Raw genomic sequence first — 72089 nt, forward strand, 5'->3', positions numbered from 1 at the left:
GCAGGAGAAGCATGCTGACAGAGCTTCCTGCTCAGCTGAGCAACCTTCAAAGCCTCTGCACAGCTGGAGGCAAATACAGCCACAGCCCCTTGTTTCATCCACAGCGCATTACACTTTGATTCACATGCGTCTATAGGAGGATTACATCAGTCCAAACACACAGCTGGTGAGGGCGTGCTGCAGAAGCACGACAACATGTCCAACGAGAGAATTACAACTGGAGTCTGCTGCAGTCACTGTGGCATCAGCCTGTGCTGGAGGAGCAAACTGTATTAGTCATGTGCATTGTATTGGTTTTATTGGCTGCAAACAATACTTACATGCAGTACTTTAAAGGGACTGGATGCAAGCTGTCATTTTTATACTCACTACTGCCACCTCAGGTCTTACGCGTAACTGCAGTTTCTATATTAAGCTCATGCATGACGGCACTTTGGACCTGAATGAACAACTTTTTAAGTGACAGTTGTAGTGAACAGGTCTGGGCTCAATCATGAAGGGAGAGGAAAATACAGAATTTGAACATTTGTAAACTCTGTCTAGTCCCTTTAACTAGAGATATGTGGATCAAGTGAGAAGAGAAAAGCAATGGTGAAAAACGTAACTGAGCTTAAAGTGCATATGACACATTAGACACAATTTTTGCTAAACATTGTTAATACGTTCGTACCCAGCTTCAAAATTCACATACAAATAACTTTTCTGCCCAACATGTCTTCATTAAAATTGCTGCTTCACTGAAATGAAATGAATTATGCTACTGGTGAACTTGCAACTGATGTTATCCTTCTAAATAACCCATATCTTCAAAAGCATTAAAACCTGTCATATGCACTTTAAAACTTGTATTTATTCACCATTCACTTGTTTTAGTGGTAACATAATCCAACCACAAATCACAAACAAATCTATCTATAATCTAATTATTAGCATTAGACATTCACTTACAGATTCTATAGATAGACTTCACAGAGTCACCATGGTTTTAAGTAATAAAAAAATAAGTAACTTAAGTACAACAAAGTATTGTCTCATAAAACGATAAACGCGTTACTCAACATAATGTGACTCAGTACAAATGTCTAAACTTTAAAGGGGCTAGACGCAAGTTGGCCATTTTTATACTCAATACTGCCACCTCAGGTCATACGTGTAACTGCACCTTCTATATTAACCCCTACATGACAGCACTTCGGACCCGAATTAACACCCTTTTGAGTGACAGTGCAGGATCTTAGAGGCAGTTGTGGTGAACAGGGTTTCTACACATTAGGACATTAGGACATGGCTGGAACATGTAGGGGAGGAAAATACACCTAGTATGTTTTGTTTTAAGTGAGAGGTGTGGGAGGCTGCATGCGGTATGTAAAGGTTTATATATTTGACAGTAGATCATGTCTAGTATTTAAACTAATTCTGTGAATAAATGCAGGAAAAGGTAGGAAATGACTCTAGGTTGAAATATGTTCATGACTTCATTGTACATGCTAATGACTTAGTAATTTATCAGTTTAAAAAGTTTATGAAAGAAAATCTTTTGCTGCTATTGATCCTTCCCTCAGCAGGCTCTCTACATCTTTGGAGTAAATGTTACAAAACAAAGTGCAGATCAATGGCTGCAGCGGCTCTGCTGTAATTATGGCGAGGCGTCTGGAGATGTCACACTGAACAGTCCACAGGCTGCAGCACTTCACTCGTCAGAGCGGTTTGTGCTACAAAAGACTCAAACTGCGAGTGCTCTCATTAATTAAAAGTACTCTCCAGCTGTCAGCTTTCCCCCAAAAATAATAGTCTTCAAATCATGAGTTAAATTATGTTGCTAATTAATTTCAAACCCAGGTTTCCATTCTTCTGTGTTGTTTGAGTTGTGAGATACTGAACATGGGACATTAAAGACGATCAAAGTATAAAAGAATACAGACGGCATCGCGTCAGAGAAGGGGGCGTGGCCTCGCCGAGGGGGAAGACAAAATACACAATTTGTTTCTCTTTTTAGCCATTTGCTGGCGGATTTATCTCATGCAAATAAAGTCAAGTCTAAATCGGGACCATATGGATGTTTATTCACTGCAGATTGTTCAGTAGAAGCCAAAAAATGGCAGTTGTTGCTAGCGCTAGCTGGTGTTAGCATTAGCACGATGCTAACATGAAGCATCATGTTAGCATTCTCCGTTATTTATGTATTTATGGACTGTTGAACCACTTTGCTCCTCCTCATGTCTTTGTATCTTTATTTAGGAGAAAGCTATGTTCATAATTCAGCGTTTGTTAAAGTCGTTTGTGAATAATGAGAGTGTGAAAGTTTAAATTGTTCTTGTTTTCCCCCTGAACTCTTTTCAAACATGACCATATATGGGCGATTCCAGAGGTGCCGTCTGTATCTTTTGGTGATTGTCAGAGAAGACCATCTTGATGTTCCACTAATAAACTATTCGGTGGTTATTATTGCAGAAATAATTTGAAGGTACAAATGGGAGCTGTTTGACTGATGAAAATCAAAATATCTATGTACTTAAAATCTGTCAGATCATTGTTATATTAGAATGTCTTTTGGCAAACTCGGTTGTAATGCAACAGATGGAGATGTATAGAGTATCTCTTTATTTGACATGTCTATGGTCAGAGCTGTGTCACTCGTTTATCTTCTGTTCCCTCTCTTCTGTTGAAAAGTTCCTCAAGTGCTGAGGAGGTGGGGCCATAATGAAAGAGTCATTTACTACGAGCCTCAGGGATACTTCAACCTACCACACCCCAGTGGCATTAACAGTCCTCAGCCTCTCCACATTACATAGACGGAGAAACCCAACAACAATCACTTTAGTTTTACTTTTTTTATTCCCCAAATTGTGTCTAAACCGTGTGCTAACCATGTCTTAACCAGGGAACAGAAGAAAAGGCACTACTAAAACATACATGGAACGAAAGCATTGGAAATGGAGTTGCGCATGACTACAGGGGATCTGACGATTCTATTACATTTCATTGTATTTATTCTTTTGACGTGGCAGATGTTCTGATGCATTCATGTGGAGATAACACTTTGTTTTATACATCACCCTGTGGTGTCTTTCACATTGACAAACAAGTAGAGGTGACCTGACGACATACGCTAAGTAATCATTGTGTGTTTTAACAGGCAGTTTGTGCCATCTACCGCCATGAAAAAATAATCAATGTATTTCACTACTGTGACAGAGAGGAAAAAGCACCAGGCAGTTGGATTAAACTGATCCCTGCCAACAGGAAAGTATAATGATCACGAGCACAAAATAAAAATGCTGTGCAAAATCCGTTCACTCTCTCACACACCACGCGCACTTTTCTTTGGAGGAGGCTGTGTTATTGCTGCCCACCGATCATCTTTGTGGTTTTAGAGTGCCAGCCCTGGCCGCGCAGAGAAGTACGATGCCTGAAAAACATCTGCAAAGGCTTCGTTTTGCACCGTCCCGTGGGAGTTAGCAGCAGTGAGCCATATTTTAGAGGGCAGGGTCGATAAGGACACAGAGAGTTGCGTTTCACACCTGGCCCCTAAATTGGCTTGTGCCTGTTCTGACCAATCAGAGTATGTGGTTTTCAAATACAAAGTTGTTGTTTGAAGTGCATTTATTTTTAAACTGCTTTTCAATTGTGTGCTGTTTAAACGATCCTCTCGACTCTTCAGGTTTATCTTCCTTAAACCCCAAAGTCAGTTTGAGTCCATTACCATTGTGATTACCATAGTGGATAATTTTAACCTATAAAACCACGTATGTATCCATTTCAACACATGAGCAACACTGTTTTCCATAGAATATCTGTGCGGTTTCCATTTCATGTATAACTCTTAACGGTCTGAATGGTTGGACAAATGACATCCTGCTGCTAATGCAAGTACTCACTACCACAAAGAGTGCAGATTCACACCCCTCAGTCTCTCAATAATGGACTGAGGCCTCTTAAGTGATCTCTAATGGAGGCTCTTAGGGGGAGGAGGCACTCGTTCACATTCAATATTTCATCCCGCAATACCACTACAGCCACAAATGGGTCAAAGAAAATGTTATTGCACATAAGGCTTTAGACTCCCCAGGGAATTGTCATGGCTGGAGGGGCTGGGGCTGCTGCTGGTAATCCAGATTATACAGGACTTTTTCCACCCGTGCTTAAATCTGTGTTAATCTAACACAAGCAGGACAAGCATTGCATACTATGAAATTCAGTTTGATTTGTTAATTACTGTATGCTATGGTTTTCTGCACAGGTTTCCATAACCTGTAGCTGTATGCCTTCCTTTGGATCGGGGTGAATCGAAACAACAATAATGTTGACGTAAATACATTGAAAACCACTGATATGGCTTGTGACACATGTGATTGGGTAGAGCCTAAACTAAAGTAACTGTTTCAGGGAAAATTGCACCATCACAGGGTTTCCTCACCTGTTATATATTTGATGTTGCTGCTGAAGACGGTTGGAAGCAGCACATACTCGGTAAAACACAGCTGCAGAAACCGGGCAGAGGGGAGACACAGGGGGGACAGAGTGCACAGAGGGGAGTGAGGGCAACACACAGCTGAGCGGATCACCACAGACGCTACAGTCTGCAGAAGTTTAGTAACGGCACAGTGTCCCTGCGGTTAGCACTGGTGCTTCACAGCAAGAAGGTCCTGGGTTAGATTCCCACCTGGACGGGGCCTTTCTGTGTGGAGTTTGCATGTTCTCCCCTTGTCTACACAGGTTTCCACCGGTTTCCCCTACTCCCCTGAAAAAGATTCTAAAACTCAGTCTGACTTTCCTGGTTAAATAAAGGTCAAAGTGGCTATCGGCTGTACTTTGAGCTGGGCTACTTTACTCTGTGGAAGTTAGCCTCTCCAACTACAATATTGCAAACCTGTGGTAGTACATTTTCGGGTGTTCACACACACTGTCTGAGCGGATGGCAGTGTGTGTCGCCTGTCTTCACAGTGTCAGCACCTCTGTGGGGTCGTGCTCTCCTCCTGTGAGAGTTAGTCACATTTGTCATGTCCAGGAGCATGTTACAGATCCTGCATCTTCCATTGCAACATTGCTCTGTTTTATTATATTATTACAACTGCAAACATGTGCTGCGCAAAGGACGTCTTTTTTAAATTTTGAGGGACCGATCAATCAGAAAATCTTGTAAAAATGTTCAAATAAACTGCAACAAACAAAAACTGCTGGGAATCAATAGCTAAAGGCTACTTGCGAGGTGTCTCTCAGGAAATTGTACATTGCTATATTGTATATGTTATTTCTAGATCAGCTGCCTCAGGAATAAGGTGGATAATTGATTAAATTTGCAAAACGTTTAAACTTACAGACGATGACTTTAAGCCACCGCTCGTCCCTCTCCTCTTCTCCCTTTTCTCCTCGGTTATGTTTTGTTCCGACTGCTGCGAATACCACAGCAGCAGATGGACTCAAATGTGTGGGCTTTCTGTACATGAACTGTGCAATGCTCAAATGAAATGACTAACTTTCAAATGAAACAAGGTCACAAATTAATGATTCATTCAATTTGAACAGTTTTTGTAAATCAAGTGCCCCTGCCCAGTCTCAGGAGTCAACGTGTAGCCTCACTGCCCCCCTTGACTTACTGCTGTTGAGCTTCAACATGACCCCCCCACGCTGCCACTCGTGTTGTGTCTCTAATGGTTAGCCAGACGGTATGTCGTTTCTAATCATTCACTCAGTCAGCCAATTCAAGTCTGCTCATTCAGACCAGATGAGTCAAACATGCTTTTCCATTATCATAATATGCAAATGCCTCAACTGCTCGCTCTGTAATTTCTGATAAAAGTAATCAACATTGTTAATATGCAGTTTAAAGGAGCTTAATAGAAATTATAGCCATCGAGGAAGGCGGCGCAGAGAGAAGCCCTCTCTAATTACGTGGCTGCAAACATAAACACTGATCAACTGCAGTCACTGCCACAATGTTATCACTTGTTTTCCCATTTAACTAAATCCTTCATAATAGCCAGATGCGTAGAGGCTAGAGTTTGTGTCACTTGCATACAAAATATCACAAAGAGAGAAAGAGCCGGCTTCAATTATGTATGGGCTTTACAACAACATCTGCTGCGTGCCATTTATGAAATATTCAGGGTCACATATGGTGAGCGGAAGAACACGGTGGTATGTCAGGGTACAGTACAAGTGCTGAGAGGGCAAGACCAAAAACCTAGAGGTGTCTTTCTATTGGGGGTCGTATATTGAAGCGTACATGCCGTCAAGGGCCGCAGATGGTGGTCAGTGCAGTGAAACATTTAACTGGGTGGATTTCTTAAAGGATTTCTATTTTTAGCCCATAAACCTCATTTGACAGGACAGCACAGGGAGGAAGTCAGGACTCAAATCAACAGCGCTGAGGACAGAACATATGAGCTGTGGCCTTAACTATCGGCAGCTCTCAGTAGCAGAAGACCCTTGCGGACTGTCAAGGGAGATTGCAACCTCAACCAAAGCGCCTTCAAATGGCCTTGTTTATTCAGTCCATACACAGTGGTGGCTGACATTCAGTCTTGGGTTTGTTGGAGCCAGTTTTGACTGGGCAGTGCTGATATTGGCATGTTTTTTGTTGTAGTTTTTTTTTAGTTTTGCTGCATAGAGCTGCAATTGTGTACAATGAATATGTTTTACAATATAGTCGTGCCACAGGAGCCTATCCAGCCCCTGGCCAAGTCCTTGCATAAAAATCTGTCCATGAAAATAAATAAATAAGTCTTCAAAGACCCCTGGCTGGACTATACAATACACCAACAATAATTGCATTGGCTTGGCTCCAGACCAGTATAGTACAGTATATGCAATAATTTAAAGAAGAACTTAGTAACTTGTTTACCTTAATAAATCCTTGTAGTTCCTCTGGGGGCAATACAAGTGTTAATGGGATGATTGGGGGGTCTTTCGTCTCCCCCAGGTGTCTCTGGCCAGAAATCACAGTTGCAGCTTTCCCTGCTCCGACCCGAAGCACCAATACACTAATAGAATCACGAAGAAGGAGCTAACAGGCTAACGGGCAAAGCTAACTGCGGACTAGCACAACTTAAACAGTATTTACAGCCAAGTTTGAGTGAAAAAAAATGATCTCAATTGTGTTATTGGATGAACAATATCTCTCTCTCCCTTTGTCTTTTCTGTCAGAGTAGTATTTACTCTCAAGGACAATTAATGAGTAAAAAAACGCAACATGCTACGAAACCTGCAGTGGCGCTTATGGCCTCTAGGGTCATGAGTTATTTAGTTAAATAACTCATGCCAAAAAACATGTTTTCTAACATGTTTGGAAAGAGAAAGGTGAATGAATGAATAAAAAATAAACATATTAAGGAGCTGTAAGTGACAGTTGGAATTAACAAAGATCATACATCTTAATTTCTTCAATCTTCAATCTTTCACTCACATGACTTTGGTCCTTCCTATCAGCACCATCTGTTGGACTTTTTACCATTCATAACCCATTGATGTATGTAGGCACAATCCAGGGTGTCGCGAATGATAATATAATAGCCCAGTGGAAAGATGAGTGTGCAGGTGGTTTTCCATTTTAGTTTTATTTTCCCTTTATTTATACCGTAAGAAATAACAGATTAAGTTACATGTTTTACAATACAAACAATACAATAGTAAGAAAAAAAACAAATGTTGAAAATCATCTAGGACCATGCTGCGCTTTGATGATGATGCATTTAAATGCAGAAGCAGGAAATGATGTTGCCGTACTGGATGAAAGCCTCCAAAATAAAACCCTCGGTCCCTTATATACACACTTTCTTTACCATTACCTCTCCTGACCCCTGCCTTTCCTGTCCAGCCTCTCCGCTTTCGCTGTTAGAGTTGACATACTAATTCAAAGACCAGGCGGAGGCTTAAAACTGCGATCAGTCAAGTTCAACCAAACTCCTTTTGCCTGTTGATATATTATCCCAAGTTCAAAGACAAAGGGGGTGGCTACGGAGTCAGAACACTGCCCCCTCCCTTCCGCTCACATAAATCTTTTAATCATGACACTGACAGAAGCCATTCCCGCCCCCTCCGTCTGACTTCATGTGCCGCTGCGGTCTTCATCCGTTTACCCGGTGTAGCGAACATCTCCCATGTCCACCCTCTGTTCCTCTCCGTGTCCAATAGCCTTGCTTTTTCTTCCTTGCATCTCTCCCCTTCCTCCTTCATTGTCTCCCTACTGTAGAGCCCTAATGAGTACACTGGCAAGGTCTGTAAATTATTCAATAAATGGGAGAAGAAGCGCTCCCTCCTCCCCCACCATTCTCCCATGGCAAGCCAAAAATAGACTTTTTCTTACACGGAGAGTGAGAAAATAAGACTCGCATTGTGCCTGGGTGTGTGGATTTCATGGCCTATGAACAAATTGTGATAATTGTGTGTTTTGCTGCTCCTTTGCGGTAGATGATGTCACTTTACAGGCTGGTTACACTGGGGTTGTGTTGTGTTTTGACATTGGACTATATATAATGTATTATATGAGTGAGATATTATGTTCTGTGCCACAGACTCCAGATAGGCATGACCAGCTACATTGTATTCACAGCCCTGAATGAATTGTATAATGAATATGGCATCCAGTGCGGCACAATTAATTCCCAGTCCAATTGGATTTGCGATTTCAGTGGTTGTTATTATCAAGTCACAATGGCTGCAATTGGTTTGGTATAAAGTCTTCTGGAAGCATGAAAATCATCCGTTTCCATTTGAGAACACTGCTAAAAACAATTTACGAAATTCTTCTATTAGTTTGGTTTGGTTTTCTCACAAACATTATTTTTCTGAATGATTTTACTGAGTCTTGATTTGAAAACATTAATTGCAAATCTACTTGCATGTTACAATTCTGGCAATCAGATTTTTTGCAGACAGTGCAGCCCTGACCCTGAGTGAGCAGTAGGCAGCTGTGGCAAGCGGAGATGCTTTAATAGTGGGAACTAGAGTAGTGTGAGAAAGAAAGGAACTCACTGAACAATATGAAGTACAGTTTATACCCACATCAGATCCCATTTGTGCTCGGAAATCAACAGAAGCTGCCTCTCAACAGTTCACCCCTGGTTTAGAGCAGCTTAGACCTTTGGAGAACCTTTTGTGATCCATTGATGACCAGTTCTTTGACACTTTACATAAAGTTTGTGTGTAAACCCTGATGACACTTTCACTTAAAAGACCAGTCGACTTCGAGCGAGTGCATCTGTGTGGATTAAAAGGGCATTCTTGTAGAAAAATGCCTGTGTACTGAGAGTGTGAAACAGCTGTGTGCTGTCCTCTGTGGCTCCTGTCACAGCTTAGAGAAAACCGCTCTCACAGATTCACACGGCGAAAAAAGTGGCTGCGGTTTCACTGAAGTTCTCTGTCAGTAATCTGTTAGAAAGATCACCGCTGCCTTTACACACTCAAAGCTTTGTAACATAAGCCAGGCTGTATTTTTTTTTACTTTCCTTATGGCAATCAATAGCCCTCTGAAGTAAGTGAAAGCTAATGTCAGCCTGTGGAAATATACAATCCTGTAAGTGAAGAAATGTCCAGTTGAATCGATTTAGTGCACTCTGTTCAATCTTGTCATTACTGCTGGACTTACAAAAGTGGCTATAAATAGTACGGCTGTCCACCCCAGTGCTAAACAATGTAATTCAGTCAGTTCGGTGTGGAGTTTGCATGTTCTCCCCGTGTCTGCGTAGGTTTCCTCCGGGTACTCCGGTTTCCCCTACCACTAAAAACATGTACAATAGAGGCCAGGATGAATGAGAGTGTGTTTGAGTGTGGGACAATAGATGCATGGCTACAATCCAGTGTGGTGTGTTAACGTGCACTGTCCCATCCACATAAACTAGTAAATAATAAGGTAATATACAATGTGTGTAATGTAAGGATTAAACAATGAGGGGAAGTGCATTATACGGTTATAATGCACGACGCGGAGGTCTGAAAATAATGAATAATAATAATAATAATACATTTTATTTGTATAGCGCTTTTCAAGACACTCAAAGACGATTTACAGAAAACAAGAATAAAATCACACATAAAATTAGCACATTAAAATAGAGATAATGAATAGTGCCTTAACCGTAGAAATGGAAAAGCTCATTTTTTATTAACAGTTATTAACAGCTGCTTTCTTTCCTCTACCTCCCATTCATCAACAGTTTTATTTTGGTCAAAAATCTTGAAATTATACAACTATTTGCTGAATGATGGAAAGAATTGACCAATGTGAGCACCACTGCTGGCCATCAGACTGTGAAGCAGATCCTCGAAGCAGCATGAACTTTGGATGAAACCACGACTGTAACAAGCCTGTTAGCCGTGCTCTCAATGACCCAGTGGCAAATGAGGTTGTAGATCAGCGTCTCCCTGCCTGCGGTCAGGAAACTGAGGCGTAACCTTCTTGCTTTTCTCATTCGCATGTCTGACACGGTTGATCAAGGTCCGATTTCAAACACATCTGCAATTTGGGCCCAGATAATTGGCCGCTTTGGACATTTGCAGTTTCATTCAGTTCACAACACGTGCAGCTCTGGACCTAAGCTGATGTCCATTTTAGGCTAATTGGGATTTAGAGTGAAAACAGAGTTCAGAAAATGGTGTCTTGTTATTACAAAGTCACTTCTGTTGTAAAGCAGTTACTCACAAACACCAAAAAAAGTTCACACGCTTTGGTTACAGCACACATTCTCTGTGGTGTTGTTTCAACAAGCTTCAAAAGATTCAGGGTCGCATACATTTTTCACCAAGATTGTCCCTTATGTTGGTGATGGGAGATTGTGACCACCTCGCAAATCCTTCTCCAGCACATCCCAAAGATTCTCACTGGGGTTCTCGATCTGGACTCTGTGTGGTCCAATCCATGTGTGAGCCTGATGAATCCTGGTGTTCTCCTCTTGTAGCATACCCGTGCCATCAGGAAAGAATAAATCCATTAATGGAAAAACCTGGTCATTCAGGATGTTCAGGTCATCGGCTGATATTATTCTTTGGGGACACAGTGTTGCTGAACCTATAGACTTGACTGACTGCAGCAACCCCAGATCATACACTTTTTTTTTTTTTTTTTGGTCAGGCAGTGTAAACTCATTCTATTAGTTGGTTAAAGTGGCTTTGGATAATTGCCATGTATTTTCATCTTGTTTAGCTGCTGTGCTGAGTGAAAACACCTGTTTGAATGTGCAGTTTTTGATTCACAGCGGGTTGTTATGGTTACTGTCATGTTTTCTGGGAGCTGACAGGAGAGAGAGACAACAACAAATCAGGGCACATGGACAAAGACCAGTTAATGAGCAGCTGTCCATCACTTTAAGTGGACGGATCTCCCTGGGAACAACAACAGACCCATAAGAAAGGTCAGTGTCAGCCATAGAACAGCTGTTTTCCAAAGTCAGTATGTATTTGTGTCTTGCCATAAGCTGATAATTATGCCCCATCCACGCGGAGGCTCAGGACTAAATAATAGTTTATCAATCACACGTATCATCCACATGACACCAGAGTTTTGGAGGTCTGTAAACAATCATTTTCCTATTCACCTCATTCCACCCCGCCCACTTTTGCCACTTTTTGCTTAGTCTCGGCACTTCCGTTGTCCAGACACTTCCGGTCGAGCGCGAAGCCTGTTCATTTTAACAGAGAACGAGGGAAAATATTCTCCGCTCAAATCTGATGTTTAGTCGATTGATTTGTGTGAAATGTCAACACTGCACCGTTTCTCTGTGCGGCCTGAAAACGGCTTTGTTTTTCGTGTAGTGACTGATTTTATGTGGACTTCTCCAGTCCCATGTTAACACATAGGAGAAAAGGGGCGGGCACAATTCATGGCGGCGCCCACGCGAGGCTCCGGAATAAGGTGAATAGCTGTAGGTCCCAAAGTGCAAAGATCGTGGAAGCGCCCTTTACACTGTTGTTACGGCCTCTCCGCAACTTTTCCTACAACGATGACAACAGCTGCAACGGAGTGTATTTCATTCATAATCTACAGCCTTTATAATGATTTGACTGCACAATCCCCCGCTCCTCTGCACCTCAGAGTTAGAGTTAATGCACCATTTAGTGCTAAGTGAGGCACATGCGTTATCATCACTTAGCCCTGACACTCCAGACCTGCAAAGTGACATCCTCCAACAACACCTGAAATCCATGTAGCCTTTGTAATGGGTTCTCCTGCTGATGACCAGGCTGCGGTCAGTGGTAGATCCGGTGCAGCGCAAATGTTTAGAGGCACAAACGAATGCATAAGATCCAATCTTGTTCATAATCCGGCCCTCAAAAGCTTTGTTTTCCAAAACGTACAAGTGTACTGTTGTCCAGGAACAGCCCAAACACAAGATTCAAATCAAATACGCTGCACTGTCCTTTTTTTTTTTTAACCTTATAACACTACGATTTTGTTTTCTGTTTTGTTTTGCATTGTGAGCCCAGGGGCACATTTTATTATATAGCATCTTTGAAAAATTAGAAAGCATTGCCAAGTTTGTTCTGAGATTATAAATACTGCCTATGTGGGCTGTTTTATTCCAAACCAGCCGTGAACTGATATAGATATAGATGCTGAACCCTTACACCGCTGGTAATTACAATACACTACAACCAGAATATATAGACATGACAAAAATCTTAACAAATGGCTTTTGAGTGCACACAAGGGAAACCAATTCATTAAAGCACAAATAATATGGACGCATCCACAGCCAGACTACAACACCATGTGACATCTGGAAACAAGGGAAGGACGCAACAGCTTTATGTCCCCCTCCCCCAGTCCCCTGGTCCCCTGATCCCACAGCTGAAGTGCACAGAAATGCGTGTATGAAATTGAAACTCAACAAACAAATGAGATTGGGTTGACTGACCTTTGTGATCAATCATCAAACCTTCTCAGCATCGAGGTTCAGCTGATGTATTAACATGGAGGCCAACTCTCATCAACTCCGTAAATAGTCTATCTGAAAGTGTTTTGTGTTGGGAAATAGATGTTAGATGACCGGAGGAAGATTTGAGCAGATTGATTGATGAGGGGGGGGATGCGGAAATGGGTTGACTTTTTGTGGGGGTAAGGATGAAGTGGTGGAACCACAGTTATGAATGAATATGGTATCATGGGCTTCAATGAACAATGTTTTTATCGCTTTATTTGACTTCTCTCTTTCTACAGAATCTGTGTTAGATTGTCTAGTCTGCACACTTTTCTTCACAAAGACGTGTCGCCCGGGACTGGGCAGGATTTCTTTGAGTTCCCAATGGGTGGGATTGACAAGCGTTTTAACAATGGAACTATAATTTGTCATTTGCGAAAAGACAACGCAGGTAAACAAGACACCCATGCACTTAAAAGGACTTGATGATAGTGAATCGCTTTTGCATGTGGAGTTCTTTGCCTTTTCCACATTATCTTATAGACCCTTTAATTGTTTCCAAAACATTCTGGGCTTAGCTGGAGGCGGGAAGCTAGATTCCTATCTATTTCCATTGTAGCTGTTGTCATAGTAACGAAGCAAATGTAAAACTGTTGTTGGAAATATCAGATAAACCTTATTTTGTCGTCTCAAATCTCATTCCTCTTGTTCGTGCACCTTAACCCACAACAGGACCACATTTTTTAGTGTAGTTTTGCACTTATAATTGCTAGTTTTAGTTTAATCTTATTTCTCTTGATCACTTCCTGCCTCCAGCTGATCCAGGAGAAGATAGTGGCTGGTTTACTGTTCCACATGTACGGTGTCCTAGTTTTGAATTTGTGAAACTTGTGTCTTCAGTTACCCCTTTCATCACATAAACCTTTCCAGCACGGCCTATAGTGTGACTTTCATATAAAATAAAAGAAAGACACTTCATTAAAAACCTGATATAAACTCACACTGGTTACATTTTTATACTGCAACTTTATGTAGTTGTATATTTTCTGTGTGCTTCTACCGACAGGCTCTAGTTTAAATTGCCTACACAGTAAAGGAGTGGGCTGCTCAGGTCAGAGGACACAGAGCTGCCAGAAGGAATTCAGTAGCACCAACTCTCTGCGCATGTGTGTGGAGCGAAAGGTGGACCAGGTCTTCTGCTGCTCTTCGGAGCATTGCTATCTACAGTTCGTGCTCATACTCTACTGCACAAAACTCTTCTCATTCAGAGGTGAAAGACCTCACACTTATGGAGTGACCTACCACCATGGGGCTACCAGAGAGACGTGGTTCATCTCCAGAGTCTCGTGTAGAAGTTTAAGAAAAAGGGAAACAAAAAGCTAACGAATGAGCAGTTAAAGGAACAGGCCACCGTTTTTCCATTCTGAGATATGTTCTTACCTGAGCTTAGACGAGTGGATGTGTACCTGTCTGGTCTTTACGCGAGCGCTCAGTCATGCAAAAAGACCAAAGATGTTGTTAGCATTTAGCCCCTCCTCCTCTCCTCTATGGGGCAAAGCGGGGGTGATGGTTATGTGAGTAGTTACATGATCCAAGTATAGTCACACAAAATTAAACATGTGGATTATCTAATCGGATCAAAAGAGGTACTACACTGTAAGGCGTAATAACACCTTAGAAGTACCTCGACGTCCGCGCAGTAATATCTTCACTTTACAGCTAAATGCTAACAACATCTTTGGTCTTTTTGTGTGACTGAGCGCACACACAAAGACCAGACAGCTACACATCAACTCGTCTAAGCTCAGGTAAGAACATATCTCCGTATGGAAAAACAGTGGCCTGTTCCTTTAAACGTCTTCCTCACCTCCTCGTGAACGCTCGTACTCTGCTCGTCACATTCTACACAAAAGGTGTTCCAATGTTTTCTGACATGCTTTTCTCTTGATGAGTCTCTCCAGGTTGAAATGTCCACTGTGCCACGATGCCATTCCACAAAGAGAATGACCATTTCACCCGAGAGACTAGGTATTTCTTTGTCAAGAAAGAACTGCTCACCCAAGCCAAAAATATGTTTATCACAGTAACACTATAGCAGCACTTGTAAACATGTTTTCCTATACTTGATGAAATGATTTTCTTGTACAAATACTTACATTTTGTGCTTGTTTAGCTTATCTACCATTCCTAATTACTCTCCCATAGTGACCCTCTGTGTTCTGCGTTGAACCCGTCCTTCTGCATGGATTGACATTTGATCTGTAAAGATAAAAAGTGGACTCCCTGTGCCACCCTGCTAATTAAATGCTGTGGCTTTGGTGCACCCATTTGTTGTGCCTCTACCGCACTGGGGTCAGGCGGTGGCAGCTGTGGGCAGGGGAGCAGTGGGGGGTGTCCCACACTCGCCTTAATTAAGCAGGATGAAAGTGCACTGACTGAAAGTGAATGTGGAAATGAAGTTAAAATGACCTTAAATATGTCCAAAATAGACCAAGGACAAAGTCAGGGCCGTTTTAGATTATAAATAAACTGTTAATGGACATAGTTGGATGGATTTGACTGTAAGTAGCTTTCCACACCTAGAATATTTTCCAAAATCAAACTTTAAACATGTGCACTTTATTTCCTCTTCTGTCCAATGTCTAGACTGAGACTAATTCCAATATACTTGATGATGACTGCCCTGCATGGAAATCTTAGCTCCTCACTTGTTACTTAGGCCTTTTCCATGCATTCATTGTAACTACTCTGTGTCTGTACATTTGATGCGCTTTCCCAAAGACGCCCGAGCCATCGTAGGGCGTCGCACAGTCTCAAGCCAAGAAGCGCAAGCTGAAATCATTTCAAACCAAGGGGACATTTGGGATTAGCTAAACACAAAGGACTGCTCGCCTTCTCCTGTCATCCAGCCATATTCAGTGCATGAACGGCAGCCATGAAGTTCCCAAGAGCCAGATTGGTGCATGGCCACAGTTCCTGGCCAATGATAGCACAGCTTGGTGGAACTAGTCTGTGAAAATATTGGGGTAAAACAACTCCCACACACCAATCCTCTTTGGTGTTCTGACTGCCACAGGGTCATACAAGGTTGTTTTTGATAGTTCTTTTGGGATACTAACAACAAGAAGGGAAACAGCAAACCAAAGAAAACAGTCTTGATGGGGCTCGTGTGTCTGTGCTAGATTTTGGGACGTTTGTGTGTAGCCACCAACCAACAATCGCTGCTTTTATTTTTCACAACCAAAGTCCTTTCTCTGATAGAATTGTTCGTAAACCTTAATCCTAAAAGACCATCTGTCAGAGAAAAAGATATTAGAGATATATATTATGTATTATTAAAAGATATATATTATCTTTACCAGGCAGAGTATGGAATGTTGTTTAATTCAACAAATGAATCAAAGACGAAAGCTGATCTCTTTGGGAATGTACCTGGTGCTCGACTAAACACCAACTCCTATTAAAGCTCACAAAGACAATTCCTTTACGAGCAACCGGCTTAATCACAAAGTTTTTTTTTTTTTTTTTTTTTTTCATTCTGCATTCCCCAGGTGGTACAGCTGTGCATTATCAAGACTACCAGGTATCAGAATGGAAACTATGCTGTTTCTGTTCAATAAAAGTTTAATCCATGATACATTTTCTTCAGTTTATCAGGGGCTGGGTCACGGAGGCAGCAATCTGGACAGAGACACCCAGACTTCCCTCTCCACATACTCTCCCTCTAGGGATCTGTAAGTTTCAACATGGATGTTTTGCTGCTAAGGTCAAGGAATACTTTATTGTACATTTATGGACATTTTATTCTCTGCATTTGACCCATCCTTCGATGCCACTGGGGCAACCTGTAGGACCCATCTCCAGATGTGGAGCCAGGCTGATGGTCAGTATCACCTGACTGGAGGATTCACTTATTGTACATGTTTTGAGAGGTAAGGGAAATCGGAGTACCCGGAGGAAACCTACTCAGAGACTGCTATTAAAAGAAACTGCCCTCCTATATTCTTTCTTAAACTATCACTGTTCTTTTAATTGTTGACTTATCAACTAAACTTTAGCACTTGAACTTCTGCAAAGTAATCAATCTCTGTGGCCCTCCAGACACAGAGGCTGTTTCCTTCAAAAGTTGGTGCGTGGTCTGCATTTTGTTGTTGAGCCACCTGGCCTCTTGTGCTAAAAAGTTGTTTCTTCACTAAGTTGTTGTGTGGGAGTAACACATCCCCAACTTACTCAGCCCAGTCCACTCGACGATTTTTGAATCTCTGCTACAATGGTAAATTCCTGGACCACTGAGAGCCTACACAAACGTTCATGTTTGTCGGTCTGGTATAGATTCCAAAGTGCATCTGTTTGAAGACATCCATCACTAAATGCACTTACGATTTAAATACATCAGGAGCAACTTCATGTATGTGGAATATTACACAAGACCTGACTGCATATGAATGTGAAGGATGAGAAATGAAGCACAGTGGTATGTGCTATCTAACACATGCAATACCTTTGTAAGAAAAGAAAAAAAAGACTTATAATAGAATCAAGTCTGTCCTTTGGAAAATTTCACCCAAGAACCTCCACACTAGACCACCTAATAAGCTGTTCTGCAACTATAAATCATTAAAGCGGGTGTCTTTTAAAGGGCAACAGGTCACCTTATTAGTTGCCTGGACATGGTTCAGCAGAATGAGGATGAAATATACCATGACTGTCAAATGGACTGCTGAGGAGGAGGGAGGGGCTCGAGCATGCATAGGAAACAGATTAGAGGAGTGACAGATGAATATGTGGGAAACTGGTGCAAAACTCAGGTGAGAGACAGTGGGACTCCAAACGAGGAAGTCATGGTGGAGTAAACGGAGGTGCGGCGCTCCCCTGTTGTCTGCACCAGATGGTGTTCATTGATTATTCATTGCGTGCGATGGATGTCACTGTCACAGCGCCGCATTGCTCTATTCCATCCTGCGCTCTGGCTTGGTGCACCTGGGGGCAGCTGTGGGGGCGGGGAGCACAGGCCAGCCGCTGACGCTGACAGGATGTGTGTGTTAGGATGTGGGGATCAAAGTCATCAGAATACAGAGTACAGTCTAAATGGACAGTGTGGTTGTTTAACTCAGTTTATAAGGGCATGTCGCATTTACAGTGATTGACTGCTCTGCTGACATGTTTTTATTGGAAAACAGTATTTTTATTCATATTATTGCTTATAGTTTCAAATGATCCCTAAAGTAAACGCCATACAAAGTGTTTCTGGCCCTTTACAGAACAGTACATGGTGGGAGGAGTGGGGGAAGCCCAAGACGGTGAGGGCGGAAGAGAGTCTGTTTACTTAACCCAGCTAGGGAAGACTTCAAAAGACTGGCTCTTTTTGATATGAAATTTTAATAACGTCAGCCAGAAAACTCACAATATCTGAGACGCTATCGATAAAAGGCCACTTTTTAAAGAAATTTAAAGCACATAAAATTACAATGGGACTGATATTAAAGACGAACTGGTTTAGCTTAATAAATCCTTTCCGTCGTCCCTCTGGGTGTAACGCAAGTGTTAATTGGATGATTGGGGGGTCTTTCATCTCCCCTGGTGTCACCGGACAGGTAACCATGGTTGCAACTTTTCTGCCACTGGGTCGGAGGAGCAATACACACTAAGGCTGTGTCCGAATGTCCACACTATCCCCTATATAGTGCACTATATAGTGGTCACGCCATTTTGTAGAGGTGCTCGAATGTCCAGAGAGAAAAAAGTAGTGCACTCGAAATTCCCACAATGCATCTCAAAAAGTAGTGAGCATCGATGGTCACTAAACGGGTCAATTGCTGGGTTGCAGGTGACATCACAGCGTTCTAAAGGCCTATACTATTATATAGAGGAAAAATTGTTTTGTTTTTGAGGAAATTTTTGGTCTTGTACAGAGAGATCTTGGACCCAGTGACTGATATTAAAGATCATTTTTTAAATTCATATATTTTCTTTTTAGCTGTGACTTGTGAAAGTGTAATGTTGAACCTGCAACCCAGCAATATAGACCACAATGCATTGCAAGAGTCAGAGAAGAGCCTGACAGCGTCAGGTCTTTGAACTAAGTCAAACAAGTCTTTGAGCAATGCTGGAGTGATTTCTTCTTTTTTTTCTTTTGTGATGATGGTTTTAATTTAAATTTAAATGTCAAATAAAACGCCTGTAAAAGTGCCAAAACAGTCGCTCCGTTTCATAAAATAAACGTTTGTAACAATAAATAAATTCTAATTTTAAAAAAAGGGATCGGCACGCCACGGCGCACGTGACGTCACGCAGCTGGGAGAAAGTAGTGCGTCTGTCTGAAGTAGTCTACTATATAGTGCGGGCCTATGTAGTGAATGAGGGGTTAGGGACTATCCTATGGACATTCGGACAAAGCCAAATAGAATGACTCAAGAAGAAGCTTACAGGCTAACGGGCAAAGCTAACTGTGGGCTGGTGCTACTTAAACAGCATTTACAGCCACGTTTAAGTGAAAAACATTATCTCCATTGTGTAATTGGATTTACAATATCCCTCTGTCCCTTTGTCTTTTCTGTCAGCGTAGTATTTACTCTCACGGATGATTAACGAGTAAAACAAATTCAACATGCTACAACACCTGCAGTGGCGCTTATGGCCTCTAGGGGCATGAGTTAGTTCTGCTTTAACACTTTGAAAAACGTGTTTGTGAATGAAATCTGGCGCCACAACTAATAAAAAGAAGCTGCAACTGTCTGACAAATCATTATTAGTGCATTTAGCTTTGACTTTAGTGCAAAGAGCTTTCACTTGTGTCACCTGCCCCATCGTTGTTGGTGGGGGGTCAGGCGAGTTCTGTGTAAAATTGACAAAACAAAAGATCCGTCCCTTTTCACAATTGAGATCCAGATAAACCACTAAACCCAGCAAGGTTTACACAATTAAGCTACTATATGCCATTGCGGGATTATTGTGTTATATCTTGTGGTTGATTTACACAAGTATGTTTGTATGTATAAGATCATCCACGATCCACCATCAAAGAGCTTCAGTTGCAGTAAAACACCGTGCTGAGTGCGCAGGTAAGTTCCGTCTCATTTCCCTTGCATCATGCATCATCACGTTGCAACTAAGGACTGATGTTTGTCTCCAGTCCAAGATTAATAGCGGGAGTTTATAATGATTTATAGATGACAGCCACCCACCGAGTGTTCAGACAAAATGCCACCCTTCTGGGGAGTTCAATCTCTCCTTCAACTGCGCGGCGCATTTCACACCAGCGCTTCCTCTCGCGGTCTCGATGTGATGGAATCCGCGGTTGCTGTCACTTTCAATTTGCATCGTCGATTATGGTACAGCCTCAATGGAATTAGATATGAGGAAGACTGAAATGATAATGATTCAGCCACGTGGTTTGGGGGGGAAAGTCTCAGAAAGCAGGAGCATGGGAGTGTGGCGGCGGAGGTTGAGGACATAATTATGCGACTGGAGTGCAGAGAAGCCAAATTGATAGCAGGTATTGATCTGGTTACATCTAATACGGTTCTCATGGCTCCTCGCGTGGAGGTGTCAGGTGAGACAGAGTAATCAGATGGGGCTGACAGCACTCCCCCGGCACAAAGGCAGCTGACTTAAATGGATGGACACGGCACCAAATCACTTTACAAATTGAAAGCGTTTAAGCTATAGGCATGCAGTGTGCAAGAGATCACATTGAAGTCCTTTCACGTTCACATATTTTTTTGTGGAAGTTGCAGACAGAGATGAACAGAGGAATATACAAAAAGCCTTCATTTTTCAAATATATGGATTAGACCAATACTGAGGAATACTGGGAAACAGCTCAACCAAATAAGTGCGTGTTAGCCTGGCCTTAGCCATCCGTAAACTCCGTCACGACCAAACGCTAGCGAAAATCAGATCCAATCGTTTCAAAGGAGTTCACCCCTCCCACATGTGGACCAGGCTAAGTGCATGTATCAACCATGGACGTCTCAACACCATCTACCAACATCTTTTGTCCTGGTCTTGAGAATGTACCGTACTTGCACATGAATGAAACGGGCCACTCTTTTTAGGACAAGGCTATGTGCCTGTTGGATGAATGTGGATGAACCAGCATGTTTTACAGAGCTTAAGGAGAAACCGGAGCATCCAGAGGAAACCAAAGCAGAACATGCAAACTAAAGACAGGTCCGGATTTCGTACCCAGGACCTTCTTGCAGTGTGGACTGCTAAACACCGTCCAAACCTACAGAAGATGGAAATAACCACCTGGATGACTGTTATCAATAATAAAAATTACACATTTACTAGTCACACACAGTAAATTACTAGTCATGAAGAAATACATATTGAACCAGAAGAGCTCTGTCTGGACATTAGCCACATAGATACAGACGGCATCTCATCATAGAAGGGGGCGTGGCCTCACTGAGGGGGGAAAACATAATCTTTTGGGAAACACACTCTTTTTAGCCATTTTCTGGCGAAATATGAACTTATTTATCACATACAAATAAAGTCAAGTCTAAATCGGGTCCATAAGGATGTTTATTCACAGCAGATTGTTCAGTAGAAGTGAACAAACGGCAGTCGTAGCTATCGCTAGCTAGCATTAGCATTAGCACGGTGCTAGCATGAAGCATCAAGTTAGCATTCTCCTTTATTTCTGCATTTATGGGCTGTTGAACCACTTTGCACCTCTGTGTCTTTGTATCTTTATCGAGTAGAAAACTATATTTATAATTCATTTGTTAAAGTAGTTTTTGAATATTACGGAAAGTTTTGATTTTTCTCCAAATTGTTTTTCCTTTAACTGTTTTCAAACATGACCTTGGGCAATTGAGATGCCGTCTGTATCTATTGGCAGAGGGTCTGAATGCTTTCACCTTTTGTGAGACTATGCTTTTCATTAGACCCAGTAATTTCACTTCTTTGTTGAGTCTTCTCCCCCCCCAAAAACGCTCAATAATCTCCAGTTAGTTTGTCCTGATAGCACAAGCTCTTCCATTGAGTCCTCGAGTGCACCCTTTCACCCACTGTGAACTACATGCAGAGGACAATAAAATACTTCAGCTTAACAGTTGTTTTTGTAGTAGCCTGCTGATGTCCACAGGTGAGAGAAAAGCACACAATGAAAGGTTGATGAGCTGGTAAAATTAGAGCGGACCGTGATGTAGCCTATTATGCAAACACGCTGATATTGTTCTGGTGAGCCACAGATTACTGAATAATTCATTTTCCGCCAAACATTCTGAAAGCCTGTTCAACAAATCACCAGTGCCCATGAATCTCAACAGAAATGCAGTCCGAACGTCAGCACCCCTCTTATTATCAAGTGAAGTAATCAAACTGTAAGTGTCATATCTGGGAATCATAGTCGTAACTGTTTAAACATGTGCATTTTCACACGGCGGGGGAAAGGCATCATGTGGTATTTACTCTTAGCTCCTGGCTGAAAAGGGGAACAACGGTCGCTTTGATTTGTATAATGGTTTTGTTTATTGAACCTGATGAACTGGGCACTGACATATGTTTGTGTTTAGCTCCACTGTGGTAATGTGAACACAATGGAAAATAAAACAGCAAGCACATCCACTTGTACGCTTCATTACTCAGCTAACCGGCTACACAAACATTAATATATGTGCTCCCTTGATAAGAAAAAAGAGGTGTCCAGTAAGGGGAAACCTTGTCATTGTCAGAGTAGTGTTTTTTTAGTTAACTTGCACTGTGGTTGGATAAATTAATAATAATAACAACAACAAAAAAGGCAAAACAATGCACATCAACTAACTGAGCATCAAACACGCATCTAAAAATCAAAGTCAAAATGCTGAGGTATGGGTCTGATCTGTCGCCCAGTGCCTCTCTGTGACGATTGGCCAAAGGCTCTGCTGAGGAAGCTGGCCAAACTCAGACATGAACAAGAGTGTGAAATCTCCCGTGAGCACAGATGGCACGTATTTTGTCACCACAGCTCGTTAGACACGCAGAAGCACATGCACAAGTGCGCACATGCACACACGCACGTTTAACACAGATACAAAAAAGCCCTCGACAAAAGGCTAGATCCTCGGCAAACACTCATCCATATTCATCAGACCGAGCACGCGCAACTCTGTCAGCACCGGCACTGCACACCAAGGTTACAGCCGCGGGTTTGTTTACATATGGAGAAGGACAGAATGGCCCGCGTGTTCGATGTATGTGTTGGATTTGATCAAGATCAATCTCAATCATCCAGGAAATACATAGCGCGTCCACTAAATCGATTCAACTCCACAGTTCTTCACTTAGATGCCCGACGTTTCGAGAATCCTGCAAATGCTGTGGAGTCTGCATTCAGTGGAATATTAAAGAAGAAGTTAGTAACTTGTTACCTTAATAAATCCTTTCCGTCGTCCCTCTGGGAGTAAGACAAGTGTTGATGGGATGATTGGGGGGGTCTTTCATCTCCTCCTGGTGTCTCTGTCCAGAAAATCATTCTTTCCTGCCTCCGGGTCGGAGGTGCATTACACACTAATGGAATCATGAAGAAGAAGCTAACAGGCTAACAGGCAAAGCTAACTTAAACAGTACAGCCAAGTTTGAGTGACAAAAATGATCTCCATTGTGTAATTGGTTGTAAAATATCCCTCTGTCCCTTTGTCTTTTCTGTCAGCGTAGTATTTACCTCTCACGGACAATTAATGAGTAAAAAAACGCGACATGCGACGACACCTGCAGTGGTGCTTATGGCCTCTAGGGGCATGAGTTACTTCGTTCTGCTTTAAATCGATATAAACCTTTGTATATACAGTGCACTGTTGTTGTTGAATCATTGGGGACATTTTGTCAAAGAGGAAGCTGAGAGATGTTCTTTCCCTTGAGAAAAAATACATTTAAACTGTATAATCAGAGTAGCACAACCATTTAATTCAACTGTATTACGGACTCGGGTCCCCCCCCCCCAAAAAAAAGAAATGATTGAGACTGACACTGAAATGGATCTGCAGTTTAATGTGGTCGTGGTTTATATCAGTATATAATTGTGCATTGTGGATGTTAATTAATAGAATAAATGTATGTCATAAGTAAATGGTAATGCATGTGATGTCCTCAAAAATTGGTTCTTTGTAGGAGCCAGAAGAACCCAAAGTAACTGAGCATTTCCTTAGCATATCATATCACCTTAATGTATAAAGTGATTTAACGCTGACATTGTAACACTATGTAAATGTGTACACAGGTGCAGTGTTGAGTCACGGCACAGACCTATAAAAACAGCAGTCACTGTTGAATGTCTTCATGCGGGGAGCAGTTGTTTTGTGTGCAACCTTGTGAGCTGTGCATTAAAGGAGATTCTCATTCAGGTGGCATTTGGTTACCGCGCAGGTGTTTGAATTGCTGACAAGAACATTCGTAATGAAACTGCGCTGAGAATCACAGAAAGAATAAATGACTTCTTCTAACTTTGCCTTTTTATTGGACTATAATTATAATGAATTGTTTTTGTTGCAGTTGCTTTTTTTCCCCCTCTCTCCGAGTCTTATTCTTTATAGCGCTATTGATTTATTATTGGCTGTTATTCCTGCGCTCCCCGGGCTTGTAATAGTTTTATCTGTAAGGTTGGGGCTGGCGTTGAAAAAGTAGGACCTTCACTTTATTTCTGCTTTGCTCCCAACAGCTGGACGATGAATGTTAATGATAAAAATGACAATGGAAGAAGTTTTCAAACTGGCTCATCTCTTCCATTAGTTACGCTTTCATTATGACCAGATTTCCCCCCAGTAATTATCTTATTTATGTTGCACAGTATGAGTTTAAAGCAATGTTTTTATATTAGGTGGTCGATTACAAAAGATTGCTACCATGCATTTTAAACTGTTGAAGCAGGAGAATAGCAATCACTGCTGTTGTTTTTAAATGCAACAAAGAAGACCACGATTTGACTGGATGAGAGTGAGCAGCCACTTATTCCCTTCCCCATGAAGCCCTTGCATACTAACGCCAAGTGCAAATAATGGGCACACAAGCTGAATGCAGACTGGCCTCATTGGCATAAAGTCTGAATATTGGTGGAATCACCGACAGCCACATTAGACAATAGCATTACCTGTGAAAGTGACCAGTGTGGACCGAGCCCCAACCAACTAAACTAAGCTTGTCGGTTTTGGTCTTATGTGATTGATTGAACATATGTGTTGCACTTCTGTAACTTTGACCCCAGTCTCCTGAACCAGAAATATAGGAAACATACTCTTACATGCTGTAGTAACATAGCAGCACTATAGTGCATCAGCAAGCTTTATACAAGGTTTAAATCTCCCCATCAAACTATTTTGAAACCTGCCTCAGTGCAGCCTCCATACTCTTCAGTTTGTTTTCGAAGGAAAGTTGCAGAAACTATAATCCTTACAGTCAGGATCCAAATCAACAATTAGTCCTGACCATTGTGGAAAAGCAATAACACAAGACTAAAGCTGCAGGGCCCTTAAAAAAAAAGAATTAAAATTCTAATAATTTTTACATCTATCATGAAGCTCATTTCCTGGTTTGCTTGTATATATTCATTTTTCACAATACAAAAGATTCTATTGGTTGTTTCAATCTTTTCCCACAGCATTATGAAGGCATTGTTCTATAAATCATTTTGCTCACTCTTTTGGCACTCCCCGGCTCTCTATTACTGGTAAGTGCTTTTGTCCTTGGGGGAATGATGCACCTTGCAGCTGGTGGACAAGGTCAACCTCTCGCTGTGTCCGTCCTTTAGTCCCATAAGCGCTGCTATAACTTGTATCATTTAGAGGGCAATGTATGCACAAGATAATTAGCGATATGCTTCCCCTGTTGAACTATATACCGTATAAGTGACATAAGACCTTACATGGAAACAACATGCCTTAAGCATGATGAAATTACATGAAACTTGGATGACATATGTGTCGATTCAATGCATGAGAATCTTTGACTAGCAAATGCCTCTTGATTTACCATCTCACTTTCAGAAAATGCAAATGCTCTCCTGTCTGACTGACGGCGCACCACGGAGCCTTCCATCAAACATGTTTTCTTTTCCACTTTTTCTTTTTTTTTTTTACCCTGTTTTGTTCTGTCTGTCCATCAGTCTTTCCCAAATCCTATTCTGGCAAACTATTTCTGGGGGACCAACACAGCATGTGTTGGCCAAGAGCTCGGAGAGTGAAAATAGAAGCAATCATTTATTCATCGATTGAAACATCAGAGGACTAAGAGCCTGTGAGCTGGTGGGAGCAACAAAGAGCGGGAAAAGATAGAGCTACTGTATGATGAGGGTGACTAGAGAGTGAGGGGGGGTACGGAGGAGAGGACAGAACACCAAAAGGGGGCTGAAAACATTGTAGTCTGTACTCCAGGGTTTGCTTGCTTTTTAACAATTAAATGAAATATGGTCTAATTGAAAAGGACCCTGGTTGAGCAGGTGCTTAAGCCCTATACAAATAAAGGTTCATTGATTGATTGATTCCATAAGAGCCAGGTAGCTCTATGAAATCAGTACTGTACGAAAGGGCAGGGGTATTCTGGAGAATAATTCAAATACATCTTTAAAATAAGTTGTTTTAATTTTGCTCTGTGTTTAAAAGAAAAAAAAAAGGTGGAGGTGATGTCCTGTGGTCCGTGTCCTCCTACGTTAACATGGAACTGAAGTCATTTTATTTAAGAATGTTGAAATATTATCTTGGCTTCTAACTATTCAGGGTGAACTCTGCAAAATATGGATAGTTACACAAGTGACTCACATGATCTTCTACTTAAAGGGACTATAAGGAGTTTAAAAATGTTAAAATTAAGTATTTTCCTCCCCCTACATGTTCCAACAATGTCCAAATGTGTAGAATGAGCTCAGACCTGTTCACCACAACTGCCTCTAAAATCCTGCACTGTCGCTCAGAAAGGTGTTAATTCGGGTCCGAAGTGTCATCATGCACAAGCTTAATATAGAAGCTGCAGCTACACGTATGACCTGAGGTGGCAGTAGTGAGTATAAAATGGCTAACTTGCATCTAGCCCCTTAAACTTGTAATTAAGAATATATCACACAAAATGAAGACAAACACAGATTAGTATGAGTGCATTTTCGGTTTCGCCCTTACAGAGCTGACGGTGCCAAGGAAGTGTTTTGCTGTTGGAGTGTGTGTAAAGAAATTAGTTTTGTCTGCACAATCTACAACTGACTCTGTGCATAACTTCAAATCATAACAACGCCGCCCGAGAAGTGACTTCCTGTTTCGATCCAGCACGCCAAAATAAAAGCACACATCTCGTCTCATTGATTAGTTCGGCAGGTACACTGCAACATTACAAGAATATAATGAACTCCTGAACTAGTGAATCTGATGGTGCCTTTATTTTGGCGTGCTGGATCGAAACAGGAAGTCACTTCTTGGGCGGCGTTGTTATGATGTGAAGTTATGCACAGAGTAAATTGCACCATTGGGGAGGAGAAAATGCCTGGATACGAGACAGAAAAGACACATACTAACTCAGATTCTGTGATTTTGTTTGTACTATTAGCGCTGATGAACTAACTGGGAAAGCCTTGGCTAGAGTTGAATGTCTGGGTGATGTGCACTGTTACACCCATAACCACCCCGTTCTTCTATTTGGCTCACTGTATAAAAAACAAAACAGATAATCCCTCCAAAGCATCCCTCTGTTTAATCTTTAGAATGAAAATAGTCAGCGTTAAGTGTTCCTAAAGCTACCGGCATGTTCTACCTTTGAGCAAGGCACCACTTCCAGGATTACGTTTGTTTTGTTTTATTGACACAAATTATTAACTATCTCATCTCAGAAACAACACATGTCCAGCAAAGCGCAAAAAGAGTGAAAAGCGTTTGTTCTCAGCAGGGGTACACATTTAACAATATCCGTCACTAGAAATGAGTGTCGTCATTATTGGGTAATAATCGGAAATACTTCGATCACCTCCTCCCCCCGATTATGCAGGTGAAAGGAATTTGATTTGGAGGGCAGAATTCTTTGTCCATTCTGTGGCATTGTTTCTCTACAGAGAGTGATTGGAGCTAGATTCCTCCCACTCAGTACAGACCAACAAATACAGAGGCAGAACCGGTGCCAAACATGTTACAGTGATGCACGAACAATAAAAAAAAGACAAAGAATTGAAAGAGAGAAAGTCTTCCTCCGGACTCTCGTGAAACCAGCGCATGTCAGTCAATTAAAATATTATGTTCATCTTCATGCATTTTCACTGAGCTGCTTGTGTCGTATATGCAGATGAAATGCACATTACAAAGACAATCTTGGTGTTTGCAAAAAACTGTGGCTGCGATCCAAACCCTTGGTTGAGCTAAGCAGATCCTAACACATTTTCTGTGCGGGGATGAGTGTCGCCGAATGATCAACACCAAATGTACTGGACAGTGGGTTTCTCGCACCTCGTCAACTACTGATTTATGAGAAGACCTTGATTGAAGACCACTCCACCTCGTCACAGAGCACTTCTCTCTCCGACATACACCGGTTCTTTTATATAGGCTTCTTACCAATATTGTAATTCATTGACATGCTCTAGTGTGTTTTCTCCGTGTCCCCAATTTAGCCCCCGCCGTTCGGTTCAATTATTGTACATCAAAAAGACATTCAAAAGCAGACTGGAGTGATAGAAAACACTCATGCAAAGAAAGCCTTGTTCACACGTAAGTCACTACCACAAGAAAATCAACAGTCAGTGCCTTCAGGTCTTTAGCGTATGTTCTTATTGTTGCTGTGTTCTCTACAGACTTTAGGATTTGCTACAGTATTTTGATAGAAAAAGAAAAAACAACGAAAAAAAAAAAAAGATATGACAGACTTTTTCCATCTGCAAGTCCTCAGACCAGACTTAACGCCTCCCATTTGTCTGCATGTCCATAAGCCACAGGGAGACAGTTCATAGTCCTTGTATCCCCAGTGACCAAGAGTCCAGCTGGGAGGTCGTGTGGTGAGGCTGCAGCTGCATGGAGGTTGAGATTCTAGTGTATAAAAAAAGGCATGATTTTATTTTATTTATTTTTTCACTTTTGAACATGTTTGATTTGATCTTTTTGGCATGTTTTCTTAAATCTTTATACATATATTAATCTACAATCATCTTCTATGTGGCAAACAGTAAAAAAGAGTTTCATTCCAAAATGATCTAAAAAAAGAAAGAAAAAGAGTTCACAATAACAATGGCAGCTATTAGAAAACGTAACCCATGAATAACATTAAACGTTACAAGTTTATATACAAAGGAGTCTGACAATCATCAGTGTTTTTTGTTTTTTTTTGAGTTGGTACATTTCCCTCATGACTTTATATCTCGTATTTTGGAATGAAACCCTTTGGCTCTTTTGTATATGCACATTCAATCTACTTTGCATTCACGTTGCAATAGTTATTTTTTTTTTCCTCATAAATAAAATCTGCCAATAGTATCTTTGTTCTGATATAATTTTGGATATATTAGATCTCTACATAGACAACATTGACTTATTGTTTGTAGGCAGTGAGTAAGCTTTGAGGTTACAGCTCCTCTGAGCGGATCACGTGGAACAGTGTGACGTTGTAGAGCACCTGGTGGCCATTGTTCCAGGCGTAGAGCGCTCGATCCCGAGGGTTGTAGTCCAGCATGGATATATGCGAGTACTTATTCTGTAACGCAATGTCAATGTATTCATATGTGGAGGAGTTGGTCGAGTAGGCGTAGTAGACCTTTGTGCCTCCTGAGTAGCCGTTAGTGACGTAAAGTGTGCCGCAGATCATAAAAGACTCTCCAGCGCTCCGCTTGGGGTGGTTTGTTGTCCACGTTCTGATGATCTGCAGCGAGTTCGGGTTAAGCTTACTGACCACAATGTTTCCCGCGTTCTGATTGGTGGCGTAGACGGCCCAGAGACCGCCCTCGTCGACCATGAGGTCTATGTCCGAGTGGCCCCCCCAGGCGTAGTGATATGCGTTGTTGAATCCTGCGTGATCCAGCTGCCGGGACTTGCTGATGGCGGAGGTGCGGAAGTCGAACTTGATAATGACGTGGCTCTGGAACTTGTTGAAGTAGATGGAGCCGTTGTAGACCACCTGACCTGTCCCGGACCAGGGGTGGGGCAGGCGGTGTGACGTGAAGTTGTCGGAATTCATAAAATCATGCATCGACTTGTATTCTCGCACAAAGCGGTTGTTATGGTAACCATCCATGTACCACACCTGAACGCATGAAAACAAAACAAAAAGAGTGAGAAAGGCATTAAGTAAAGCATATTTCATTAAACAAGTTAGTGATTAATTCATTTTGTTAATTTGATTTATTATTTATTCCCAATTGGCCACTATCACACCTAATAAAAATCTTAGTGGTTGAAGAGTCTCCTCCACCAGCACTACTATGCATGCTGGGATTGACCTACCAGCCTTCAGGTAAGTGGGCAAAAATCTCAACCAACTGAGCAACTGCTGCTCCAGTAAAACAAAACTAGAATCTACAGCCAGGGGAAAAAATGATATTGTATTTCCAACGTAAGCTTTTGAGGATGTGTGCATCTCACATGCTGATCACAAACAGAATAAATCAAATCACTCTCTCTGCAAGCATTCCAATTAGGTTGGAGCCAAGACTTGATCTGGTAAGCTGGGATTCTGCAGCCTGTGAATACAAACAGTCAGCATGACAGCCGCAGGATGGGGCAAGCTCTGCCCCGCGGGAATAATGCCCATCATTCCACATAAAAGCCCGTCTCAGCTTCCTAGTCTCTGTTCCTCTGGCCCCCACAGTGGTGGGCACGCAACCCCTCCTCCCCTGCCTGCAAAGACTCAAGCACTCCTCTGCTGTAGTGAGACTCTGACGCATGTAGGCCTCTACCTGCCTTTGTGTGGAATCATTCCCATCAACATGGAGGTCTCAGTGGACCCTGCAGAGGAAGAACTGAGCAGAGGAAGCCCAGACATGAAAAGAAGTGGAGCGGGCCCTTCAGCCCCTGTCAGTTACTTTCAGTCAGCCTCTTTGATATTCCCGCACTCCTTTTATTCTCTGTTTTAAAATAGGTTGCTTTTTTACAAAGAAAGCTGCCCTTACAATATGCTAAATCTTTTCCTAGTCAGCAGTTCACGATAAAAGTCTTAAATATTTCAAATGTTCATAGGCTGCACCTGTCATGGCAATTAGCTTTAAAAATATGCTGTATCTCAACTATGGTGTGGCCTTTACTGAACTGTCTCATACAACTCCTGGACAGTACACAGTAGCATTTACTTCTTCAATAGCACATTTTGCAACATGAATTTTACTGAAAATAAATCTCCTCTTGTACCTTCTTTACCACTCAAATCCATGTACAGTATTACTTGACTTATTTGATTGACGGAAGCAAAGCCCTTTGTTAAACCCTGCTCTGCTTAGGGAAATCCGATGTTAAGGATATAAGGCCAGACTATTACATTTCACAGTCAGAGCTGACCTTAACCTATGATCAAGGTGGTCTCCAGCTGTCAGCCCGAAGGGCATGTGTAACAGTTTAGTAGATGAGCAGAAAGAATAAAAAGTCACATAGGCCAATGGACGGAAGATTGGATGCATCTTGTGGAACAACATTTCTTAGTTTAGTTTTGTTATTTTTAAATCAAAGCCTTTCTAGATAAATGCTACTGTGCTAATGTTATTTGTTAATATCAATCTGTTTTTTGCCAGATTAGTACTTGCTGTGAGAAATGGGAGAACCACTGCAGTGCAGTGGCCATTCATCATGGTTGCTGTCCATGGTGCTGAATTGAACAGCACACTATATTTCCACTTTATTCCGACATATACAGTATGTGCATCAAATATAAATAAATAAGAATAGCTTTCCATTAAGAAGTTTAGATCCAAGAAATGTAATTATAATCATTATAATATGTGGTTGGTTGTTGTTACAATTATGTTGCAATAGATAGATAGATAGATAGATAGATTGATAGATAGATAGATAGATAGATAGATAGATAGATAGATAGATAGATAGATAGATAGATAGATAGATAGATAGATAGATAGATAGATAGATAGATAGATAGATAGATAGATAGATAGATAGATAGATAGATAGATAGATAGATAGATAGATAGATAGATAGATAGATAGATAGATAGATAGATAGATAGATAGATAGATAGTAAAATATTGTAATATTGTATACATACTCGTGTGTCTCCTTCAGGGGCCAGTGGATCTGTCATCCAAGAGCCAAACCGAGATCCTGACGTCTTGATAGTAATGGGTTCGCTGATGCCAGTCAGTTTGCCACATGCTGCAAAAGAAGCAGTGACAGGAGAGGGTCCAGTATATTCTCATTACCGATATACTTGTTACCTACGTACACCAGGACTGAAGATCCCAAACCTCCTAAATAAGTCGACCAAATCAGTTTGATTGTGATTCACTTATTGACAGAGAATACATGGGCATGAAGGACGTGACAGTATAAATGTCTGCCTCACTTGCAGTCCCTGCTCATTATTCTGTTCACACATGCTAATGTCTGTTTTACTCCTCAGTGTGACAAGGTGGGAGCGTGAAGGAGCAGAGAAGCGCCGCCTCTGTGCATTCTGCTGCTGTGTGCCCATCGGATGCTGCTGCAGTGTTAATTAGTGTTGATTGAGGTGTTAATACGAATTTGACAAAATGAGTTCTATATGGTTGCATTTCCCCTGTGGCTAAGATCTGCTCTATACTTCGCTAATAGACACAGACAAAAATGAAATACAAAGTTTTACATGGAGATTTGTCAGTGACACCGGGGTTCAGTCTTGTCAGAGACTGTGAGCGGCACCATAAAGGTCAATTAGAGTGTTCTGATGAGTTAATATTGCTCCGTGGATCTAATGAGTCGTACTGATAAGCTAATCTCACAAGTGGGACTGGCCATGGCTCATTTTACTTTGTCATTAGTGATATGTAATAGAAAGAGTTTAAAAGAATGACGGAAGCTGATCAGCTATGGAGCAACTTGAGACCATGAAACACACCATTTCAATAAGAACATTTGTCCTTTGTAAACTGAGAAGTTACCTAAGAGTTTCGCTGTATCTGTGTCCATGCTGATTTGAACATATGCCTGTGTTTAAACCAGCGCTGCCCGAAGCATGTGCCAAAGCATTTACAATCCGTTTGGCTAGTTTTTATTACATTTTCGCACAATTCCGTTTAGGCGTGGTGATACACATGGTCTCAAGATATTGCAACCAGGACCAATTCCCTTATGTAAACTCTCTGGGATTAGCCATCGCACTAATACAATGACCATTGATTTATTTATTTATTTTCCCTAATCACGCCTATGTCTTTAAAGGGCAGCGGCTTTTTTTGGGGGCAGTCTCTAATGGATCGGCCGTCTGGAGATGCACACATGATCTAATCCCCATTTGGCCTGCTTTTGCATCAGATACTCAGCGGATGGGATACTGAAAGGCAAAAGCTAATGGGAGCTGAGCCGACGAGAGCAAACACCATTAGTCTGGAGTTTAAACTATAATGCTTTTTCAATAATTGTTTGACGTACATGATCAAGATTAATGTGGGGTCATAAAACTAAAGTAAGCACTTTGAAAAAGTACTGTCCCCTAAAGGAATTTGTTGTAAAACTGCAGCTTCCAGAAGAGGAGGCCGGCCACTTTACGCTAAAAGGTTTTTCTCATTTTGATCATGAACCAATTGTTATTCATAATAAACTTAAGGCGTAATTTAGACAGACGTTAAATAATAATAGTGCAAACTGAAACAAATAGCATAATAGCTTGCTTTGTGAGTATGTTGCGCTAAATTTACCTTTTGAAATCTAGATTGCAGTATTACAGGCAGCCCCAAATCTGATATGTAGTTGAGAGAATGCTGTGCAAGTCACAAATGGGAGAATGACATGAGCCGACACTTGATAAATGACCCCCTATACCGAGCATCAAGCATATATTCATTTGTATTCATTAGCAAAATCATCTTATTACATCATCTTAACAATAACCACAACTGGAAATAGTTTGCGTTCTGTCCATTTACTTATTTCATTGTTGCTTGCTCTTTTTCGTGTCAGTAGATGGACGTCACATACTGCTGCTGGAGTCGGAAAAGTGAGACACAATGACACCATTTGCTCAGACTAGATTGGCCATAATCATATGATTTTGTTCAAATTATTATTATTATTGTAAATATAACTACTACTACTACTAAACTGATACTTATTTCATTTAAGTAGGACATACAAATACTTTTACATACACCAAATGCCTTACCATATTTGGTATTTAAGGGTACATGAAACGATAATGAATTCATGCATGAATTCATTATCATTTCATGAATTACTTCATTATGACTTTATGTGAGGTCATGATGCTTCATGATGAAATACTCATGAATTAACAGTTAATTCAAGCAATGAACTCATTAATGATAATGATTAATTGATCATAGTCATGATGAATTCTCGATTATAATAATCATGTTGAATTCTTGAAGAAACAACAACAGCAAAATTCATTATGAAAGTGCCCCTTAAACTGAAGCGTTGCAGCTTTAATAACATATATAAACATGGAGTTTGAATCAAGGTGCACACGTGCACACTGTCAGTGTGTCCCTGGGCAAGACACTTCACCCACCTTGCCTATGAACGGCCGCTGGTGCAAATTGGCAGCCTCGCATCAGTCAGTCTACCCCAGGGCAGCTGTAGCTACAACTGTAGTTTACTACCACTGAGTATGGAGTGAATGAATAATGCAATGTAGCATCTTGAGTGTCCAGAAAAGTGCTATATAAATCCAATGCATTATTGTTATTAAATTAAAAATTTACACTACATCTAAAAACTTTAGTTTTCTTTTAAATAAATGAATAAAAAAAGTTATCAAAGTTGCAACTCTTCATTTTAAGGGGCACATTCATAATGAAGTCATGACAACTAATAATTAATCATGATCATGATGAATTCATCGTTATCATTAATGAGTTCAAGAGTGAATTCAAGAGTATTCATAAGCATTCGTAAGCATCATGACCTCACATGAATTTACAATGAATTAATTCATGAAGTCATGATGAATTCATGTACCCTTATTATAAAGCGTTACCATATTTTCCTATATTTTTGGACCATATGATGGCTTCAACTATCCGACAAATAGTTGGCATGGTCTATATTTGTCAGCAGTTCAGCACACTGGACTATTAATGCATGGCATCAGCAGGTGTTAAAATGTTCATGTGCATGTTTGTTATTGCCATGGTACCGGCACATTCTTCTGATGAAAGGTTATTGTGTGCTGACAGTATGCGGGGCGGTTAGCCTCTATGGTAAAAGACAGAACAAAAAAACACCTGTCTGTCTTTCTTTCTCATTGCTCTGGTTGCTGCCTTGACCGAACAGATTTGATCAGTCACCTGTAATCTTAATTCTACGTGCACACTATGTGAGCGAGCATTTGGACAGCCGTCGATGAAACGAGTAGCCACCGTGTGGTGCGTGTCTGAGCCAGTTTCTCGCTGCGTGACCTCACCTTTGTCTTGTTGTTTCAAACACATACACTGAGAAGAGGGAGACCAGGAGATTCTGTCACTGAGTTACACGTCAACAGTCAGAGCTTTGACTGCTGAAGGATTACTAATAAGCATAAACTAATCTATCTATCTATCTATCTATCTATCTATCTATCTATCTATCTATCTATCTATCTATCTATCTATCTATCTATCTATCTATCTATCTATCTATCTATCTATCTATCTATCTATCTATCTATCTATCTATCTATCTATCTATCTATCTATCTATCTATGAGACAGTATGATCTTAAAGTATATGCACCAGAAACAGAATGACAAAGGTAAAGCAGGTAGTGATGCTGGTGTTGGAATAATATATCCTAGATGTGTCATTGGTAATATCCTGAATATACTGAATATATCAGTAGTAACGGCCACGGCAGCAGTAGTGGAAGTGGTAAAGCGTACTTGCATACTTGTTTGAATCTTAACAACCAAATGTTCCAAAACATGGACTTGTTAAAGACATTTCACTCCATTTTGTGCACTGAACACCAAATGTTTGAAGAAACTGTGAAATTGTTTTCCATAATTTGATTCTTTTTATGTGCGCCACAAAGATTTTTGAAACTGGGACACAATATACCCGTGATATGCGAGTACAAAGTGTTAGTGTGTCTTGTGGGTGTGCATCTATTAGCACTGTGGACTGAGACAGAGGTGTGAAGAGAGAAGACAGGAGCTAAAAGCAAAGGACTGGCACATGATAGAGACCTGCAGCATGAGGACACAACATTTCTCTGTTTGTTTGTGAGTTTAGATGTGTTTAAAGAAGCAAAATGACCGTACATATCATAGTGATTTACATTTGAAAGGTTATAGATCAGACTTGGGACTGACACTACAAAGTTATAGAAAATCATGGTGCAATGTGTAATAAATTTTACAGTAACTGACTTTTACTACTCACTGTAATATATACAGTATGTTTTTTTCTGGATTAGGTGTAAATTTAGAACACCACTTAATATATGACCAATTAATCCATCAAATCTGGAACATTTGGCATACCAGGGTCAGGATCAACTACGTATTTCCAACCCAGAGTGACAGTGTAATGGCGTGTCCGTGTGACCTGCACATACACCTGACGTCTCTCTCTTGTCTCACAGCACGTTGGATGTCGGTGGCATGTTGTGAAAAGTGTGTGGACTTTCTTGTGCCTACCTAATTTTTGCATGCATGCTCGGAGTCTCTCCTCAAGATTTGACACTCTGTTGTGCAGCTCCTCGTAGTCATAGGCCCCCATCTCATGCTGAAGTTCACTTAGCACTGACGTCAAGTTCTGGACCTCCTCCTTAAATTGCAATACCAATTTGGCATCGGCTTTGTACTCCTCCAACACTGGTATCAACGGTCTAAGCTCCTCCATTTTCGCTTTTATGGCCTGAAAGGATTAGAATAAGCCCGGTTGAGTGTCATGCGTTAAAGAAAAAAAAATAAAGAAAAAATAAAAAACACCTGTCTAAGCCTGGCTACTCTAACTCTGCCCTAGCTCTGCACCTGTGAGTCCATATGAATAATGTGTGGTGTTGTCTTTTGTGCTTTGTAGTGTGCAGGTGTATGAGCATAAAAAAAACAAACCACAGCCGCTGGAAAAGCAGAGAGGTTGGCTCCGTCTTGGCAAGTGACCAGTGGTTTTTTTTTAAGAAGCAAGCACCTCGATACACCAACAACAATTGGGAAAGCTCTTTATTGGTCATCACTGTTTAAAATGCAACATTGTAGTAAGGGATACATGCTTTTACATGTCACAGACAACAAAGTGTTCTCGAATTGTACGTCTAAAGAGTTTTATAGATTTGTGGAGGAACCAAATATGCATAGACAAAAGCAAAGCAAAAAGAAAACGGATCACATCAGTTGTAATAATAATAATAATAATAATAATAATAATAATAATAATAATAATAATAATAATAATAATAATAATAATAATAATAATAATTGTTACGTTTAAAAAAGCTTGAATGGAAAACTTTGATTAGCAGTATCATGCAGGAAAAAGATCAGTGGTGGGTTGGTTTAGGACAAAGGGTAAAGGGTTTTTCCTGGTATTGAATGGTGCTTATAGTAAAATTAAACTGTTGGGCACCCAAAATATTCTCAGTACTGTGGCCCAGTTCAGGTGAATCTGGAATAGACCTGCCTCTTCTTCCCTGTAGCTCTCTCTCTTTACATGTCTTAAAGTTAGCCCTGCAAGCAAGAAAACGACAGACTGTTGTCAGGGGCTAGATCTTTCTGTCCTATCTAACAGACAAACACACATAGATACTGAGTAATATTACAGCAAGGAGTTTGATGCATGCTGAGATGAACGTTGGAAGATGCATGCAATATGGGCTAAAACAGGCTAGCTAAGGGACATGCTGGCCGAAATCGAGTAGTCGAGTTAGTAACGCCGTGCATGGTCTAAATGTAGCTCTGCATTCTGTTATTGCTTCTGTTATTCTGTTGTAGTTTCGTTTGTGTCTCTACAATGGGGAATGGTTTGAATTGAAGCAGTATTAGAGGTGGTAATGGTCAATGTTGGTGTTGATTGAAATTCAGATGAACTTGCGTGCAGATAATGGAGTATGTGCAGAGTATAAAACAGTGCAATAAACCTAAGTGCGATAAAAGTGGGTGTCATTCACTGTGGGTGTCATTCACAGACATGGAAATAGAATGGGGGAGGTTGTGACACAGTCGATGCACTCGTACCTTGTATTGCTTGGCGATGTTCTGCTTGTGGTTCTCCTCCACCTGCTTGAACTTGGTCTCCAGCCCTCTCAGCTGGACTTCCATCTTCTCCACGTACTGCAGGTCTCTCTGGGTTCGCTGGTCCAACACCTGGATGGACTGGGTCATGTTCTGCACCTGGTGGGTCGTACAGCAGGATGTCATTTTTTTATTTTTTTTATTTTGCCAAATTGGAGTGTTTTGTTTCATTGTACTGTCCAAATACTGCTGATTCTTTAGGCACTGTATCATTGGTGTAGCTGGAAGCCATGTTATACATATAAAAAAAACACACACAGCTTTTACATCGTTTACATCTTTTACATCTTTCTAACATTCAAGTATGGTCTTAGTCCAAATGCATGACGTTTTTCGTGGTAAAATATTTGGCTGCAGACGGAAAAGAAGCAGCAATGAAAATGCAACAGATTTTCAATATGTTGTTTTGGCTTCTTGCTGTGAGTCATACAAACTGAACTAAGGCCAACTAGTCAGGGGCCTCAGACACATGGTGTTAGTGTAGCACTCATACTGTTAAGACATTTGTTTTCCTCACGCCTGGTATAAACCAGGAGGTTACCGTCACTTTGGTTCATGGAATACAGTCGTCAGCCAAATCATCCCAATTTTTATGTTAATCTTTTCGTGTCATCTGGGCCTTGCCTGCTCTCACAGTGGGAATTCAGTGGGGTTGCATCATTAGATATGTGTTGGATGTGTATAGTACATGAGAGTATTCGTCTGTCTCCCATGATGCCGGTCAGGTTTCCAGAGAGCTCATTAGAGTATGATTCTACTGTTGTCCGGCGGGCAGAGAGGTGGCGGTGGGACCACAGAGTATTAACGTGTGAACAGACAGATGGAGAGGTGGGCTCTGAGGCCGTGCGTGACTTTGATGCCGAGGTTGTGAGCTGCTGTGGCGTTAAACTGTAATTACCTTCTCTAAAAGCTGCCTCAGTTGTTTGGTACGAGCGTCCCGAGAACACATGGACTGCTGGGGTGCCACCACGGTGCAGACACATCTCCCCTCGCTATCCTGGGCTGAACTGTACACCTGCCATGATTCCTCTGGGTTGGCTGGCAAGACCTAAAGTAAAAATGAGAAAATAACAATATGGTAAAAGTAGGTCTCAAATTGAACATGTAGAACAAATATCTGATACCAAAAGGGGACACATTTTTATAACACAAACAAACAGCCAGAGCTTTATCCAAAAGATGTTTAGGGTCAATGACACACACCCAAGGACAAGCGGGTGATTTATTTGCTCATAAACTGCACAGTGCCAGCTTAATTCTAAAGCTGGTGCTGCATTCATTACCATCTGGACGCCACCAGCTACCAGGCTCCACCCTCCTGCACCATCAGTCTGGAATTTTTTACAACCAGGAGCAACCAGTGCAGATATACATATATATATACATGTATATATAATACGTAGCTATGGGAAGGCACTGAGTGGAAAGTGTGCCGTAGCGTAGATGACGTCAAGATGAGTTTTTGTCCTGCATAGCCCCAGTCCAAACTTACAAATTAGAAGAACTGGGAACAGAATGACTGACTGTTGCGAAAAGATAGTATCCGTGCTGATTGTACAGGATGGAAATGTACATCAGCGATAAGGAACAATCAGTGAACAGACTGAACTGCTGAATGATTCAATTAGTGACAAGCGGAGAATCGACCAAATCCAAAAGGGGCAATTACACACACGCATCTACAGCAGACTCAAGACAGGGGGCTGATGTGAGGGGAATGCTGCCTCAGAATATGATCTGAAGAGCAAAAATTAATAAGTTAGTTGTGATACAATTGTCTGCTGACAAAGCGTATCCCGTAGCGGCAGTGAAACAAAGGAACGCTTCACACGATCTTCAAAGCAGCGGCGCTCTGGACGGCTCCCATTCACGGAAACTGGGACTTGTCGAACACTCTTGAAATTAAACAATTTAAGAACATAATAAGTTTGATATGACACAATATGTAGTTGGAAACTACTTTATAATCCGGTTTGTACATATTCAAACGGGAACCTTCTAATTTTGATACATTATTTTCATGACAAGTCCCCCCTCCTATTTTAGCACCTAAAGCTATTCCGCTTTTCTGTTCCAAATGATGCACTTACTCCCGTGCTTCGGTCTGGATATCCCCCCTGCGCCGCTGTCAGCTTGGTGGTGTTGAGCCCCACCAGCGAGGGGAGGGTCTGCGACATCCAGTTGGTGATCATCGCCATGGTGCTGAGCACGACGCCAATTTTCAACAACGGCACCGTCATGTTGGCACTCTGATCGGACTTTTATCCAGCTTTTCTTCTTGTTTCAGACCGTTTTCATTCTACACACTCCCCCGAGGTTAGAGCTTCTCGGATGCGAGTCAGGTTGCCCGTAGCACCATGATGTTTCACCCGGGGGTCCGGTCCAGATGCTTTCTTTTTGGACATGTCCACCACAGGGAGGCACGGGTGCGACCGAAATGATGCAATGTAACAAGGTGATCCAACTGGGGAAGATGCACAGTTGGTGGTGGGTATCTCCTCTCTCTTCCTCGTCGTTCCGCGCACTGTCTCCTCCTCTGCTCTCAGTTACTATTTGGTTCACGCCCGACGCTTGTCGGTCCGCCTCCTTCCTCTGCGCGCGCTCTCATTAAGTGCCACAGGCTCTGAGAGCAGGGAAGAGGGGGTCCAGCAACTCATTTCTACCCCTCTGTCCATTTATCATTTCCTCATTCAGTGATGTCAGTTTTGCTCATGGTTACGTGTGTTCCATTGACTGCTTTACATTGACCGTACACCCATCCCGCTACCACTGTCCCGGTCATGACATACTACTGCACCTGCCTGAAGAATGTGGGAAAAACTGACACAACGTCAGCTCAAACCCCATTCAATAAACATGCACGGTCATTTTAGTCAATGTGAAGTTTAATAACCTTGTATCTGCGCTATCCACACAGTTCCAAATACTTTAATACTGAACTGTCTCGAGCGTTCTCCGAGCTCCAGGTTTGTTTTTTGTCCATTCATGTGACTCTGGCGCCATCATGTAGCTGAATGCGGCGTTGCTGAAAGTGAATGTGCTGTTAATAGTTTGTTTGCTGAAAACCATAATCCAGTGATGATGTAACGTGTAGTAGGCCAATCATATGAGTGTAACCGCTGCATTATCATGTAAACAACCTGCAAGATGTTTGGACTGTGTTGCTGTTTAGCTGCAGACTTCATTTAGTTCTTTTAGTTCAAAAGATGTATTGTCAATTCTCATCAGGAAAAACAAGCCTCTTTATCTCCATGGGAACGGCAAGGCAAAGTAATTGACCAAAATGAGAGAATTTAAGTGACTTGCAGGAAAGTTCCAAATTACCTGCAACGTGGTTTTATTTGTATTTGCCAATACAAGCATTCATGGCGTCCCACGGGGATGTATTTTAGAAAACCATCCTCTCCTTGCCGCCTTGTGTGAAGAAAAAAACAATGGCCTTGTTTCATGTCTCTATACTTGTCACTAAAGCCTCTTATAAACAACTGCCTACTGAACATCTCTGGAAAATAGAGTTGAAAGATCACTCCGCGTGGAACTGGCCCAGTGTTTGGTCCAATGTTTCACTCTAAGTTTGTTCACAGGGCTTATCTCTACCCAGGGAGATTGCGCCTGATGAAACTTAAAGTCAGCCCCTACTGCGTCTTCAGTCCAGACAAGGTCATTGGGACTTTTCTTCACTTGCTATGGCAGTCGCCCCTCGGTTTACAGTTTTGTAAAAATGTTGATGGTGCTCTATCAAACCTAATGGAAAGAGAATTGCCCCACACACAGAGGTTACTTTGACTGAATGACACTTCCAATTTGAAATGAAATATTCATGAATGCTGCAAAATTCTAGCTGGTCTCACAGTCACTAAAAAGATGATCGCATGTCGATGGAAACTTCGACAGACTCTGAGTGTGGAGCAACGGCTCTCGTCATTTAAAGAGATTGTGCAGTTGGAGCTCTCACCAGCTCGGACCCACGGTGCCAAAAGTGCAAATATCTCATGTTGGTCAAACCTGTTAAACAAAATACAGCTATTGTATGAAATCTGACTGCAAATGTCTGCATGCAACAACTATGAGTTAGTGCATATGTATTCCAAATGCAGTATAATTCCTGTCTAAACTTTACATGGCTATATATATCAAATTCTATTTCTGTCACTGATGGAGGAAATCGGCAAACATGGTCTGTCTCTTATTTGTCTCTTATTTCTGTTTCCTTAAAATGTACATGGCCCTGTCTCTAAAAGGTCCCACAGCTGACAGTGCTTGTAAGAGCGGTGACCAAGTCCTGAAGTCACAGGACTTGTCTAGACAACAGAAAGGTTTATATTGAGGCACAGATCTGGGGAAGGTCACAGAAAAAATGTTCCAGCATTGAAGGTCCCGAAGAGTCCATCATTCGCAAATGAAGGAAGTTGAAAACCACCAGGACTTTTTCTAGAGCTGGCCGTCTGTCTAAACTGAACAATTGGGGGAGAAGAGCCATGGTCATTCTGACTGAGCTCCAGTGTTACTCTGAGGAAATGTGAGTACCTTACGGAAGGTCAACCATTTCTGCAGCACTTCACCAATCGGGCCTTTATGTTAGAGTGGCCAGATGGAAGCCTCTCCTCAATAAAACATGACAACCCACCAGGAGTTTGCCAAAAGGCACCTCAACGCCTCTCAGACCACGAGAAACAAGAGTCTCTGATCAGATGAAACCAAGACAGAACTATATGGCCTGAATGTCAAGCATCACGTCTGGAGCAAACCCAGTGTCACCTGGCAAATAACATCCCTATGGTGAAACATGGTGATGGCCATGTAAACTGACAGAGCTTGAGAGGATCTGCAAAGAAGAATGGGAAAAATAGTATAATTCCCAATAAGCTAATCTTTCAATTGTATTTATTTGTTTTAGTATTATTTCATTATTTGATTCTTCTTCTGTTTTTGATCGGTTTTATTTGTAGCCTTTGCATTATAGCTTTTATTTTTTTTATATGCAACCTGCCCTGGGACTACAGATGAAAATTAGCCATTGTGGCTAACTTTGGCATATTTACATGTGGACTTTGAGGACTCATGTTAATTAATATGCACTGTCCCATCTTAAATAAATAAATATTTGTACATTCTCCCAATGTTTCCTCTGCCTCGGGGGTGGTGATTGGCTGTGGCTGTTTGGGTGCTGTCCTGTGGGTGGCCAGATGAAGGTGGGGTCTTCACCTCCTCTGGGCGCCCTGTCGATGCCCTGCGGCTGTTGCCGATGTGCTGCTGCCGGTGCAGATGGCGCCTGATGGTGTTTCCTCATTCGGTTCATCTGTACTCAGCCTTTTTTTGTAGAGTTACACAACAAAAACCTAGGTTCAGGTGTTGGATTAGTCTGAGCTGCTGCGACTGAGTGCATCACCACTGTGGGCCAACCTGACCAGTATGTTTTGGTGGTAGGAGAAATTTGAGGACCTGGAGGAAACCAGGTTGGCTGCCTGTAGTGCTCCTATGAACCTCTGAAACAATGCAGCGCCTCCTGGGTTTGTCTCTGTTTCAGAGCGTGGTGTCCTGCACTGGTCAGCTCCACCTGCACAGCTCCCTCCGTGCCACAACAGTCTTTTACCATCTTCTGGGAAGAGTGTAGCAGTTTTATTCTCCAGTGAATGTCCATTAACCAGAACAATGGGGATAGAAGGCATGTGCTGCTTAGCTGTGAGTCTTGCCTGGCTACCTCCTTGTTTGTCCCTTTTTTATTACCTGTAGCGCCTCTTGCGACGCCTCCACTGTGCTGCAGGTGCAGTGCAGGGCTCTTGATGCCTCTTCAGTATTTCAGAAGAAGGTAGGTCTCAAATGTCTTAAGATCATAAGCTGTTTGTTTATTTACTTAAAAAAAAAAGTTCACTTCATGGCTAGTATGGACTCTTTTCAGTAAAAAAAAATCCACTGAACCTCACAAAAACACTGCAAAAATGTAAAACAATGTAGAAGACATTCAGGTGACGTGCGGACTCCAGGTGACGTGCTGACTCCAGGTGACCTGCTGACTTCAGGTGACGTGCTGACTCCAGGTGACCTGATATCATACAGGGTTATACTGGCTTAGATCTGAGAGTCTTTTTCGCCCACGTTTGGGTGGTCATGCTGGTTGGTTGAGATGGTCTGCTGGGGCCTTTCCTGTACATTGTTGTTGCTTCCTTGATAACTCCACATCTGAGAGCGTTGCTAGTATCGGCTCATCATTCTCGGACGCAGGACTTTTCCGAGGACTGCTAGCCCAACTAAGACGCATGCTGTATAGTGTTTAGTTCCTTGGCGTTTGAACATGTTTTGTCGCAGAAAACTTAACAAGACTTACTATCGAAGTAACTCCATAGAAACCCATGCAAAATGAGCGCTTGCTTGACTGGCTTTACCTTCCCTTGATGCTTTGCGGCAATTTTTGATCAATTTTGGAACAAGGCTGTAACAAAATGTGAAAAAAAAAAGTGTGAATACTTTCTGGATGCATTGTATATTTTGGTAATAAGCCACATAAGAACTGTCTTGGAAAGCAGTTTTTTTTTTACTTTCTTATCTTTAACCATTCATATTGACCCATACTGAACCCCATGTAGGTATTCTTACAGAGCAATACCTGAGAGCATCGACAGAAAGGACAAGACCTTTAAAATATATTCTGCTCAAAACCACATTATAATGCAGACTATCAGATGCCTGGAACTATATCCCCATTCTTATAATATAATACTGTAGTATATTATAATTTAATATAATAATATTATAATATGGGCGGCACGGTAGCACAGCGGATAGCACCTCTGCTTCACAGCTAGAAGGTCCCGGGTTCGATTCCCACCAGGACGGGGCCTTTCTGTGTGGAGTTTGCATGTTCTCCCTGTGTCTGCGTAGGTTTCCTCCGGGTACTCCGGTTTCCCCTACCACTAAAAACATGTGCAATAGGTGAATCCTCCAGCCAGGTGATTTTAACCATCAGCCTGACTCTACATCATGGAGATGGGTCCCCGGGCGCGGCACTGCCGTTGACCACTGCTCCTTACGGGTTGCCCCAGCGGCATCGAAGGATGGGTTAAATGCAGAGGACAAATTTCCCTACGGGGACAATAAAGTATAATATATACATCCAGAAAGTTTGGAGTATATCACATCAAATGGGACACATTATATTCTTTACAAAATCCTCCTAATATCTATTATTTTCAACAATAAAGGTTTCAAAACTAAGATTCATGCATCATTTTGTGTTTACTGCTTGAAAACAAAAATAATCAAACTTAAAAGAAAGGACAATTGAGTCAAAACAATTGCTTGAACTTTCCTAATTTATACAGCCTGCCTTTGAAATGACTGACATTTAAAGGGTAGATTTACAGGAAACTGCTGTAATAACAAAGCTGAATTGCACAAATGTTCCTCTCTCTTGACCTTGATGGATTTTCATTATGTTGTCGACTTACAACACACACACACATTATTCAGAAATGACTGTAATCGAGTGTAAAATGACCATAAACAATGATAGGCCAATTACAATCATATTTTCCATTTTGTCTCATTTGCATGAACTGTAAACTGATGCGTGATTTTGACAGTTTGGCACTGGCACAAAACATGTTCCGGCTTGTGACCCCTTGTGGCTGGAACTCAGCAGTATCCAGAGTGTAACAAGTGTGACGGCGCACTCGGAAAACTCCAGGAACAAGCCAGTTTTACAACCAAAGGCTTGATGTTGGTGGTAATAAAATCACATTTCCCTCCTGCCAGTGCACAATTGTAGCGTCTCTCTCCACCACCTACTTCTCTTCTGCTCTCTTCCTCGTTGCTCCGTTGCTCAACCAGCCCATACTGAATAATAAATAGCTCCAAGCCCGTCTGCCAATCACACCCCGCATATTGCAATTCAGCCCTTACTCCAGCTCACATTCTCACATAAAACCAGATTGATTCCCCTACTTTCTTGTTCCTATGCATTCACAAAATCTTTCCAAATGCTCCTTTGTTGTAACCTTGAAGGCATTAGCGAGCGCCAGGAAAGATGCACACGGCAAAATTACGACGTCCTTTCTGTTTATGCGTTGTGCGTGATTAGTGCAAGGTGCTAAACGCATCCACGACCAGGTGCTTCACACTAATTGGTAACTAAGCTATATTATTATGAGCGATGGTGTGTAGGTTGTGTTTGCGGTGTCAAAGGGGGTTCTGTGGCAGTCTACCATCTGCTTAATCAGGTGTTAGCTGAGAGGTGCGGCTCGAAGATGGGGGGGCTGACAGCCATAGGGGAGCCACTAGGAGGGAAACAGATGCCATTCAGGCTACTTACTATTCTTCCCTGTATGAGGACTGAGGTGAATGAGTCTGATTAAAGCGGTTACTGTGCTGCTTATCAGCGGGCAGTGGCCAGATGTTATGGCAGAGAAATTAAACAACGCGCCTACCCCATGCTGCTGTGCACAACAGGAGTTCTACTGATTATATATATAGTCATTAGATGAGCTGGGGGGGGGGGAAGGGTAGCTGTCTTTATTTTATGTATTTTCTTCTCAACATTAAATACGCAGCTTTATAATGAGAAGCCTTGTTGTGGAGACGATACCGGCGACGGCTGCAGGGTCACAGGGAATTCGACGGCACTAACATGTTTCTGTAAGTGAGTCTGTGTCTGCAGCTTCTCAAAGTATAGACAAATAAGTAATGATGATAAAAACTAACCTAAAGAAAGAAAAAGAAAGGATAACCAAGACTGTGTGGTGATGCCAGGCAGCTTGCGAGCGGTAGTCGAAGGGCCCGATCACTCGACGGCTCGCTGTCGCCAGTGTGCCAAAGAACAGCTGTGGCCACTTATGTAGCTTACTACCGATGAGTATGAAGTGAATGAATAGTGCATCAAATTGGAAAGTAAGTTTGAGCGCCTAGAAAAGCTCTATATTACTGCATAGGTATGAATAAAACTATAGAAATTCATTTAAAGCATCAATCTGCCCCCAAATCACTGAGTTAACCAAGCTTTAAGACGTAGTGAAAGGCCTCCTGTCAAAGAGCCCCCAATTCCTGCCTAAACACTCAGTCACGAACCCATTCACCAAACAATATGGAACTGACCAAAACGTATCTTTTGTTTTTTAGGTACGGCTTGTTAGTTTGGCATATTTGTGAGTATTGTACCTAATAGGTTTGCATCTAAATACACTACACCAGGCCCATATGTGGTCTTGCTCTTGACCTGCATGGCCAACATACTGAAAACACTCCAGTACTGTATGAATTAATGATTATTTGTAAACACACACGCTACCACAATACTAACAAGGATGGAACCAGGTCTAAAATGAGACTAAAAATGTGTAAAGAAAAGACTTTGAGGGCCCTGCATTCCTCCATATTAAGTCTCTCACCAGTAGAGAGAGATGTAACATACAGAACATACATCATGCATCTAAATTTCACAATACCAGAGACGATTCAGCGCCACAGCGGTGTGCTCGATGGTCTAGACTCTAAAGGCTGTCATCTGGATCTTGCTTTCTAGTCAGCTGGTATGGGAGTGGACAGACAGGCTCAGGGCAAATATCGACTTACCTTCAAGTGCATGACACACACTGAGAGGTTGTCAGATGTGAACAATGTCAATGCATAGCAAGACCCTGACCCATGATGACACCCAAGCTGACTGCTATAGGGGCTCTCAGACATGTCCCCGCTCCCCCATCACCGGGGCACTGAATGATAGCTTACATCAATCAATGGCCAATTGCCTCATTGTTCTATTGTGTCAGCATTTCTGTGCACTTGGCTCTGTCCAGTTCATATTATGAGTGCTGCAGCAGTGGAGATAGAGCTGCACTAGACGTACTAAAACTGTTGAGTGTGCCACGTGAATGTGTTGCCATTTGAACAATTTGTCTGAACACAAATACACAGCCATAAATTATTGGAAATCAATGCCGACTGTATTCCTGACAAAGTAGCGCTCTGACACACATAAGGGACATACGCCGTTTACTTTCGCAGCAGAATGTGTATGCCCTGTGCTCCCAAAACACGCAGAGAAAACAGAGTCATTGATTGATTGACAGACACCTAAAGGTGGCATGTTTGGTTTCCTTAGTTCCCAATTACCAGCGACTATTGGTTTCACAGTGGAGGCGCGACAAGAGAAATATGACTGTGTGCTCAAGCAAGGTCAATTAAATCATCAAACTCCTGAAGCCTATACACAGCAGCAGGCCCAGGCAATAAATACATCTTCTCCTCTCACTCCTCTGGGCTTGTGGTGGGGGTTTGTACAGCCCGCAGCTTAGTGCAACAGTCTTTTGCAACACAAGCTTTAATGCGAGGAACTCCTTGTTGTCCTGCTCAAATTTTACCTTCATTAGGCGTTAGTATTGTGTTGTACACATCTCACAAGTCTTTATACGGGGCATTGTTCGTGCTGGGAAAAGTCATTGCTTTGGAAGTGTGGTGCTCAGATGTGAAAAAGGATATAGCCTAGATGTTAAGATGTTAACACTAAAAAAGATTGGTGGTGGTATGTTGTCTTTTACACGGCGGAGCATCACAGCACACGCTGGGGCTGGTGCGCCCGTTCAGCAATACATATTCCCGTCGTGTAATCCTGCCTGGTAATCTGGTTTAGGCGGCTCTTTAAACGAGGTAACAACATAATCGCATAACAGATACACAGCCAATTAACCTGTCGCTTGAGCTTTGGAAACATAGGGTGGGAAAATGGCGTGAAAAGAAAGAAGGACCTACTTGGGTGAGTTCTGTGCCCACGAAGACGAGGAGAACGAGAGTGAGGAGCTTGCTCGCTGGCTGCATCTCTTGCCTCCAGTGTGGCTCTCACATGCAGATCGAGTCCCCTTCACGTCCCCTCGCGCAGCAGTCCTCCCTTCGCCTCTAGCGCACTTCGCGTTCTGTTATGCTTTTATTGCGCGCGGTCCCTCAGTGGCCAAGTAGCGGAAAGCGGTGTCCGTTGGAATCGTTTCTGTGCATATTCATGTCAGGCTTCCTCGCTCCGTGCCTCTCGCCGTGGAGATTTCAGTCGCAACGACGCGCCGCGCTTCGCATCGGGCTCGTGATGCCCCGCACACACTGTGTATATACAAGGCTATGCCGCTTCCGTGGGTCTACTGCCAAAAGTTTAGCTCCCCGCCTCGAGCTACCGTGTGTGCGAGCCCAATATGAAAAGAGCAGTGACGGCGCTGTCCACGGTGCTGAGGCGGAAGTGACATCTCCGGAGAGGGGCATTCAAACAGAGGGCTTCTATAAAGGAAACGGGGTGATTCACGATGGTTTGAAAATATTCATATTGTTTCATATTACCCTCACTGTGCCTTTAAAAAAACATAAACCTACTTTTAGATTGTGATTTTCAATTGCCATGACTAATTTGTGCTGTTGAGAAGTCTAAAGAGACACCACTCTGAGCTCATTTGCTCCAGAGTCCAATGTGTAGCCCACGAAGTACAACATCTTTTGCTGTGCCTCTTGTCCCAGTGATCAATAAATGAGATAAGGACTGGCAAAAAGCTTCCAATTACTCTGTAATGCTCCTCAATTTAATGTAGTGGCTCCTTTGGGAAATTTGGCTAACACTTTAAAAAGTTGTAACTAGCCAACGTGGGATTGGTTTGGCATTTCAATTAGGGATATCTTTAAAAATACACGAGAAGCCATTAATCCACTGCTGAATTAATTGCTGGAAAAGAGTAAATTGCTTTGATGGAGCAGAGGAGGGTTTGTCCTGCTGATGTTGAAATGTGATCGAGGAGTTTGATTATATCACTGCTAAGAATCTAATCCACTTTATTTGTTTGGCGCTTTTGGGAACAACACTTCCCAATATGCATTAAAGAAGGAAAATAAAACATTTAATGGTCTGTTTAATAGGCCCATCAGTCAGCACTTAAATGTATATGTAAAATAAAATGGAAATGCATTGGCAAAAAATAAATAAAACAAAGACACATAATTGGATGGGTCTGCTGTTGAATACATAGTTTGAGGACATTGCATGGGTGCTCGATAGATGTGTCAAAATAGGGGTGCAACTATCAACGGCATATACAGTGTAATCACTAAACTGAATCCACCAAAAATAGAGCTTTAGGTGCCGTATACAGTGAGAACCATATGTTTACATACACTAAGCCTACTATACATTTAAACAGTTAATGAAAGCCCAGATCACGATGTCACGTTCTCGGAAGCACAAGTCTGGTTTATCCTTGGGTCCACTTTCAAGACACTTGAAGGTTCAGGTCCATTGGTTCAAACAATGATGTAAGTGTCCAGTCATCACACAGATCAGACAAAAGGCGGGGTCTGTGTCCCAGAGATGAACGTGCTGTGTCTGAAGTGTGAATATTAACCCAAGAACAAATGCAAAAGACCTGGTGAAGATGCTGAAGCTAGTAATAGTTTCATTATCCAGAGTGAAACAAGTCCTGCTGACATGGGCATCCCAACTTTGAAATACAGGGGGGGCAGCGTCATGCCGTGGGGTTGTTTTGCTGTGGGAGGGACTGGTGCACTTCACAAAATAGATGACATCCTGAAGGAAGAACATTATCTGGACATATTGGAGCCACGTCTCAAGACATCAGCCAGGAAGTTAAAGGTTGGGCGCAGATGTGTCCAAATGGACAACTCCCAAAGCAAACTGCCAAACTGGTTACAAAGTGGCTTAAGGAAAACAAAGTCAATGTTTTGAAGTGGTCATCACAAAGTCCTGATCTCAGTCCAATTGAAAATGTGTGGGCAGATCTGAAAAGGCATGCGTACGCAAGGTGGACTATGTGGCTCAGTTACATCAGTTCTGTTTGGAGGAATGGACCAAAACTCCTGCCAACTATTGTGAGAAGTTTGTGGAAGAAAATCCAAAACATTTGATCCAAAATAAAGGCAATTCTACCAAATATTAATGAAATGTATGTAAACGTTTGGTTTTGTAAAACATGTGGAGAAAATTCTATCCTCTATATATATACATCTTTTTTGTTTGAATTCTAATTGACCTAATAAAAATAAAAGTTAATTCTGGTTTCATGTCAGACAGTGAGGGGGGGAAATGCAAATATGTCTTTTTATGAAGTGTATGTAAACATATGGTTCTCACTGTACTTGAAAAGGGCGCTGTCCATGGTGCTGAAGACAGACGTGTAACATAAATGTATTGGCCAAACAGTGAACCCAGCATCATGGCCTAAAGTCATTTCACATTTCGTTACTGTGTATATCAAATCCTACTTCATGTGTAAATGGGATTTGAAGAGTATTCATATCTTAAGAATGTGCTCTAATGGAGTGACCTAATACAATGAACAGAAATATTGAATCAGTGTACTCTGCATGCTATTCAAGTGCAATTTTGGTGGTTTGAATTATTTGTGCAACTGGCAGCTCCTAAATCCCAAACAGCTGGATTAATACAAAAAAGAAAAAGAAAAAACATTCTTCCATTCAAAGCACTGGCGTTATGCACTTCAACTTCTTCTGCCTATTGCGTAGTCGACAAACGGCTCTTGATTGCATGGTCATAAAGCCCTTTCACTTCCTGCCTGCTTCCTGTTGATACACTGTGGGCTGAAACGCATTCTCTTCTCTTTCCAAAGGCTAACTAATCACCTTGGTGATGGCACGAGGTCTTTGCTTCTCCTGACTGTGTTCTGCGTTCAGACTGCTACAGTGCTCAAGCCGAGGTCAAGCTGATCTTCCCTCCGTCTAAGAAACCAAGCAGAATATCAAAGCAGCACAGTGAGATGTGTTTTATTCATCTTTGTACATTTAAGTATTGAAGTGAACGCATTCTCCAGTGCAATAATGATTTCATAATGGAATGTGAGAATGTGACAGAAGTAGTATGCTCGGGACAAAAGGAACATTTGTTTATGAAGTGTCAGGGTGCGCCCACTCACAGGACAGCAGGGTGCAGTTCTTTCTCTGGCACATTCTGGCTCAGGTTTGAAACCACAAACACACTATGATAAGAGCTGACCATTCACTTGTGAGATGATGAAATGTTGTGTAATCTGAAGCAACATAGACACAGCTTTGATTCTGCCTGGCATGAAGATTTTACCGGGAATACTGTCACATTTATAATACATTATGCAGTCTTTAAAGTGTTACGTTCTAGTAGGATAAAACTACTGAATCACTTTAATGAGGTGCAGTGTAAACAATGGTTCACCTGAGATTGAAATATATTATGTATAAATCACATAAATGTGTAAATACAGTTTTGCTATTTAAGAATATGAAAGATAACACCTTTTTTCACTCATAGTTAAGTGGTTGTGTGAACCCAACTGAGTTTTCTCTTTTTGAATCATAATGAAAAAAGAAAGTACCAAAATGACCCAGATCAAAAGATTACATACCTCAGTTTTAATACTGTGTATTGACCCCTTTAACATCAGTGACAGTTTGGAGTCTTTTGTGGTAGTGGTGGAGAAGGTTCTGTATATAATCTAATGGTAAAGCGGCCCATTATTCCTGTTAAAAATGTGGATGAAGTCTTTATACGGTGTGAATTATTTCAGAAAATCTGGCATAATTATAGAGATACTGCTACTACCACTAGATGCAATTGAACTGAGTACCAGCCAATTTAGTTAGGGTAGCCATCTTGTTTCCACTCTGAAAAAACTGACACAAACTGTTTAGTTTTAAACTTATAAAGCTAAGATTTCATGTGAGGTGATCTCATGTCAAACTACACATACAGTGCAAATTTCATGAGAAAATGTTGTTCATTATTGCAGATATGTCATGTTTTCTGACAGATAGTGCATGGCTGAAAATGCAACTTTTCGGGAAAACATTCTCTTCTTATTTCTTCAATAAAAAACAAACGAAGGCGATACGCGAGTGGCATATTCATGAAATATGTTCACCAATATCTTATATTAACATAAAAAACATAGTTGCCAACCCCTAACATTTCAGAACCACAAAAGTTCAATTTTCAGATTTTTGTACTAGACTATTATTCTGCTGGAGCCAGTGGCATCAGTGAACCACCTCCATAAGCCACAGTCGGCTTTTTTGATGGCCTGTGATGAAATTCTGCCAGGGTCTGAAAACCTTTGAGCACAACTGTATTTATTCACACGAAAACTTCATTAAAATCCACAGATGGAATGTCTTTTTACCCGAAAGCGACGTGACCTGTAATTCTAGTAGTTCTCAATAAGTCAATTTGTTAATAATATTCAGACCTATTTTCGGCTATATACTCATCACCTCCTGCAAGGTTACGTTTTACACCAGGTCCGCTGACAATAATTATGGCACTCCACACACCCCACATTGTTTGTTTGTTTCGGGGTTTTTTTAAGAATAAAGATCCAATTACTTTGACAAGTTTGTTCGCCGTGGTTGGTTAGATGGTGTGAAGCCAGACCACAGCGTGTATTTGCCCAGTGTCTTCTCATTAAAATACAAAGAGGATTCAGGGGGAGAACAGAACTGATGAAAGGGAAGATAATCAAAGACCAGTCAATGTCAATAGAGGAAGTACCGGGAAGTGCAGGTTCGGCGGAATCCTCCATGAAGCCGGGTTTTATGCAGTCAGATGTTGTTCGACCGGATTTATTTTCTGCTCATTGAACTTAAAATGCAAATTGGGGGATGTCTCGTCTGTATGCGGATGTGTAAAACGTCTTTATTGCAGGTGCAGCGGGGGGGAAACGAATTGTCAGAGACGGTGCATACAATCAGGCAGCGTGAGTGATGGCATTCAGATATGACTTTACGACTTTTCTTTTTTTGAAATATTTGATCAATTTAGTATTTCAGCAAAGTACATTTCCCAGGTTCAGCATCCCGTCAGCTTTTGCGTGGCTGTGTTTGTGGAGAAGGATACGTTAGACAAGAGAAAAAGAAAGTTAAAGAGCCACATTTTAAATTAAGGCTCTGTAATAGAATTGAGGTCTTCCCTCTGAGGCAAGCTGCCATTTCTCCTCCTTTCATCACTTTACCTCAGTGCGCTCACTGCAGGGCCACTCCATACTCAGCCATTAGAAAAAGGTTTTACCATCTCACCGTGTCCCCTGTTTTAACTAAGTGACAACAGCAGTCCATTCAAGTCCATTCAAGTGGGATTTAACAGCGGGGCTGGGCAGCACTTACGGTCCCTCCACTTTCCATTGAGGAGTGAGAGGTTTTGCACAGAATGGTCAGTGCAGAGGAATCTTGTAAAGCATGGGTAGGCAACGTCAGGCCAAATCCGGCCCTCCAGCATAAAACCTTTGGCCCCCCAAGAGAACTTTGAAGAAACATTTATTCATAAATCATAGAACAAATACGTGAAAAGGACTCTAAAATGTGGAAAATACTGTCAATATTTTCACATTTCCCAGCAAAACACCCCATTAGGTCATATATTATGTGCAAAACATATATTTGTAGAAAAAAATGTGCTTTACTTTGGGCTACAATTGTTGAGTTTCGGCCCTTGGTGTTTTGGCAATGAAGAAAATCGGCCCTCCATGACACAAACTTGTCCACCCCTGTTGTAAAGGATCAAGGTCAACATAACATGACACTCTGATTTCTCGACGTACACATGTGACCCTTTAATGAACTGTAAAAGAATGATACACTTTGGTAGTATTATTCAAAATGCATTATCAATAAAGTTGGATAGGAAAATATCATTATTTTCGCCGATTCAAATGCAATATTATGTACGTTATTGTTCAACTGAAAATTGATACTAGTGCTGCAAACGCTGCACATACATTTTCCATCACGTGTCGGGGGAATGTTTAGTCATTTATCTTCTCGGAATGTCGTTTGGAGCAACTTTAAAACGACAAAAATGTCAAACGGCAGATGTGAGACTCTGCGCTCGGCCAGTAGTGATGCACGCAGACGTCTGATTACTGCTCTGCATGAGAACATACCTGTGTATATCACTTTTTATGGTTTACAGGCAGCCATTCAAGGACATTTTTTATGTCTGATGTCATGACTAGTTCAAACACATTTACAAGCCAGTTTGGAAAAGCAGTTGGTTTGATAGTCATCACAGAATCATAGAGTACAAAGGACATTGTTAATGACCTCTTGTACAAGGAAATGGCCTTTTCAATCTGAGATTCAATTATATTATATAGAAGCAGGAGGCAATGTCATTTTACATGATCAATAAAAACAAACAAAACAAAGCTAAAACATTTAACGCACTTTAAAGGGGCTAGATGCAAGTTAGCCATTTTACACTCACTACTGGCACCTCAGGCCATATGTGTAACTGCACCTTCTATATTAAGCTCGTGCATGACGGCACTTGAATTAGCACCTTTTTGAGTGACAGTGCAGGATTTTAGAGGCAGTTGTGGTGAATAAGTCTGAGCTCATTCTACACCTTAGGACAATGTTGAAACATGTAGGGGGAGGAAAATACTTAATTTTAACATTTTTAAACTCTGTATAGTCCCTTTAAAGCAGTAATAAGTAATTTGTTTGCCTTAATAAATCCTTTTCGTAGTTCCTCTGGGGGTAATACAAATGTTGATGGGATGATTGGGGGGTCTTTCATCTCCCCCTGGAGTCTCTGGCCAGAAAACCATGCAGTCAACTTTCCCTGCTCTGACCCAGAGTCACCAATACACGCTAATAGAATCACAAAGAAGATGCTAGCAGGCTAACGGGCAAAGCTAGCTGTGGGTTAGCGCCACTTTAACAGTATTATCAGCCGAGTTTGCGTGATAAAAATGATCTCCATTGTGTAAAAGGGTTGTGGCACAATGTACAATATCCCTCTCTCCCTTTGTCTTTTCTGTCAGCGTAGTATTTACTCTCACAGACAATGAGCAAAAAAACACAAACATGCTACGACACCTGCAGTGACACTTATGGCCTCTGGGGTCATGAGTTGCTTAGTATTGCTTTAAGGAGGAATATGAAACAGAACCATGCATTTAGCTGGATCTATCCACACTACAAAGGTCCCTCTGTACCCAACAGAGAACTGGCGCGTTGTCTCTGGCAGTGGAGTTGGGCAAGTTCAAAGGCCTCCCAGATGAGGAAAGTCTTTGTTCCGTGTGTGATTTGAATGTCGAGGAGGAGGAACTTCATTCTGTTCTATAATGGCCACTTTATTTTGATTTGCGAGTCCTCTGTTTGAAGTACATTCCCCAAACCCTGAGGTGTTTTGGTTGCCTGACAATAAAATTCTTCATCAGTTGGCTGATCAAGAAGCAGCGCGTTATATCCACTATGAAATGAGCTGCTATTTCTGACGTAAATTAACTGTAAGTATGAAGACGTCTGCAGCCACCTATGCACTGTTTTAAGTGTCTTTTAATAATGTGTGGCTTTTCAGTGTATCTGATATTCATATAAAGTGAATTGAGCTGCTATAGTAGTATGGTGCCTGGATGCTCTTCTAAGCCCTTGTATGAGCACAGTACGTTCACATTCCCAGTAAAGAACAGGAGGAAGTGTGTCTGGATAAGGGAAGTCTCTGCTAACACTGCCGTCTCCTTGACCCTGCCCCAGATAAAGCAGAAAAAGCTGGACAAACAAATAGTTCAATAAACAAAAAAAAAGCAATGTGCTTGGACTTGTGATTCAATAATGTTTAAGTTGTTGAACACAATAAAAGCCCTCCTTCTGGCTATAAACACACAGCTTTGATTCGTGGTGAATCTGGTGTGAAACCAAGTAGGAGGCATGGGCTGTTTGTGTAGTTGTAAACCCTTGGCAGTCCACAGGCCACACTCCAGGCTCAGAAACGCATTTTCACAGCGAATCCTGTGATTTCACTTATTCAGACGTTTACAACAGCACTACAAGCTAAAGTCATAACTACTATGCATCACACTCTCACATGTGCTGCCTCAACAACATTTCATCCTCTAATCGTGACTGTGTGGATTTTCCTTCATTTTCACACAGATTTGAGTCCCTAATGGATGAAGCTATTCTTTCTCTTTTTATCTTATTTGCATTTGTTATCAGTTATTTAGTTGGACAGTCAGTTGGTTTGATTCTTATTGCAGGCTTACTATAGTTATTATACGCTTATAATGTTTAAGAAGCAGTTTAAAAAAAAGTGTGAGGATGATTCAGGTTGACGTGTTGGAGCCAATTGTGGTGATTAGATAACCAGCTTGGAGAATTCCCAAAACCTCAGCTCTTGTGGGAGTCTGCAGTGGTCTGGATGAATCCAAAAAAGTCCCAGGAAGACATAGTTATGAACTGAACAAGGAAGGCATGCAGGGGTTGAAGGATGTGTTTGGTCAGAATTAGGTACAGGTAATAGCTCCCTGATGTCATTTATGTACGACAGGAATCACCGACTGGGAGATGATCATACTGTTTTTGTCGGGTTTGAGTCCAGCAGAACTTCTCCTTTATGGAACTTCAAGATCGACGGCTGGAGGTTATATCTATATCTATATATATTATGCAGGTTAGACCACAATGATATGTTCATGTAGACGCTGGACAACATCGTGGGAAGGGCACAGTCTGCATAATAAAGTGCAGTATGGTCGTCTTAATATGAGTGTCAACCATTCTTTGAAGATTGTACAGTAGTTCATCGATTTCATGATAATTATCCAAAGATGACGAGCGACTTCACAAGAGAAGCTGTCAGAGGCTTCAGCTGCATGTTAGCAAAACGGGCTCTTTATCCATCTGGGCTGTAACATGATCTGTGAATATTAAAACTCTTTTGTTGGGACAGAAGCTATGAATCACAGTGAGATGTTATTACGATCATAATCTAACCATGATGAAAACAAAAAATAAACAGAAAAAATACATGACTAAAAGACTAATTCTAGTTCCATACAAATACGATATTATCGACCACAACGGTCAACATTTGTAAACTGATGACTTTCTATAATCATGTCCTTCAAGTGAGAGTGAAATGATGTTTTCTGTGTTATTTATTGCCTCTGTCTTTATTTGATGCTCAAACCAATAATCCATTGTTTCACAATCAGTTTTCAGTAAAATGTAGACTCAAGTTTTGTAAAGAGGTTTACATTTCATGGCAAAAAATGTTTGTTTTTTTATATACACTTTTTCATAAAGGTTTACAAACCCAGGCAGAATTTCATCATAGGCCGACATTGGCCTTGTTGACAACTTAAAAACGTTAAACTTTTGATCAGGGTCATTTTGTTTCACTATAAATGGCTTCACACAGTCACTAACTCTTGAGTGCATAAAACGTTTTGTGTTATCTCTCATATTCTTTTTTTTAAATCTAAAAATTCTGCTATGGTCTGTAAACTTTTGAGCACAACTGCATATAAATAATGCTCAGTAAAAAACAAAAACAAAGCTATAGTATAATTATAGTCAAAATAAACAGGTATTTTAATGGAGGGAGTCAGGCAAAACTGACTTTTGAGCGTTTTCTTTTAATGTTTCCTATAGAAAAAATAAACCGGGAGTAGCCCTCCTGGAACTGCCACCTTAACGTGGTGGAGGGGTTTGAGCACCCGAAAGATCCTGGAGCTCTGTTGTCGGGGGCTTCGTGCCTCTGGTAGGGTCTCCCAGGGCAAACAGGTCCTAGGTGACGGGTCAGATAAAGAGTGGTTCAGAAGCCCCTTATGAGAGACCAACAGGTCCGGTTAGAGCCATGAGGCCGTCCTTCTGTGGACCCACCAGCTGCAGGATGGATGGATGGATGGATGGATGGAGTAGCTTCGTTGAATAATACTGATTACTTTCTTTGTTGGTTGCTTCCTCGTCACATCAAACCATCACTGGACCTGTTCTGAGTAGCTCTGCACTCAAATTACAGTGCACTCCATTTTCTAGCATGCTATTAGCTAAAAATGGTAGCTCTTTTTGCCATGGGTAATTCCACCTGTAGCCAGCAGATGGCACTTTACACAAGAAAACAAAATCGTTTTTTTCCCATACACAGCTGAATTATATAAACATAAAACTATATTGAGATGCCCAAAATAAATCAATTCAAGTAATTTGTTAATGTATTTGTATTTTATTTTATTTATTACGATGTACAAAGAACAAACAACTCGATTTAGCCCAGTTTTTAAGTATGCGTTGTGTGTTAGTATTTCCATGAAACTTACCTCGCTGCAGATTTGGTTGATCTCTTTTTAACAAATGAAAGTTCACTGGTTATTATTCTGTGGAAATTGGATTTGTAAGTCTGACACGATGTAAGTCACTCATACATAAATTGTTCAATTATACATCACACGGGGAAATTGCTTTACGGGCGCACACAGCAAGAAAATGAACTTTGAGATAAGTAGACGAGAAAAGTGATTTCGTATTCAAACTTATCCTCGCGGCTGATGTTTGAGGGCGAATGTTCCTGATTTGTTCTTGAAAGTTCCCGTCTGTGTTTCATGTGTTCAGCTGTTCATGCGTTTTCACTGTAACTTGTGGCTCAACACGTTTTCAAAGGCTATGAATGGCGAATATTCTACTGATGTATAAGTGAGATATGAGATTCCGAAGTGCACCGTTGTAAGATATGGAAAATGTATCTCTCTCTAATACTCCATAATGCCCTCATTTGTACTATTAGAGTCCACATCGAGACAAGCGCTCAGTTATGCAGTAAGTGTATTAAAGCCAGGGGAGGAGAGTGAGACACTTTTGCTTTGGTGGTTATTGTGTAAAAGCAATATAATATGAATACAGAATGTTATTTTTTACATACATTTTAGGATGTTCAATTCATTTGCATAAAAGAAAAATCTTCTAGATAATATGGTTTTAAAGATGTTGGTTTAAAAAAAAAAGTAAATTGGCTTGTGGCTCACTTTACCCATGAGGGGTAAGTTAAGTTTAAAAGTGAAATTTATGCTTAAAATCATCATCTATTTACATTTTAATGTTTTCCCTGAGCAATTTTCTGCAGAAGATAAAAATATTTCACATTTTTTATTTATCATTCCTATGCAATAATTAGTGTGTAATATTGTATTTGAATTTGCTTGTCTTCACCAAACCCAGAACCATAAAACAATAGTACTGTATCACGATGTTCGGTAGTTTGTTATTCTCAGTGATTCATTGTTTCTTATGGAAGATAGTTGAGGACTTGAAATGTATGTATCGAATATTCAATTTATTGTTTTTACATTTTTTAAAGGCGGCTCAATGTATGTGCTTTAATACCGAGAAAAATGACCACACAGAATCAGACACTTTGACCGTACATGTTTTTTGTGATGAAGACAAAAGTGAGGTTATTTTCTGCCCGATTCATAATTTTTTTTTGTCAAGCAACTTAGATTGATGCAAAGAATAAATCTTGCATAACACAAAATAAAAATGTTTTATTTCCAGCCTATCCAGTGGCTGGACTTCCCTCACACTGCCCTTCCCTGAGCTTCGCGTATTATTTTGATCATGGTTTAGGCTTGATCATTTTTGTTAGACTAAAGTCTTTGCCGAGGGCACTGACTTTACGATATGTTTTATGAGTCAACAAGTTTTAAGTGTGACTTTTCTCTCCATCAGCGCTTATCCTTAGGGCCTCTGACTGGAGGCTGCCCAAACACAAGAATTCATCATCTTAATACAGCGTGTATGAGCACTAACTCCCACACTGCATTTTAATACTATTCATATATCCACACTGCTTTTTGGTGGCCTTGGGCAGTGGCCACACAGTGCATGGTCAAAGAGCGTACTTAAAAAGCATGAAATCTGGCAAGAGACAGTGGAAGTCAAAGATATGAAAGAGATGGCTTCTGAGGACATATTATTATAGCTCCTGGTTATTTCTAATATGTCTGCTACACAGAAAAAACACACTGGCACATCTTCCTCATGGCCTTCATTCATGTGCTGTCTTGACTTTGCATTTTAAACACTATAGGGCTTTATTCATGCACAGGATGTTGCAAACAAATTGTTTCTTCGGGGTGTTTGGCCAACATAAATATTAATGTGTGCATTATGAACTAACTATTAAATAGTTATTTTACACCAGCTACAAATGTTTACATGTCTACGAAACTGTGCTTATGTTTGAAAGAGAAGCAGATGTTAATCACATGGATGATTGAGAATTGACTTTTTTTCCCCCTTTTTTTTTCAGTTATTTGTAAGACCTGCAAATGAACAGTCCCTGCAAACGTAAGAACTAGATAATTCTAAAATAAAAAATGGAAGATCCCCACAAATAAAAATAGTGTAATAGTAGTTTCCCTAAACTTATCCACCCCTTAACTGGAGGCTGGTCCTTCAGTTCATCTTTGACATACTGTGTCGCTTCGCATGGCTCACGGCAAAGGTTGTTGTCTGTTCAAAAGATTAAGAAAATATGCATTTATTTTTGTTGTTGTGCAATTAACTTCCACGGACGCCCTCCGGATAAAGTTGGAATGATTTCTGGCTGTTGTGAACAACACAGTGAGGTCACTTTCAATCCAAAATCCAAAAACATGCTGCGTTATACAACGCAGGGCAAAAAATCAGACCAACAAATGCAAGAGTGTGTTTAAGGCCTATAACATAGTGTGACATTTGGAACTTTATTGGGTGTATTTAGTAAGGAGGAGTGAGGAGTAATAGTAAAAGCAGGGGTGGTTGTGGGTGGCATAGAAATCATAGAAATGCCTTTTTCGAGCCTGTTCCTACAAATGCACATTTTGTTGCCGTCAAGCCACTGACATGTTTAAAGTGAGCTTTCTATTCCCGTACAAATGAATAGGCAAAACGGCCCTTGCATCCCATGACATTTAGCTATATAATTTCTGTGGTTTCTTTATCATATTATAAGATGATGTTTAGTAGCCATAGGATGTTTATCCAACTTCACACAAGACAAAAACGTGACTGAATTTGATTTAATATTTAGCTCAGTGGCCACTTTTATAGATACAGACGGCATCTCTGGAATCGCCCATATACTCGCCAACTACTTTAACAAATGCTGAATTATGAATATAGTTTCAACAGCCCATGAATACATAAATAATTGAGAATGCTAACCTGATGCTACGTATGCTAGCATCGGGCTAATGCTAGCGGTTAGCTAGCGCTAGCTACAACTGCTGTTTTTTCACTTCTACTGAACAATCTGCTGTGAGAAAATGTCCATATGGACCCGATTTAGACTTTATTCATGTGTGATAAATAAGTTCATATTCCACCAGAAAATGGCTAAAAAGAGGGAAAATTGTGTTTCTCTAAAGATTCTATTTTCCCCCTTGGTGAAGCCACGCCCCCTTCTATGACGAGATGCCGTCTGTATCACTTATTTTTTATAGGAGCTAGATGCTCCACCTCAGCTGTTGCCACAGTAACGATAAACAAATGAGTTACTGTTGTTTGATATACCCCATTAAACTTTCGCTTCCTGCCTCCAGCTGACGTCACTGATGATGGAAGGGCTCTATACGAATCGCCATATCTAACCCGGAACCTACCTCGTCAGGGTAAATGCTCGCTTGGATTTTGTAGAGATTGAGATTTAAGACTTTCTATCTAATTGACTCTGACTCTCACAGGATTGAGATCTGATACACGGCTCGACATGTTCCAGTTTATTGCTGCCTTTACATTCAAGCGTAATAGTTCAGGACAAACACGCACATAGGGGGGCTTCAACCTTTGAATCGATGTACAACCTCCTCAAAAGAAAAAAAAAAGCGATTTATTGACTCTACTTCTGTTATTTAGGGATGCAGCACTTCAGAGGCAAAGGCTTTTGGAGATGAAAGCTTCTAATGCATTTAAGCCAGTCCAACACGTCTCAGGGCAGATTAGTGCTGATTACTTCGAGAGCCCAATCAATTGGAGGGTACTCTTCATGCTGTCCTCTTCTTAAATATTAGACCTCAAGGGAATATAGATCAATGGGCTCCCACCAGGCAAAGGTGTTTAGCTCCAACTACACCTGTGCAACGGGGATCCATCCTAGCGGGGTTGGCATGTAAACAGGAGCGTACCAGCCCTCCCTTTGCAGCCTCCTTTCTAAGCAGTGCAATAGAGAGAGCCGCCACACTGCTCTAGTTACAGTGGAGGCACCATCGACACCCTTCCCCCACTCCCCAGGGCTGCCACTAACAGACAGACGTCCTCATTGCACTGGATGCCACGAGCTACAGCCCCATATTGCCTGTGCATAGAGCTCGACCTTGACATTTCAACACAAGTATTGCTTTATTTACAATATATCCCACGCACGGACGGTTTTGTTTGTTTAGCAAGAGAATTGAGAGTGGAAAGTGACATTTGGGCATGTAGAGGAAATATATGACCACACAGAAAAAAACATTGCATTTATGCGCCGGGATCAGCCAGCACAATTTAAGAATGACAACATAAATTTAAATCATCCAAACAATGACATTTTTAAAATAAATATGAGTAAAAATGTGTTAATGTTAACAGGTTATGGTCTTGTCATGTGGAGAAAGATGTTGATATTATTATTGTGTGCGTGGTTAGCATGGTGCCTTTACTTTCCGCCTCTAGGACTCCAGAGTCTATTTTTCTGTTAGCTTTTCTGGATGGAATGTATGCATAGCCATCAACAATGAAAACCTGAGAAAACAATTTATCCTGGAACGTTATAGAGGCCACTGTGATGGACAATATAGACGCCAACTCAAACTGTTGCAGTTGGACATAGAAATATACATGTTTTTGTATATTTATACAGTTATACTGTTTGTTTTTTCACATAAGAAGTTCCATAATGAACCTTTAAAGTAACCATTTCAATTTACACATTAACAACAAAAATTAAACAATTTTAGAAATGAATATTGATTGAAAGGCATTTACCCATGAAATTACCAGTATCTGTAATGATATCGACAAAAATGACCCCAAAAGCATCAGTATCTGTTTTTTTAAAGGTGTCACCCATCAGTATCTGAGTTATGTATCTGAGCATGTGCTGTCAGTTGGCGGCTGTGCACAGTGAATGGAACTTAGTGTCTTATCAATCCATAAAGACTGTACTACCGTTAGATTCATATTGTTTAGTGTGTTGCACACTGCTAATCTCATGGCCTTTGCATCTCCAGTCTTGCTGACGAGCTAAATCAGCTGATTGCACAGTGGCTCCCGCGCTGCAGTGCGGAACCCTGTGGGGATCTGTAAACCTCTGTAAAAGTTAATTCAGCATTAATAGCGCATGCTAGAAGATATACTCCGGTCCTGTTCTGGCTGAAGGCGGCTCGGGGTTATGATTGCTCTACAGAGTCACTGCCTGGCTATTATTCGTGCAGGCTGTGCATTGAGCAGTGTAAATCAGCATAACCCTGCAGAACTGCCTTGTGACAAGACATATATATTTCATTTTACAGCAGGAAGTGCTGGACCTTTACTGGCATCTCCATATATCATGGCTGTCCGCATAGACAGAATCTTCCCTGAGTCAGATTTGTGTGGACATGTTCACTGTATGTTAGCAGCATGAGGTACTTACCAAGGGACATTAGGATATTTGCTAAGACGGACACTCTCTAGTGTTGGAAGACTGTCCACTGTAATATGTGAGTCATTGGTCAGCACAAAATCAATCACCAGTCATGTTGTTTTATGCCAAAGTTAGACAAAGGCTCTTGAGCCTTCATGTGCTCTGTACTGCTGATGATGGGATGACACCTGTATGACTGAGTGCATTAGATTTGATTTCATGGGGCAGATCTTGAGCTGGCCTGGTGCTGCGTGGAAAGGGAAATCTGGGCCTCTCTGCTCAGATTTATGCCTCCGTGACCCGGCCCTGGATAATAGAACATGGATGGATCGATGGCAATTGTATTGAAGTTATAACATAAACTGTATTAGCCCCTGTGACATATACTGTATTGTAACATTGTAAAAGAAATATAATAAAAAAGAGAAGGATTATAATTTAGCCCCAATAGAATGTTTCTATGCGTTTGTAAATAGATCTTTTTTAATGGACAACCCAATGATTAAATTATGCTCTGTGGAAAAAAATGCTGATGTCCGATGTCAGTGCTAACAGATTCTGATGACAGTGACGTGTTCGTTCTCACTATGTGCACTTCATGCCCCGTGCACGAGTTATGAGTTATCCATCAACACTTACTTCACCAAAGTAGATTTCCTAACGTCATTTGGGCAAGTCTGCAGGCTGCAAAAAGATCTGTTTCTGTTTAGTTTGCTGTCGCAGAATATTGTGTTTGCAAATGGATGTGAGCACAAATGTAGAGGGCTAAGTTAGAGCTCTCCCTCCCGGTCGATTCCTGAGAAGGGAAACAGCAGACATGAATGAGTAATTTGCATCACACTGGGGATCATTAGCAGCTCTAAGACGAAGCACAAGAGTCAGGGCCTTCTTTATGATAAACAATAAAAAGCCATTTGCTCTACAAGCACAAATTCATGATTTATGAAGTGTGTGAAATAAATTCAGTAAATTCATCCAAAATCAGATTTTCAATCTGATATTTTTATCACTACATTTTTGGTCATCCATATGAAAATCAGTAACAACAGTTTGAAAATGATGACTTTGACAAATGTATTATTATTTGGAGTCGTCGGAGTAAAATTATGACCTTAGTGATTAACTTAAATAAAGTCAACATTTTAAAAACGTGATCATTAATCCATATTAATTATGTGATTATGTGTAATTAGGGTCATTTTGCTAGTTTGTGAATATGTAATGACTTTGTCAAATTGAGTGTCGTGTAACAGTTATATTGTTATAGAATGTTGAGTTTCTTGATGCAAAAAAAAAAAGATCTTTGCTTCTGCCCAACCCTTCTTGTTTTAATGATTTGCATCATGGTAGTGGAGAGTGATGCTTTGAATGTGAGCAACCAAATAAAACATTTCATTCAATCATTATTATTATTATTATTATTATTATTATTATTATTATTATTATTATTATTATTATTATTATTATTATTATTATTATTATTATTATTATTGTTATCGTTATTGTTGTTGTTGTTGTTGTTGTTGTTGTTGTTGTTATTATTAGGAACAAGCGACATCAGGGCTGGTGAAAGGGCTCTTAAAGCAGCGTCTAACATCCCCTCAAACATACACTTACGCACTCCTCTTGTTGTACATGTACTACGCTTCGCACTGTCCAAATACACAAGGACAAACTGAGCACGAATCGCTCCCCTCAAACACTCACTAATGTGCTTGTTCCCTGCACATATGTAATGCAAAAATCAACAATGTACAGAGCCCATAAAAGCATTAGGCGACTGAGAGCCCTGGATCACTGACAGGCACGTCCTATAGGCGCACTCCACACAACAAACTTGCTGTGTGACGGAGGTTTGAGCTGCTAGCGGAGTGACCTGGGACAGTGTTTAAGCATAGGCCTGACATCAGCATCCCTGTGGCCTCATGGGCTGTCCCTCCATCTACCATCCATCTGTCATAAGCAACACACTGAGACTGCAGAGGAAGGAGACAATCAGATAAACCATCTGACCGTCTAAGTAAGTCAGTAAGTAAGTAAGTAAGTAAGTAAGTAAGTCAGTAAGTAACATCTGTTATTTAGTAAGTAACTGCTATTGTTTGTTTGTTTGTTTGCAGTACTTGTTTGAATCTGACTGTTACTTTCTCTTGAACAATGTCTTCCTCATAAAAAATATAAAGCCAGATGCAAACAACCAAATTGTTGTCTTCACTCCGTTATGGCGTGAATCAGTGGACATTTCAAAGCAACAACACAATAATAAAACCTTGACAATGATTCAGCACAACCTGTGTGATATAATTATACCAAAAAGGTGAATCATGTGACTTCCACCAGATGGTCATTGACTCTCATCTGTTGGTCTAAAAGGGAAATGACCAAAGACTGAATAGAACATTTGAATGATGGTGCAGTTTTAGAAATGTATTTTTGGCTGGTGAATATACTGGAAAAAGCCAAAAACATGCACAAAATCACTAGCAGCCAGCCCTTCAACAAAAAGAAGTAATCATTTATCTGTTTCATGAAATGTTTCATGGTCAAGGATACATAAACCACATTTTCTCCAGATTCTAGAGAGACTTCGAAAACCTTTTCAAAAGTTTACAAGGATTTTTTCCTGCTATGCATGTTTATGCACATAAACTTATAAAACTTTTGGGTTGAACACTTTGTTCAAGTCTCCCACTTGTGCTTTTGCACAGTGGAATTTGCATAAACACAATCTGCTTACTCTGTATATACGAATCTAATTAAAGAAGAAAAATACGCTATTTTAATGTTTAGTGTTCCCTTTACTGACCCCAACCCCCCCCCCCCCCCCCACGCCAAATCGAATATTGAAAATAAAATAAGTAATCACTACTATTCATGATTTTACTCTAAGACCATTACTTGAAAAATGTACAAGAAAGACAACCCCAAAATACATACTTGAAAGTGTCCAAACAGAAGCTGAAAATGGCGACAGCTAAGATCACCTGTCAGCGATGTTGTGCACACAGAAACCAACCAGGAAAAAATAGATGGCTGGTAAAAACAAGTGGCACGTAAAAAAAGCAAACAAAGTGTCTGTGGGAAGCAGAGAGGACATGTAGGTGGAGAGAAAGGAACATTTAAATTCAGCTGTGCAATAACTGAAGAGTGAAAGACAAACTGGGAGCCCACTGGGGGAGAGAAGAAGTAGGAGGACTGCAGTGAGCGGTGGAGCAATGGTACTTAGATAATGGACATACAGAGGCGTGACAGCACAACTATCTCTTTATGGGCTTTTCACTGTTGTTACGTGCTTTTACTAGCATGAAGATTGCAGTGTGCACAAAGGACAGGGGCAGACAGTTCACTATTCTGCAAGCACTCATTAAAGCTTTATGTTAATGATCCTTTATCTGTTTATTGCTTCTATGCCACACCCAGCTGCATAATGGTACTTCCTGTGCCCAGCTATTAAAGACTGTGTACAGCACGAGACACATGCATATTAAACAATGGATCTTATACACTTACATCTTATATGTTTATATCAGTAACATATCAGTTATGCTTATATAAACAAATACATTATTGTTCCACTAGGGCACCCTCTAAAATCCCCCAGATGATGCTTAGGGTGATCTGTATTTACCACTAAAATGAATAAGTAAATACTGATTCCCTCCTGAGGGGATAGGGTTTAGACCCTCTTGTGTCTTTCCAGTCTTACATCTGACTACAAGAAGCAAGGGCTGAAGACTGTCGAGCTAACATCCAGTCCTCGTTGGAGCATCAGTCCGTCTTGTCCAGTCCTCTCCTCAATCAACCCTGTCCAGTCCATGATGATTAACAATCCCTTCTATGACCACAAAGGCTGCAATGCTTTCCTTGCAAAAGTCTTGCTGAAGATTTGGAGCATTAGAGATGCTTCATTCTGTTTGAACAATGGACTTTTATCATTGCAACTTCGTTTAAACGCAACTGAAGCGCCAACACGATCAAATTTGTGTGGCAGTAGAAGTTCCAAACAGGCATGAGGTGTGGCCTTCTGATTATTAAGAGTACACGTTTTTGTAATGTGGTTCTGTGTTCCACCGAGCTTCAGTGACTAATTCACCTACCGCTAGGCCGCTCCGAGTTCGGACAACAATGCACAGTCGTTTTACTTCATTGCAGAAAACTTGCACCATGAACGTGGTTAAATGGGAAAACAGGGGAAATGCATCGCCAAAATCCTCCTCTTATCATGAGCACATTGCAGTACAATCTTATCAGCTCTGATTTTTATTTGAGAACGAGTATTAAAGTTCATGGGGGTGTGATTGAAATGTTCATGAATCAAAGTCAATGAAAACCTTCATTCAATGTCAAACGCCTTGAGGGAACTGAGTTTATTAAAAAAGAAAAAAACTTTAACATAATAGGACATTGAAACTTAGTCATAAGAAAAATATTCTTGTTGTACGCACTGTTATTCTTTCTGTCTTTGCCACTGGCATGATTTATAATATGACTGTCTCTGATTAGAACTAGGATTAGACAGTGAGGATTAAGCATTAGCATGACTTCTGTCTGCCCACACTTTTATTAGCTCTGTTATCGTCTTGGATCATGTCTGCTGACATATCGGGGCATTGATGGATTGATTTGATGCTGCCCTCCGAGTCCTGAGCCAGGGGTTATAGCCGAGGAGAGCTAACATCAGCAAACATCTCTGTAATGAATAATGAGGCCTACCTTATCAAACCTCTGGTCACCAAGAAGATTCATTTTGGCAACAGTAAACATATCAAAGACCAAATACCTGTTACTCAGTTTTTCACCTGGATGAAAACAAAAGGAAAGGGAGATAATCAGCCCACCAGAAAGAGAACTCCCCTGCCTCTGTGAGCTTGTTGCATGGACTTTCCTTTGGTCCCTTTAATGCTTTGTTGTAACTGACTTTTGTTCTTGATAGTTCATGACCTGTTTGAATGTACGAAACAACAAAATACCGACGTGTCCTTTTTGAAGTATACCATGACATTATGATGACCATCTTCCAGTCATGGAGAGAATGTGTGAGTCAGAGTAAGGCGCGTGACTTGCCCCCAGCAGCTGTTTTGGCGCCTCTCCTAACCCACTGCCCCCTGTGCAGGTCCTTGGTTTAATCAGAAGTCAACGATAAGTCTCATTTGGCCAAACGCCTGAGGGTACACTCAGGCACTGGCTAGGCGTGCTCCATGGTGCTCTGCCATCTGCGCAAGCTGAATATCAGGTGCCCAGTGCTTTTCCGACTTGGCTCCCAGCTCCATCCCTGTTCCCTGGCCTCGCTCTCTCTCCAAGGCCACTTGATGCTTAAATGTGTCCGACAGAAAATACAAGGATACAGACGCCAGGTTTTAAAAGTGAATGGTGTTGATTCCGCTGGTTACCGAAGTTGGGGTAGTATGCACGGGAGATTTGAAAAACGATTGATAAAATGGTGACCAAAACGCACAGGCCGCATAGTTATTAACAGGTGGTCCACAACACCATCAGCACCAATGATTTTATGCCTCATCTGTAAATGCTGCAAGCTACAAGTCCAATGGAACGGAACAACTCAGTAATCAATGTTTGTGCGCGCAATGCCGCATGTGTGTGAGTTGCCCATTTGGTGTTGAGCGCCTGCTGCGTTATCACTGCAAAACATTATTAATTATGCATATGGAGGACTGATGGCCTGCGCTAAGCACCACTATTTCTGCGCAACGCTGTGATGTAGCTTTTGCTTGCTGTTGGAAGGACGAGAACTCTGCATCACCTCTCTACCGCTCTCCTGAGAAAAATCCCCGAAAGATAAATATCCACCATAACCGTTACGTGGAGGCTGTTGATTTTCTACAAGGTGGAGAATCATAGCTCTGTCACTGAATCGCACCCACTCACTGCTGTTCACTTAGCTACTGCCTCCTACATGAGAGCAGCATTTCCTGTAGGTGCAGCTGTGTTCGCCGGTGCCTATAATGAGTGATACCAGCACCCGCCCTCGCCCTGCCCGTCGTAATAAACGACATCACATGGCCCACTCTAATTCCCTCTAGATCCAATTTCCTCTCTATGCAACCCCCGGGGGCATCTGACAGCCTGAGCAACTAATTCTCACAGTCCACGTGCAAATCATTTCACCCCCGTCCCTCTTCCCATTGACTCGTGCATTAATGTGTGGATGCCAGCACATTTCATCAGGCGCCACGGAAATCATTGAGAAGGAGTGGGCAATTGCACTGAATGGAGGAGAGATGAGATGGGAGTTCACATGGGCGCAATGGCACAAATCAGTTTGTTTTTGCAGATTAATGTTTGAAGTTGAACCAAGTACCTGGAGTTAGTTCTTACAGTGTACACAGAGGGGAATGAATTATCTACTCTCATAACCCGCTGGTCTCTGTTTTACGCTGCGGAGGGATTGTGCGCAATATGTTTATGAGTTAACGCCGACCGTATAATACAATCTTCAGGCCTTAATTGAATCGAGAACACTGCGTAGTATATAATGTTGGCAGGATCACAGCGCAGCAATTTCTTCTATGGTTGTGATTGCTCATGTTTTTTTGTGCCTTTGTGAGGACGTTTTGTGCTCATTCGTAACATTTTACTTCCCATCTCCATAGTGTAGCGCCGGGGTCTCCAGCCTTTTGAAACCAGCAGCTCCTTTCACACATCAAGAACTTCGGAAATACTTTGGCTTAAATTGCGACTTAGGTGGAGTTCACCCTGGAGAATTAGTTGACAAGATAGCATTCCAAAGCAAGCTACTTGAGTTTAGTCCTTATGCTTTACAACACATGCGTCAAGGTCAAGGCCCGCGGGCCACACGCGGCCCGAGAGATGATTTAATGTGGCCCTTTGAGGAGCATGAATTCCTGAGCATGTCAAAAAATAAAAGTGTCTTGCCCATTCCTGTGTGGAGTTATGTGTTTTTAACAAAACAACCAGTTTGCTCTCTCCAGCCACTAGGGGGCATCTTAAATCTAAAAAAAAAGGAAAGAGTTCCACACGTGTCCAGCAGAGGACACAACATAATTAGGTATCAGGATATAAACAGCATATATATTTAGTCATGTGGTAAATGGTCTGGCCCAGGGCGGCTGTGGCTACAATAGTAACTTACTGCCATCGAGTATGGAGTGAATGAATAATGACTTTATGTAGCACTTTGAGAAACATGTGACACAGGCTGATGAAGCACAATAAGTGTGAACTGTTGTTATTTATGAGGCCACAGTCCGTAACATATGCAGCCCACGACCTGCCGTGGGGGCTGGATTTCTCGACCCAAACAACTTAACATCCCTGCTTTACAATATTGACCCTACTGGTTCAGCATGTTCAGAACAAACCGCAAATGCATCTAAAATTTGAGTTATCAAGCCAATAGAGATGTGGAACAGTGCAACCTTTTTTAGTTTTACGGACTCCCTTGGAGCTTTCAGTTGTGGTCCGCACTGTACCCCCTGCCTCAAGGATGTTGCAGTTCATTTAGAAAACAATCACTTAAATGTGCTATTTGTAAGTAAAGAGACAATGTTGCATTCA

The 72089-nt window shown here is 41.3% G+C and overlaps 1 protein-coding gene across 2 annotated transcripts; it reads right to left on the minus strand.

Annotated features, from left to right (window-relative positions):
- Positions 1 to 28691: 28691 nt before the first annotated feature.
- olfm1b (olfactomedin 1b) lies at positions 28692 to 49361 on the minus strand. Of its 2 annotated transcripts, none has more exons than XM_079581678.1 (6): positions 48908 to 49361; positions 39066 to 39215; positions 38111 to 38266; positions 36575 to 36794; positions 32011 to 32117; positions 28692 to 30041 (listed from the first exon to the last, which is right to left on the minus strand). In XM_079581678.1, the coding sequence occupies exons 1-6, from the start codon at positions 48971 to 48973 to the stop codon at positions 29367 to 29369; spliced, it is 1374 nt and encodes a 457-aa protein (XP_079437804.1). In that variant the 5' UTR covers positions 48974 to 49361; the 3' UTR covers positions 28692 to 29366. The 2 variants fall into 2 exon arrangements, with proteins under 2 accessions (XP_079437804.1, XP_079437803.1); XM_079581677.1 differs by lacking the exon at positions 48908 to 49361 and adding an exon at positions 40258 to 40811.
- Positions 49362 to 72089: the final 22728 nt, after the last annotated feature.

This window comes from Gobius niger (genome assembly GCF_951799975.1).
Source record: "Gobius niger genome assembly, chromosome: 2".
NCBI classification, from domain to species: Eukaryota; Metazoa; Chordata; class Actinopteri; order Gobiiformes; family Gobiidae; genus Gobius; species Gobius niger.

Coding starts and splice junctions, on each gene's coding strand:
- olfm1b (XM_079581677.1), bottom strand. CDS start 40,407: ATGACGGTGCCGTTGTTGAAAATTGGCGTCGTGCTCAGCACCATGGCG. Junction 39,216..40,257: donor ATCCAGACCGAAGCACGGGA/GTAAGTGCATCA, acceptor TTTTTACTTTAG/GTCTTGCCAGCCAACCCAGA. Junction 36,795..38,110: donor ACATCGCCAAGCAATACAAG/GTACGAGTGCAT, acceptor TAATCCTTTCAG/GCCATAAAAGCGAAAATGGA.